This window comes from Thalassophryne amazonica, chromosome 3, assembly GCF_902500255.1.
Source record: "Thalassophryne amazonica chromosome 3, fThaAma1.1, whole genome shotgun sequence".
In the NCBI taxonomy this organism is placed as follows: Eukaryota; Metazoa; Chordata; class Actinopteri; order Batrachoidiformes; family Batrachoididae; genus Thalassophryne; species Thalassophryne amazonica.
Window position 1 is genome coordinate 24,709,725 of NC_047105.1, and position 72,089 is coordinate 24,781,813.

Here is a 72,089-nt window from a genome sequence, read left to right on the forward strand (position 1 = left end):
ATCATTTATATAAATTAAAAACAGTTTTGGACCCAATACTGACCCCTGTGGGACGCCACAAGCATTGTCCAAGCATGATGATGTATATTCCCCCAACTTCACAAACTGTTTTCTGTTACTTAAGTAGCTTCTCACCCAGTGCAACACCAACCCCCTAATCCCATACTGTTCAAGTTTATTGATTAATATGCCATGATTAATTGTATCAAAAGCCTTTTTAAGGTCTATAAATATTCCAACTGAATGTAATTTGTGGTCTATGGCGTTTGTAATCTCCTCAACTGATTCTATTAATGCAAGTGATGTTGAACTATGTGCTCTGAATCCATATTGACTATCAGTAAGTAATTTATGTTTATTTATGAATTTGTCTAATCTATTATTGAATAACTTTTCTAATAATTTGGAAAATTGTGGAAGCAAAGAAACAGGTCTATAATTTGTGAAGTGGTGTCTATCCCCAGTCTTATACAGCGGCACAACCTTAGCTATTTTCATTTGATTGGGAAATTTACCGGTTTGAAATGATAAGTTACAGATGTATGTTAATGGTTCTGCAATCCATTCAATGACCTGTTTTACCACCACCATATCAATTTCATTTAAATCGGTAGATGTTTTATATTTACAATTATTCACAATGTCTATAATTTCATTTCCATCCACTGCTGTGAGGAACATTGAACAGGGATTTCTTTCTATGAGATTATTATCCCAATCCTCAGGTTGGGAATCGGGAATTTTTTCTGCCAAGCTTGGTCCAATATTTACAAAAAAATTATTAAAACCGTTGACTACCTCATCCTTATTTTCCTTCTTGACATTATTATCAATGAAATACTGAGGGTAACTCTGTTTTTTATTACCATTTTTGATAATGCTATTTAATATATCCCATATTCCTTTAATATTGTTTTTGTTATTATATAATATGTTACTATAATATTCCTTCCTACATACCCGTATAATATTAGTTAATCTATTTTTGTATTTCTTATATCTATTTTCTGCCTCTTTAGTCTTTAGTTTTATGAATTCTCTATACAGTGTATTTTTCTTATTACATGCATTTCGTAACCCTTTCGTCATCCATGGTCGAGCTTGGATTTTTTGTTTTCTGTAGTCTTGTTTAATTGGACAATTTTTATCATATAATGATGTAAATATTTGTAAAAAAGTTTCATATGCACTATCAACATCACTTTCACTGTATACCTTTTCCCAGTTTTGCTCCTGTAAATCCTTCTTTAGTGTGTTCATGTTTTCCTCTGTCCGCACTCGCCTGTATTTTATTTTCTCCTCTGGCTGATTCCGCCGATGGTTTCTATTATAAACGATGAAAACTGGTAGATGATCACTAATGTCATTGATTAATAATCCACTCACAGTGTTATTCGCAATATCATTGCTGAATATATTATCAATTAAGGTGGCACTATGGGATGTAATTCTGCTTGGCCTGGTGATTGTTGGATATAAACTCATACTGTACATTATACTGATAAATTCATCTGTTATTTTATGCTTATTTGGATTGAGCAGATCAATATTTAAGTCACCACAAATGAACACAGTTTTTTGATTAGTTTTTGAGAACATTTTTCCCATACAGTCAGTGAATGTTTCAATACTAGATCCTGGTGCTCTATATATACAGCTGACTAATACATTTTTGCTTTTTTCTTCACATATTTCAATAGTTATACATTCTAATAAGTTATCAATCACAGTTGTCATATTGTCTACTATTTTATAATCCATGTTCTTATCCACATACACAGCCACTCCTCCTCCACTCTTATTTTTTCTGTTTACACAATTAAATTCATATCCATCCAGTTCAAAATCCATTCCTTTATCTTCATTGATCCATGTTTCTGATATAGCAATTATGTTAAATATTTTTTTAAACTGACTTAAATATTCTTTAATCAATCAATCAATCAACTTTTTTCTTATATAGCGCCAAATCACAACAAACAGTTGCCCCAAGGCACTCCATATTGCAAGGCAAGGCCATACAATAATTATGAAAAACCCCAACGGTCAAAACGACCCCCTATGAGCAAGCACTTGGCCACAGTGGGAAGGAAAAACTCCCTTTTAACAGGAAGAAACCTCCAGCAGAACCAGGCTCAGGGAGGGGCAGTCTTCTGCTGAGACTGGTTGGGGCTGAGGGAAAGAACCAGGAAAAAGACATGCCGAGAAGGGGGGCAGAGATCGATCACTAATGATTAAATGCAGAGTGATGCATACGGAGCAAAAAGAGAAAGAAACAGTGCATCATGGGAACCCCCCCACAGTCTACGTCTAAAGCAACATAACCAAGGGATGGTCCAGGGTCACGCGATCCAGCCCTAACTATAAGCCTTAGCGAAAAGGAAAGTTTTAAGCCTAATCTTAAAAGTAGAGAGGGTATCTGTCTCCCTGATCTGAATTGGGAGCTGGTTCCACAGGAGAGGAGCCTGAAAGCTGAAGGCTCTGCCTCCCATTCTACTCTTACAAACCCTAGGAACTACAAGTAAGCCCGCAGTCTGAGAGCGAAGCGCTCTAATGGGGTAATATGGTACTACGAGGTCCCTAAGATAAGATGGGACCTGATTATTCAAAACCTTATAAGTAAGAAGAAGAATTTTAAATTCTATTCTAGAATTAACAGGAAGCCAATGAAGAGAGGCCAACACAGGTGAGATATGCTCTCTCCTGCTAGTCCCCGTCAGTACTCTAGCTGCAGCATTCTGAACCAACTGAAGGCTTTTTAGGGAACTTTTAGGACAACCTGATAATAATGAATTACAATAGTCCAGCCTAGAGGAAATAAATGCATGAATTAGTTTTTCAGCATCACTCTGAGACAAGACCTTTCTGATTTTAGAGATATTGCGTAAATGCAAAAAGGCAGTCCTACATATTTGTTTAATATGCGCTTTGAATGACATATCCTGATCAAAAATAACTCCAAGATTTCTCACAGTATTACTAGAGATCAGGGAAATGCCATCCATAGTAACGATCTGGTTAGACACCATGCTTCTAAGATTTATGGGGCCAAGTACAATAACTTCAGTTTTATCTGAGTTTAAAAGCAGGAAATTAGAGGTCATCCATGTCTTTATGTCTGTAAGACAATTGTTAGAGATTTTGTATACATGTTATCACTGTTAAACGTTTGTACATTTGCCTTCTTTCTCATGAGAACGGTGTTGTGCTGTTTTGCACTTCACCCTGAGAACGTACGTGTTATTCAACCTTTTTTAGCTTTGTCTTCTTTCTCATGAGAACGGTGTTGTGCTGTTTTGCACTTCACCCTGAGAACGTACGTGTTATTCAACCTTGTTTAGCTTTGTCTTCTTTCTCATGAGAACGGAGATGTGCTGTTTTGCACCTGTCTTAATGCAATCCTGAGAATTCAATTTTGTTTTGACGTTTGTGATGTGGTGTTTAGTGTGAAGGAGTGTGGAAGACAGGACACTTCAGGCAGATGCAGAACAGCTGATACCTGCAACAGACGAACGAGATGTGCTGACCTGAAGTGTTCTTCCTTACAGCTGCACTTATTGACGTATGCGTTTATGTTATGGGAAGAAACTTGTCTTGCGTCATTACCCCGGCGGTGGAACCAGGAGATCCGCAGTCCAGGCAACTTTGGTACTAGAGTGGTGGGGGTCGGAGCCAGGTGGCCGCCACAAGCTGTCGACGAGGCTGGAAAGACACAGATGGGTGAGTGCTGAGCCAGTCACTTCCAGAAGCGGTTCACACAGTCAATCAGTAATAACATCACAGCTGGTCCAGATATGCAGGCAGTTAGACAGAATGATACAATTCGGTTTCTTCGAGTTGTTCTTTATTAGGAAAAGTTCACAGTTCAGTTTGTATGATCTTCCAAGCAGAGTTGAGTGTGCAGCAGCTCACATGAGCAAAAGGAGAGCAACACTTAACTTGGCAGGTGTGGAGCATGGGAGCTCCGTGACATGCGGCAGATGAGTCTTGGTAGCAACAGGTTGCGTCAGAGATAAGCTGCGGCTCTTTCACACTGGTGTGTGGAAACACCAAGAAAGGAAAAAATATATCAGCATGAACAAAGTGACCAGTCTTACCATGGAAGGTTTGCAGAGTTTCTGGTGAAGATGGAATGAGGAGCCGGAGTTCATATACTGATGCTGATGAGATGGGAATCAGGTGTGTGATCAGCCTGCAGTGCGCCACCTGTGCAGGAGCGGGAGAGAGGACAGGAGAGCAGCAGGAGGACAGAACAGGCAGCCTGTTAAAGATTTTGTATATATGTTATCACTGTTAAACATTTGTACATTTGTCTTCTTTCTCATGAGAACGGTGTTGTGCTGTTTTGCACCTGTCTTAACCAAGCCTGAGAATTCAATTTTGTTTTAGCACTCTGGGGTCAATCTGAGCTGGGAAGGGCTGGATGTACTTATTATTATAATATAACTTTGTTTTCGCAGCCTCTAACGACTGGGAGTAAGAGAACGTTTTGACTGTTGTGATGTGGTGCTTAGTGTGAAGGAGTGTGAAGGACAGGACACTTCAGGCAGATGCAGAACAGCAACTGCAACAGACGAACGAGATGTGCTGACCTGTGTAAAAGAAAGTGTTCTTCCTTACAGCTGCACTTATTGACGTATGCGTTTATGTTACGGGAAGAAACTTGTCTTGCGTCATCACCCCCACCCTTAGGACAAGTTTTTTGTTTATGTGATGAGGGCGTCTCTTAATAAAAAGAGCGGAAAAGCAGGCCAGACTTTAGTGTAGCCTTGGTGTACAGCCTGACTGCACTCCGCGCGTAAAATTTGACTTTCTGTCTCACTGGTGTTTCTTGACTCTGTTTGTCTTGTTAAAGGTTTTAAAAATGTTTGGAGGAGAAAATACCCAACATTGACTGGGGGCTCGTCCGGGATCTCAACAACACCGGAGGTGTCCAGCGGAGGTCGTCAAGTCCAGACGTAAATCCTTGGCCAAGGTCTGATCGATCGATTGATCGTGTCTGCAATTGTCGACCACCGTTGGCATCGTCTGGTTGACGAGATTTTCCCGAAGAAGACAGACAGGAAGTCGAGTCAGTGAGTAAAATTTCTTTGTAAACAGTACTGAGTGAGTGGTGATCAGATCACATAAAACAGTTAAATTCCGCAAGCGATGATACAGAATCGCCTGTTAATGCAAAGCAGTTAAACTCTGTAAGGAGGGTGCGGACTCCTCTGTTTATATACGCGTACCGGTAGGGGATAAAAGTGATCACATAAAACAGTTAAACTCCGTAAACGATGATACAGAATCGTCTGTTAATGAAACACAGTTAAACTCTGTAAGGAGGGCGGACTCCTCTACGGTTGCGAGGGACGCAAGTAGTTAAATTCCGGAAGGAGGATACGGACTCCTCTGTTTTAATACGTACAGGAAATCCCGGGTAGAAATATGTGCACTGTAAAAAGGCAGTTAAATTTGGCAGGGACGGCGGAGTCCCCTAAGGCAGGACATTAGTTAAATTTCACGGCAGGGTGAGCTCCCCTGACATAAGAATACGCGTACGATTATTAGGAGTGTTTCTATGTGTAAATAGTGTTTTGCGCAAGTGTAAATAACTGTGTGAAAGTGTAATACTTTGGACAACGTTAGTGACAACCGTGCGTGTGGAAGCAGCAGGCAAGTGATTCCGCTTCCTACGGGGAGGTGAAAGGAATCAACCACACGACGGCAAATTAATTGTCACGTCCAAAGAAAGTGTGAAAACTTCAGATTTAGAACACCCTAGGTGTGCCCCCGTCTGAAGTCCAAATTATAACAAGGGATAATAAAAATGGGGGGTAAGACGTCTAAAAATAAGGAAAATTTATCAACTGACGACTGGAAAGTTATGGAGGCAAAAAATCCAAAAGCAACAAAGAAATTGGAGACCTGGATAAATAAACATGACTTTGACGGACGACTGAACCTGATCAGCATACAAAAGCTGAAGAAGGAGTTAGAACGGGAACATAAAGGTGATGAGAAAAAGATGCAGAAAGTAGGGGCAGATTTAGTGGCATTTTGGGAGGAAGAAGCAGAGAACAGACAGAAAGGAGCAGAGAAGCGACGATTAGAGAAAGCAAGGAAAAAGAAAGCTGTAGGTAAGGCAGAAGAAGATGTGATAATTCAGCACAGAGAGCCAGAACAGCCTCAACAATCACCGCCGGCTGGATCGTCGGTGACAAAGAGACCTTTATCTCCTCTACCAGAGGATGACGATGTACCACCACCACAGTATGATTTGGCGGTAAAACCTAAGGTAAAAAGAGAAAAACCAGAAAAACCACAAACACGCAGTCAAGCGAAAGTGCCTACAGCCCCTCCCATGGTGGAACATAGTGATCAGGGAGGTGCCTATCCTATGATAGAAGTACCAAATCCTCGTGCAGGAACAGCAGGACAGCTACCAACCATGCTCGTTTATCGGACATGGAATGCTGATGATATCAAAGCAGCAGTCGACATGATACCATCGCCACATGTCGATATTGAGGGATTTATGCAGGATATAGAAAACATTAGAACATCTTACCACCTTAATGGACCTGAAGTCCAACAGGTGTGGATGAAAGCATGTGGCCCTAAATGGAGTCAGGTACGCGGAGACTGGAATCCTGCAGATCAACAAGGCGTACCACTGACACATGATGATCTAGTCTTGAAAACAAGAGTGGAAGCTATGATTACACGTGCAAAAGGAGTGTTAGGACCAAAGATAAATTATACTGAAATTACCAGGACAACTCAGAAAGAAGGAGAGCCATGGACAGAGTTTAGGTGCAGATTTGAGAATGTGTTTAGGGTCCATAGTGGCATATTGCCAGAAACACCTGTGTATGAACAACAATTGAAAAACGCTCTGATCCAACATTCCAATAAGGATATAAAAGCTTGGATACAGAAACATTGGATTGGATTGCCTACAGGCACATTGGAAGACACACATACACACTGCTGTCATGCAGAAGAAGTCTTAAAACAGAAAAAGACAAGAAACAGCGACAAAGGAGTGTATGTAGCACATGGAGATGATGAAATATATTACCAGCAGGGCAACTTAAGACAGCAGAAGCAGTGCAAACGCCCCAAAAAGCCATGGCAAAATAGACAAGGTGGACAGCCACAACGTCAAGGACCATGGCAACCACAACAGCAGGGAGGGCCACCACGTGGTCCCCTGATTTGTTGGAACTGTGGAAGAGAGGGACATATGTATAGAAATTGTCCAAATCCACCTACTGAGGGAGCAGCAGGGAGAATTCCACAACGGAATAATCCTCCGCAGCCACAGTATCCACAATGACTAGAATCCATAATCCATGATTCCATATCAGATAGGCAGTCTGAATCTGTATGTATGGATCTGTGTGCCTTGCTGGGAAATCCGGTACCAAAACCAGAAGTGACTTTGTTGGTAAATGGACGACCAGTGACATTCCTTTGTGATACAGGAGCATGTAGAACCACATGTAATGACAACATACCTGTCCATCAATTAAGCAACGAACTCTTTAGGGTTCGCTCTGCAAATGTACAAACGTTTAACAGTGATAACATGTATACAAAATCTCTAACATTCCCCTCCTGTTTATCGCCTGTTAAAACATACAGTAGGCATCACTCAGCTTAGCACTTCTTTTTGAGATTTTCACTAAGAGGTTCATCATGGTATGTTTTCTCTAGGCTTACACCCCAGAGGTGATGTCATCATTGTCACCATCATCGGTGTCTGGGTCATCATACTTCCATTGGTCTGGGTACAGGTCAGGAGAGCCATCGTCCTCCTTGTCGTCATCTGTCCCCAGAAGTGGATATGATGCTGGACCCCCTCCTGGTCCTGGACTTATTGCTGTGGTTATCATTCTATTTACAAGGCCTCGGAGACATGGAATACAACAACATCCACACAATGTTAGAATTGCAGCAAATACTGCTGCAGAGACCAAAAAGAAGTAACAAAGACCCCAGTCCGATAATTAATGCCACAGTACATAGCTGTGATGGGAATAATGCATACCGATTTGGTGTACAGGCCTGCATTCCTAGAAATACTTCTGTGATCATCTCTGTACCATATAGTGCTCTTACCCATGGAATGCCGGATGGTGACAGAGGGACTAATTACGGAAATAGTTTCTCATGGTATATGACCAACGATCAACAAGATAGGAGATGGGAAACGTTGGTAGCCGATGAATGGAGTAGATGGACACCAAGATGGGCACAAACCGAGTGGGCTAAGTACCAGAGTCAAAGTCTCAAAATGTATCAAACAGATGATAAGCTGTCTATAGTGGTGAATACCACAGAAAAAGGAACCATATTCCCACCTGATATAGAGGGAGACTGTTGGTTGTTCCTCCTTTGGGTATACAAACAAGGAAAAGATCCGTATTTCCATTTCTTCCTCTGTGAAACAGATAGAGTACAGCAACCAATATTGACCGAATTAAGTACGTCAAAGGGGGTGTCCATACAAGCAAAGGGGGTGTCCATACAAGCAAAGGGGGTGTCTGTACAAGGCACAAAAGACATGAAGGCAGATGACTGGTTCCTAGTAACTACTGGAATTAGTGGACAAAATAACAATTGGCTTTTAATGGCAGAACAAGCAGGACTAGCAGCAAAGAAGGACTGTGTTGTATGTATGGGACCCAGACCTATATTACAGGTAATACCGGCAGCATTACCCAAAGACTGTCTACTGACTGCTATGACACAGACATACATTGCGGCAACCAACAAATGTTCTAAGTGGGACAAGATCTATCCAGTGACCAAATTGACTAAGATTAAACCTTTATTCTCAAGCAAAGTTGGGCATGCTAACCATACATGTGTACACTTGACAGGGACAAGTAAGACTTTGGGTAGCTTAAACCACACCGCCTGGTGTAAGAATGTGGTCCATAGTACTCCCACATTCAAACCTGTCGGGAGGAGTGACGTATGGTGGTGGTGTGGGGATAACAGAATCTTTGACAGACTGCCACGAAATGTGTCAGGTTATTGTGCATTAATATCATTATTGTTACCAGTTGAAGCCATACCCATGACCCCTGAAGACGTTACGACATATGCAGCCTCTCTTATTCCTGAAGATTGGCAGAAAGGCGTAGCCAGACATAGAGTGAAAAGAGATTGGAAAGGAGTGGGAAATCCAACATATATTGACGCAATAGGAGTCCCCAGGGGAGTGCCTGACGAGTATAAACTGGTTAATCAAATAGCAGCTGGATTCGAATCTTCCATCTGTTGGTGGTGCTCAATTAATAAAAACGTGGACAGAATAAACTACATCCACTACAATGTACAGAAATTAGGAAATTGGACTGAGGAAGGATTTAAGGCTGTCCATTCACAGTTAGAAGCCACGTCCCTTATGGCCTTCCAGAATCGCATTGCTCTGGATATGTTGTTGGCAGAGAAAGGAGGTGTTTGTGCCATGTTCGGAGAACAATGCTGCACATTCATTCCCAACAACACAGCTGCAGACGGCAGTCTCACTCAAGCCATTGACGGGCTGAGGACGTTGAACAGGAAGATGAAAGAGCACAGTGGAGTAAACACCGAAGGCTGGGATTGGTGGCTGGAAGGGATGGGAAAATGGAGGTCTTTGATTTCTTCACTATTAGTGTCTATAGCAGTATTTGCTGCAATTCTAACATTGTGTGGATGTTGTTGTATTCCATGTCTCCGAGGCCTTGTAAATAGAATGATAACCACAGCAATAAGTCCAGGACCAGGAGGGGGTCCAGCATCATATCCACTTCTGGGGACAGATGACGACAAGGAGGACGATGGCTCTCCTGACCTGTACCCAGACCAATGGAAGTATGATGACCCAGACACCGATGATGGTGACAATGATGACATCACCTCTGGGGTGTAAGCCTAGAGAAAACATACCATGATGAACCTCTTAGTGAAAATCTCAAAAAGAAGTGCTAAGCTGAGTGATGCCTACTGTATGTTTTAACAGGCGATAAACAGGAGGGGAATGTTAGAGATTTTGTATACATGTTATCACTGTTAAACGTTTTATACATTTGCCTTCTTTCTCATGAGAACGGTGTTGTGCTGTTTTGCACTTCACCCTGAGAACGTACGTGTTATTCAACCTTTTTTAGCTTTGTCTTCTTTCTCATGAGAACGGTGTTGTGCTGTTTTGCACTTCACCCTGAGAACGTACGTGTTATTCAACCTTGTTTAGCTTTGTCTTCTTTCTCATGAGAACGGAGATGTGCTGTTTTGCACCTGTCTTAATGCAATCCTGAGAATTCAATTTTGTTTTGACGTTTGTGATGTGGTGTTTAGTGTGAAGGAGTGTGGAAGACAGGACACTTCAGGCAGATGCAGAACAGCTGATACCTGCAACAGACGAACGAGATGTGCTGACCTGAAGTGTTCTTCCTTACAGCTGCACTTATTGACGTATGCGTTTATGTTATGGGAAGAAACTTGTCTTGCGTCATTACCCCCACCCTTAGGACAAGTTTCTTGTTTATGTGATGAGGGCGTCTCTTAATAAAAAGAGCGGAAAAGCAGGCCAGACTTTAGTGTAGCCTTGGTGTACAGCATGGCCGCACTCCGCGCGTAATATTTGACTTTCTGTCTCACTGGTGTTTCTTGACTCTGTTTGTCTTGTTAAAGGTTTTAAAAATGTTTGGAGGAGAAAATACCCAACATTGACTCCGTTCTCATGAGAAAGAAGGCAAATGTACAAACGTTTAACAGTGATAACATGTATACAAAATCTCTAACAACAATCCTGCAGTTTAGCTAATTGGTGTGTATCCTCTGGCTTCATGGATAGATAAAGCTGGGTATCATCTGCGTAACAATGAAAATTTAAGCAATACCGTCTAATAATACTGCCCAAGGGAAGCATGTATAAAGTGAATAAAATTGGTCCTAGCACAGAACCTTGTGGAACTCCATAATTAACTTTAGTCTGTGAAGAAGATTCCCCATTTACATGAACAAACTGTAATCTATTAGACAAATATGATTCAAACCACCGCAGCGCAGTGCCTTTAATACCTATGACATGCTCTAATCTCTGTAATAAAATTTTATGGTCAACAGTATCAAAAGCAGCACTGAGGTCCAACAGAACAAGCACAGAGATAAGTCCACTGTCCGAAGCCATAAGAAGATCATTTGTAACCTTCACTAATGCTGTTTCTGTACTATGATGAATTCTAAAACCTGACTGAAACTCTTCAAATAGACCATTCCTCTGCAGGTGATCAGTTAGCTGTTTTACAACTACCCTCTCAAGAATCTCTGAGAGAAAATAAATAATAAATATATTAATAAATAAATAAATAAAATAAATAAAAAATAAAATAATCTTTGGCTTATCTATCCATGAAGCCAGACGACACACACCAATTAGCTAAACTGCAGGATTGTCTTACAGACATAAAGACATGGATGACCTCTAATTTCCTGCTTTTAAACTCAGATAAAACTGAAGTTATTGTACTTGGCCCCACAAATCTTAGAAACATGGTGTCTAACCAGATCCTTACTCTGGATGGCATTACCCTGACCTCTAGTAATACTGTGAGAAATCTTGGAGTCATTTTTGATCAGGATATGTCATTCAAAGCGCATATTAAACAAATATGTAGGACTGCTTTTTTGCATTTACGCAATATCTCTAAAATCAGAAAGGTCTTGTCTCAGAGTGATGCTGAAAAACTAATTCATGCATTTATTTCCTCTAGGCTGGACTATTGTAATTCATTATTATCAGGTTGTCCTAAAAGTTCCCTAAAAAGCCTTCAGTTAATTCAAAATGCTGCAGCTAGAGTGCTGACGGGGGACTAGAAGGAGAGAGCATATCTCACCCATATTGGCCTCTCTTCATTGGCTTCCTGTTAATTCTAGAATAGAATTTAAAATTCTTCTTCTTACTTATAAGGTTTTGAATAATCAGGTCCCATCTTATCTTAGGGACCTCGTAGTACCATATCACCCCAATAGAGCGCTTCGCTCTCAGACTGCAGGCTTACTTGTAGTTCCTAGGGTTTGTAAGAGTAGAATGGGAGGCAGAGCCTTCAGCTTTCAGGCTCCTCTCCTGTGGAACCAGCTCCCAATTCAGATCAGGGAGACAGACACCCTCTCTACTTTTAAGATTAGGCTTAAAACTTTCCTTTTTGCTAAAGCTTATAGTTAGGGCTGGATCAGGTGACCCTGAACCATCCCTTAGTTATGCTGCTATAGACGTAGACTGCTGGGGGGTTCCCATGATGCACTGTTTCTTTCTCTTTTTGCTCTGTATGCACCACTCTGCATTTAATCATTAGTGATCGATCTCTGCTCCCCTCCACAGCATGTCTTTTTCCTGGTTCTCTCCCTCAGCCCCAACCAGTCCCAGCAGAAGACTGCCCCTCCCTGAGCCTGGTTCTGCTGGAGGTTTCTTCCTGTTAAAAGGGAGTTTTTCCTTCCCACTGTAGCCAAGTGCTTGCTCACAGGGGGTCGTTTTGACCGTTGGGGTTTTACATCATTATTGTATGGCCTTGCCTTACAATATAAAGCGCCTTGGGGCAACTGTTTGTTGTGATTTGGCGCTATATAAAAAAAAAAATTGATTGAAATTGAATTGAAAAGGAAGGTTGGAGATTGGCCTATAATTAGCTAAGATAGCTGGGTCAAGTGATGGCTTTTTAAGTAATGGTTTAATTACTGCCACCTTAAAGGCCTGTGGTACATAACCAACTAACAAAGATAGATTGATCATATTTAAGATTGAAGCATTAAATAATGGTAGGACTTCCTTGAGCAGCCTGTCAGGAATGGGGTCTAATAAACATGTTGATGGTTTGGATGAAGTAACTAATGAAAATAACTCAGACAGAACAATCGGAGAGAAAGAGTCTAACCAAATACCGGCATCACTGAAAGCAGCCAAAGATAACGATACATGTTTGGGATGGTTATGAGTAATTTTTTCTCTAATAGTCAAAATTTTATTAGCAAAGAAAGTCATGAAGTCATTACTAGTTAAAGTTAATGGAATACTCAGCTCAATAGAGCTCTGACTCTTTGTCAGCCTGGCAACAGTGCTGAAAAGAAACCTGGGGTTGTTCTTATTTTCTTCAATTAGTGATGAGTAGAAAGATGTCCTAGCTTTACGGAGGGCTTTTTTATAGAGCAACAAACTCTTTTTCCAGGCTAAGTGAAGATCTTCTAAATTAGTGAGACGCCATTTCCTCTCCAACTTACGGGTTATCTGCTTTAAGCTACGAGTTTGTGAGTTATACCACGGAGTCAGACACTTCTGATTTAAAGCTCTCTTTTTCAGAGGAGCTACAGCATCCAAAGTTGTCTTCAATGAGGATGTAAAACTATTGACGAGATACTCTAACTCCCTTACAGAGTTTAGGTAGCTACTCTGCTCTGTGTTGGTATATGACATTAGAGAACATAAAGAAGGAATCATATCCTTAAACCTAGTTACAGCGCTTTCTGAAAGACTTCTAGTGTAATGAAACTTATTCCCCACTGCAGGGTAGTCCATCAGGGTAAATGTAAATGTTATTAAAAAATGATCAGACAGAAGGGAGTTTTCAGGGAATACTGTTAAGTCTTCTATTTCCATACCATAAGTCAGAACAAGATCTAAAATATGATTAAAGTGGTGGGTGGACTCATTTACTTTTTGAGCAAAGCCGATAGAGTCTAATAATAGATTAAATGCAGTGTTGAGGCTGTCATTCTCAGCATCTGTGTGGATGTTAAAATCGCCCACTATAATTATCTTATCTGAGCTAAGCACTAAGTCAGACAAAAGGTCTGAAAATTCACAGAGAAACTCACAGTAACGACCAGGTGGACGATAGATAATAACAAATAAAACTGGTTTTTGGGACTTTCAATTTGGATGGACAAGACTAAGAGACAAGCTTTCAAATGAATTAAAGCTCTGTCTAGGTTTTTGATTAATTAATAAGCTGGAATGGAAGATTGCTGCTAATCCTCCGCCCCGGCCCGTGCTACGAGCATTCTGACAGTTAGTGTGACTCGGGGGTGTTGACTCATTTAAACTAACATATTCATCCTGCTGTAACCAAGTTTCTGTTAGGCAGAATAAATCAATACGTTGATCAATTATTATATCATTTACCAACAGGGACTTAGAAGAGAGAGACCTAATGTTTAATAGACCACATTTAACTGTTTTAGTCTGTGGTGCAATTGAAGGTGCTATATTATTTTTTCTTTTTGAATTTTTATGCTTAAATAGATTTTTGCTGGTTATTGGTGGTCTGGGAGCAGGCACCGTCTCTACGGGGATGGGGTAATGAGGGGATGGCAGGGGGAGAGAAGCTGCAGAGAGGTGTGTAAGACCACAGCTCTGCCTCCTGGTCCCAACGCTAGACAGTCACAGTTTGGAGGATCCAAAAAAATTGGCCAGATTTCTAGAAATGAGAGCTGCTCCCTCTAAAGTGGGATGGATGCCGTCTCTCCTAACAAGACCAGGTTTTCCCCAGAAGCTTTGCCAATTATCAATGAAGCCCACCTCATTTTTTGGACACCACTCAGACAGCCAGCAATTCAAGGAGAACATGCGGCTAAACATGTCACTCCCGGTCTGATTGGGGAGGGGCCCAGAGAAAACAACAGAGTCTGACATTGTTTTTGCAAAGTTACACACCGATTTAATGTTAATTTTAGTGACCTCCGATTGGCGTAACCGAGTGTCATTACTGCCGACATGAATTACAATCTTACCAAATTTACGCTTAGCCTTAGCCGGCAATTTCAAATGTCCTTCGATGTCGCCTGCTCTGGCCCCCGGAAGACAATTGACAATGGTTGCTGGTGTCGCTAACTTCACATTTCTCAAAACAGAGTCGCCAATAACCAGAGTTTGATCCTCGGCGAGTGTATCGTCGAGTGGGGAAAAACGGTTAGAGATGTGAACGGGTTGACGGTGTACACGGGGCTTCTGTTTAGGGCTACGCTTCCTCCTCACAGTCACCCAGTCAGCCTGCTTTCCCGACTGCACGGGATCTGCCAGGGGGGAACTAACGGCGGCTAAGCTACCTTGGTCCGCACCGACTACAGGGGCCTGGCTAGCTGTAGAATTTTCCACGGTGCGGAGCCGAGCCTCCAATTCGCCCAGCCTGGCCTCCAAAGCTACGAATAAGCTGCACTTATTACAAGTACCGTTACTGCTAAAGGAGGCCGAGGAATAACTAAACATTTCACACCCAGAGCAGAAAAGTACGGGAGAGACAGGAGAAGCCGCCATGCTAAATCGGCTAAGAGCTAGTAGCTGCGCTAAGCCAGCGGATTCCCAAAAACACACAAAGTGAATAATGTGCAAATAATCCAGAGGTGATTCAGCAGAAGGAGTGCCCCAATCAAGGCACCAAACAGATGTTTAATGTTGTTAAAGTTTGCATATAGACTTCTGCTGTTGAAATGGATTATTGATAATTTGTTATCCGTTTTAATGATCCGATTAAACTGTTTATCTGTATAATAGCAACAACTGTCATTGATATTTGAGAAGAAATTATTGTCCGGGTCTATATCGTGCTCCAAGTCCAGTGGTCTGTGTATTTAAATGTTCTCAGTTCTACTTTTCCATGATCAGCAATCCTTTGAGTTATATCCTTCTTGTCTCCAGATGTAGATGAATAGGTAGTAGATGAATAGGTTCCTCTGGTCTGTGTCATGGTGTTGTGATGTGTTTGTGTCCTCACAACACCATGACTATGCATGACAGATGGTGCAGACTATTCCTTATTAACATATTTTTTCACTGAAATTGGAGCAACTTTAACTTTTGACCACTGTACAAACTGAAATTGATCTTTGTCACCATTTTTTTTTCTGTTTTCACCCCTAACTCCAGAACATTCAATCAATCAATCAATCAGTTTTATTTATATAGCGCCAAATCACAACAAACAGTTGCCCCAAGGCGCTTTATATTGTAAGGCAAGGCCATACAATAATTACATAAAAACCCCAACGGTCAAAATGACCCCCTGTGAGCAAGCACTTGGCGACAGTGGGAAGGAAAAACTCCCTTTTAACAGGAAGAAACCCCCAGCAGAACCAGGCTCAGGGAGGGGCAGTCTTCTGCTGGGACTGGTTGGGGCTGAGGGAGAGAACCAGGAAAAAGACATGCTGTGGAGGGGAGCAGAGATCAATCACTAATGATTAAATGCAGAGTGGTGCATACAGAGCAAAAAGAGAAAGAAACACTCAGTGCATCATTGGAACCCCCCAGCAGTCTAAGTCTATAGCAGCATAACTAAGGGATGGTTCAGGGTCACCTGATCCAGCCCTAACTATATGCTTTAGCAAAAAGGAAAGTTTTAAGACTAATCTTAAAAGTAGAGAGGGTGTCTGTCTCCCTGATCTGAATTGGGAGCTGGTTCCACAGGAGAGGAGCCTGAAAGCTGAAGGCTCTGCCTCCCATTCTACTCTTACAAACCCTAGGAACTACAAGTAAGCCTGCAGTCTGAGAGCGAAGCGCTCTATTGGGGTGATATGGTACTATGAGGTCCCTAAGATAAGATGGGACCTGATTATTCAAAACCTTATAAGTAAGAAGAAGAATTTTAAATTCTATTCTAGAATTAACAGGAAGCCAATGAAGAGAGGCCAATATGGGTGAGATCTCTCCTTCTAGTCCCCGTTAGTACTCTAGCTGCAGCATTTTGAATTAACTGAAGGCTTTTCAGGGAACTTTTAGGACAACCTGATAATAATGAATTACAATAGTCCACCCTAGAGGAAATAAATGCATGAATTAGTTTTTCAGCATCACTCTGAGACAAGACCTTTCTAATTTTAGAGATATTGCGTAAATGCAAAAAAGCAGTCCTACATATTTGTTTAATATGCGCTTTGAATGACATATCCTGATCAAAAATGACTCCAAGATTTCTCACAGTATTACTAGAGGTCAGAGTAATGCCATCCAGAGTAAGGATCTGGTTAGACACCATGTTTCTAAGATTTGTGGGGCCAAGTACAATAACTTCAGTTTTATCTGAGTTTAAAAGCAGGAAATTAGAGGTCATCCATGTCTTTATGTCTGTAAGACAATCCTGCAGTTTAGCTAATTGGTGTGTGTCCTCTGGCTTCATGGATAGATAAAGCTGGGTATCATCTGCGTAACAATGAAAATTTAAGCAATGCCGTCTAATAATACTGCCTAAGGGAAGCATGTATAAAGTGAATAAAATTGGTCCTAGCACAGAACCTTGTGGAACTCCATAATTAACCTTAGTCTGTGAAGAAGATTCCCCATTTACATGAACAAATTGTAATCTATTAGATAAATATGATTCAAACCACCGCAGCGCAGTGCCTTTAATACCTATGGCATGCTCTAATCTCTGTAATAAAATTGTATGGTCAACAGTATCAAAAGCAGCATTCCATCATAGATAGCCCAAACTATACTTTTTTTGGAATTGTTATGATCAGACAAATTATGTAATATAGTTTTCAATGTGACTGTAGCATTTTTAAATTTTGACCTCTATGTAATTCTTCATTGAGCCCTACCTGACTACAGCTGACTACCCTGGGATGGCTGTCATACATTTTTGTGTAGGCCATGGTACACTGAGGCTGGATGAAGTGTCGTTTAATCACCTCAAGTGGTACCGAAAACCTGATTGGCCCATGGACTACATCTGTAGTCCAATCACCTGTGTTTTGCACTGTCCCATTCCATTATGTTTTATTTATTTAACAGGGGATACAGTGTTGTCTCTTTACTTCTTATAGAAGTGTTTTTCTTTTCCTATTGTTTATGCACCAATAACACCAGATCAAAATCCTTGAATGTGCAAACTTACTTGGCAATAAATTTGATTCTTATTCTGAAACTACAACGTTTTTAGAATCATTATGATCAAACAAATAATGTGGTAAATTTTTCAACATTTTAAAATTTTGATTTCTGTGTAACCCTTCACTGGCCCCTACCTGGCTATAACTACCCCCTGGGATGGCTATCATACATTTTTGGACAGGCCATGTTATACTGAGGCTCTATTGTAAGTGTTGTTTCGTCCCCTTAAGTGGTACCTATTAGGTCAAAATTGATGACTGGCTCATGGACTAGGACTTGGTGTGCAAACATGAACAGACAATTAGAGAGGTCATGGGAACCCTCCAAACTCTGACCGAGCATGCAGCCCAACTTGGAACACAAGTTGATAAGATTTCTACCAACCTTGCTCACCCAGCTCCTGAAAATCACACACACACACACACACACACACACACACACACACACACACACACACACACACACACACACACACACACACACACATACACACACACACACACACACACACACACACACTTTCCTGAATCCCTGGACGTCTGCATATAAAGACAAATGTTTTCTGGAGCCGTCCAAATGGAGCTCGAGTCAAGATGAGTGGACTAAGGTAAATATCAGCTTCACTATTCTGTGTCTGACAAACACGTCACTGTGGGACTGAATGAAGTCCTGCAGCCTGTTCATCAAATAATCAGCTCTGTTCCTCTTGCGCAGCTTTGAATTGTCTCGTGGATTGTTGGATTGGTAGTTTGACATCATCAGTGTGCAAACAATGTAAAAACAAGCATGTGTGTTTTGATGTGTGTGATTCTCACTCTGTTCTTCTTTCTGTGATGTAATGTATTCTGTTGTATGATAAAAAAAAAAGAATTAAGTACTTCCTTTTATATTTACATTTATCCTTATATATTTCTACAACAACAACTTGGGACTCTGAAGAAACAATAGCTAATTGTTCCCCAAATAAAAATGTACACCCTTAACAGAATTCTGACAAGCTGAAATCAAAGGACTATAGATCGAACTTATCTAACAACTTAACTTTGCAACTTAAATTTGCAAAGTTCACAAACTGCAATGAAAGTGATTGCATGAGTAGGTTTCATGCTCTTGCTGATAATACCACAGTTAAAGTACAAAATTATGACAAAACTAATTTAATCTGCAGTGAATAATGTCTGCATTTTTATGTTTTTAAGATGATGTGTTGATCTTCTGTCTGAGGTGAGTACAGTTTGTCTTCATGCTCAACAGTCTTGTTGTTCAGAGTGAAATTTAGCACATTTCCTTAGAGTTCAACAGTGTCTTGTTGCCTCAAATGATTTGTGAGTGCATGTGTGTGTGTGTGTGTGTGAATGTTTTATTCCTTCAATGTATGTTTGATTAAAAGTGTTCATAAGACCAACAGTTTACAACAGACAGTGTAAACTTTTAACATCTTTCATGATTAAATTATGCATTTGCAACAAAGTAAGTTTATCTTCATTGACATCTCTGTCTTGTGAACAGTTTTATCTATGAAGCATTTTGCACGTATATTAAATCAAATCAACAAAGAGCAAAGTAACATTTTTGTATACACTGTAATGTATTTGTGTTGCAGTACTGTGTGGAGGCACTGCACTGTATTCTATTAAAAGGTGTTTCAAACATCATGTTTCCATGAAAAACTGACATGTTACAAGGGAATATACAACCCCAATTCCAATGAAGTTGGGAAATTGTGTAAAATGTAAATAAAAACAGAATACAATGATTTGCAAATCCTCTTCAACCTATATTCAATTGAATACACCACAAAGACAAGATATTTAATGTTCCAACTGATAAACGTTTTTGTTTTTGTGCAAATATTTGCTCATTTTGAAATGGATGCCTGCAACTTGTTTCAAAAAAGCTGGGACAGTGGTATGTTTACCACTGTGTTACATCACCTTTCCTTCTAACAACACTCAATAAGTGTTTGGGAACTGAGGACATTAATTGTTGAAGCTTTGTAGGTGGAATTCTTTCCCATTCTTGCTTGATGTATGACTTCAGTTGTTCAACAGTCCGGGGTCTCCGTTGTCATATTTTGAGATTCATAATGCTCCACACATTTTCAATGGGCAACAGGTCTGGACTGCAGACAGGCCAGTCTAGTACCCGCACTCTTTTACTACGAAGCCACGCTGTTGTAACACATGCAGAATGTGGCTTGGCATTGTCTTGCTGAAATAAGCAGGAATGTCCCTGAAAAAGACGTTGCTTGGATGGCAGCATGTGTTGCTCCAAAATCTGGATGTACCTTTCAGCACTGATGGTGCCATGTCATGGGCACTAACACACCCCCATACCATCACAGATGCTGGCTTTTCAGCTTTGTGCTGGTAACAATCTGGATGGTCTTTTCCCTCTTTTGTCTGGAGGACACGACATCCATGATTTCCAAAACCAATATAAAATGTAGACTCATCAGACCACAACACACTTTTCCACTTTACGTCTGTCTATTTCAAATGAGCTCAGGCCCAGAGAAGGAGGCGGTGTTTCTGGATGTTGTTGATGTATGGCTTTCGCTTTGCATGGTAGAGTTTTAACTTGCACTTGTAGATGTAGCGATGAACTATGTTAACTGACAATGGTTTTCTGATGTGTTCCTGAGCCCACGCAGTAAGATGCTTTACATAATGATGTCAGGTTTTAATGCAGTGCCGCAGGTCACGCGCATTCAGTGTTGGTTTTCGGTCTTGCCGCTTACATGTAGAAAGTTCTCCAGATTCTCTGAATCTTCTGATTATATTATGGACTGTAGATGATGGAATCCCTAAATTCCTTGCAATTGAACATTGAGAAACATTGTTCTTAAACTGTTGGACTATTTTTTCATGCAGTTGATCACAAAGTAGTGATCCTTGCCCCATCTTTTCTTGTGAATGGCTGAGACTTTTGGGGATGCTCCTTTTATACCCAATAATGAGTGTCCTCAGTTCCCAAACACTTATTGAGTGTTGTTAGAAGGAAAGGTGATGTAACACGGTGGTAAACATACCACTGTCCCAACTTTTTTTAAATGTGTTGCAGGTATCCACTTCAAAATAAGCAAATATTTGCACAAAAACAATAAAGTTTATCAGTTTGAACATTAAATATTTGTCTTTGTGGTGTATTCAATAGAGGTTGAAGAGGATTTGCAAACCTTTGTATTCTGTTTTTATTTACATTTTATACAACATCCCAGCTTCATTGGAATTGGGGGTGTAACTCATAAACACAACATCAGAAACGTTAGCCTCAAAAAGACTCGAGGTTGAGACTATTTGGTAAATGGACTTCATTTTATATAGCGCTTTTCCATCTGCATCAGACGCTCAAAGCGCTTTACAAATAATCATCACCCTGATGTCAGGGTGCTGCCATACAAGGTGGTCGCTACACACCGGGAGCAATATGGGATTAACCTTCTGGGATCCGAGGACATTTTTTGGACAGTTCACCCACCTGGCATAAATGTTTTATTTTTGCTGCCCTGCATCCCACAATCAGGTTTTATGTCTCTTTTTTTTTCAGGACAACCTGTGCTTTCATAATATATATATATATATATATATATATATATATATATATATATATATATATATATATATATATATATAGATAGATAGATAGATAGATAGATAGATAGATAGATAGATAGACAGACAGACAGACAGACAGACAGACAGACAGACAGACAGATACTTTTAATGTCCCCATGGGGAAATTTGTCTTGGACTTCTCAAAAATCATGACCCATACAAAGATACAGAACAAGACATAAACAGTTCATAACAATAAATAAATAAATACATAAATAAATAATAAAAATAAATAAAAAAACATACAAATACTAATATGCCTGATTGTTAGCGGTGTTTATTATGATATTTGTTAAGGGCTATGATTGATATAGGAACAAAAGAGTTCCTATATCTATTCAGTCTGCAATGGGGGACTCTGAAACGCCGGCCCGATGGTAGCAACTCGTATTGTGTGTGCAGAACATGGGAGGAGTCAGAAAGAATTCTGTCCGCATGCTTCATCACGCACTGATCAAAAATTGACTGAGGATTGTTATACTGTTTCAAACCAATGATTTTCATTGCTGTGAGAACAAGGTAGTTTAATTTTGATCTTAGGGACACAGGAAGGTTCCCAAACCAAGTGGTTATGCCATATCTTAGAATGCTTTCAAGAACTGCCTGATAAAACAGTAACATAATTATAATCAGAAATAAGAAAGGAAAAAGTAAAGCAGAAATAATTTTCCACACACATTTATTCAAAACACAGAGCAAATTATAATAAACAATCGTTTTGACACTTTATGAAGGTAATTTGAGGTCTTGTGGGAAAGACTGTACAACAAAAAGGTTCAAACAATAAACACAAATGCACATTTTGAACAATAAAAAATAAAAAATGGTCTATGCGTTTTTGTTTGTCTTCATCTCAAAGCAATTTCTGTCTGCTATTACACAAAGATTACATCACAAACTTCTACTTCTACTGTGTTTTGGAGTGTTCTGCGCTGCTCCAAAAGCAGCTTTCATTCACACTTTGGCCCACTTTGGCTCCTTACAGTCTGAGGAGCGGCCCTCCCCCCTCATTCCATTGATATGGTAAACAGTGCTTTATGCCAAGAAAGCAACAGAGCTATCCAATAACATTCACATGCAAACTAGTGGAGAAATCCTGATAGTTACACACACTTTGTTTGAGCACATGAGATTGTCATCAGAGGCTCTCCGTCTGCTTCGTCTGCTTTCACTGATCGCTGTGCGTAATGGCCCAGAGTGCATGGAGCCCAATAGTATGTACTCATTGGAGCACCCAGGGGGCTATTCAAATAGGCCAACTAGTAACATATCTCTCCTGAAGATGATCTTTGGCTTTTCACGTGAGGTAAATCTGCCCTACGATTGGATTTTGGAAAACTATGTGATGGTGAACCAATTCCGATTGGACACTCACATTGCACTCACATCACTTTTAAGGTGGCAGTAATTAAACCATTACTTAAAAAGCCATCACTTGACCCAGCTATCTTAGCTAATTATAGGCCAATCTCCAACCTTCCTTTTCTCTCAAAAATTCTTGAAAGGGTAGTTGTAAAACAGCTAACTGATCATCTGCAGAGGAATGGTCTATTTGAAGAGTTTCAGTCAGGTTTTAGAATTCATCATAGTACAGAAACAGCATTAGTGAAGGTTACAAATGATCTTCTTATGGCCTCGGACAGTGGACTCATCTCTGTGCTTGTTCTGTTAGACCTCAGTGCTGCTTTTGATACTGTTGACCATAAAATTTTATTACAGAGATTAGAGCATGCCATAGGTATTAAAGGCACTGCGCTGCGGTGGTTTGAATCATATTTGTCTAATAGATTACAATTTGTTCATGTAAATGGGGAATCTTCTTCACAGACTAAAGTTAATTATGGAGTTCCACAAGGTTCTGTGCTAGGACCAATTTTATTCACTTTATACATGCTTCCCTTAGGCAGTATTATTAGACGGTATTGCTTAAATTTTCATTGTTACGCAGATGATACCCAGCTTTATCTATCCATGAAGCCAGAGGACACACACCAATTAGCTAAACTGCAGGATTATCTTACAGACATAAAGACATGGATGACCTCTAATTTCCTGCTTTTAAACTCAGATAAAACTGAAGTTATTGTACTTGGCCCCACAAATCTTAGAAACATGGTGTCTAACCAGATCCTTACTCTGGATGGCATTACCCTGACCTCTAGTAATACTGTGAGAAATCTTGGAGTCATTTTTGATCAGGATATGTCATTCAAAGCGCATATTAAACAAATATGTAGGACTGCTTTTTTGCATTTACGCAATATCTCTAAAATCAGAAAGGTCTTGTCTCAGAGTGATGCTGAAAAACTAATTCATGCATTTATTTCCTCTAGGCTGGACTATTGTAATTCATTATTATCAGGTTGTCCTAAAAGTTCCCTAAAAAGCCTTCAGTTAATTCAAAATGCTGCAGCTAGAGTACTGACGGGGACTAGAAGGAGAGAGCATATCTCACCCATATTGGCCTCTCTTCATTGGCTTCCTGTTAATTCTAGAATAGAATTTAAAATTCTTCTTCTTACTTATAAGGTTTTGAATAATCAGGTCCCATCTTATCTTAGGGACCTCGTAGTACCATATCACCCCAATAGAGCGCTTCGCTCTCAGACTGCAGGCTTACTTGTAGTTCCTAGGGTTTGTAAGAGTAGAATGGGAGGCAGAGCCTTCAGCTTTCAGGCTCCTCTCCTGTGGAACCAGCTCCCAATTCAGATCAGGGAGACAGACACCCTCTCTACTTTTAAGATTAGGCTTAAAACTTTCCTTTTTGCTAAAGCTTATAGTTAGGGCTGGATCAGGTGACCCTGAACCATCCCTTAGTTATGCTGCTATAGACGTAGACTGCTGGGGGGTTCCCATGATGCACTGTTTCTTTCTCTTTTTGCTCTGTATGCACCACTCTGCATTTAATCATTAGTGATCGATCTCTGCTCCCCTCCATAGCATGTCTTTTTCCTGGTTCTCTCCCTCAGTCCCAACCAGTCCCAGCAGAAGACTGCCCCTCCCTGAGCCTGGTTCTGCTGGAGGTTTCTTCCTGTTAAAAGGGAGTTTTTCCTTCCCACTGTAGCCAAGTGCTTGCTCACAGGGGGTCGTTTTGACCGTTGGGGTTTTACATAATTATTGTATGGCCTTGCCTTACAATATAAAGCGCCTTGGGGCAACTGTTTGTTGTGATTTGGCGCTATATAAAAAAATTGATTGATTGATTGATTGACATTGCGCACGTCATGACACAGCTTCTATGAGGAGTACAAAGATGGCCGATGGCTGGCTCGAAAGTCCAGGGAGTTAACTTTTTCAGCAAAAAAAGTAAGTTTCTATCTCATATCATTAAAAAGTTATTTATAATTTAGTAAAGCTTGGTCTTAGCCGTCGTATATGACGGCGTCGTCCCCAGAGAGTTAAGGACCTTGCCCAAGGGCCCTTAGTGATTTTCCAATCAGACTGGGATTTGAACTAAGCCCATTGCCTTAATCACTAGGCCATCACCTCCCCGTGACCATCACAATGACAGTCGAAGAAAAAGAGCTCATTGCAAGGTTATGATGATTAACATCAACCCTCAGATGTTCAAAAAGAAAGAAAAACAACCTACTTTTGGAATCAGAGTCATTGCAGAAACAACATAATTTATGGAGCAGCTCTATATCTTAGTACAAAAACATAAGATAAATTAAAATTAATTCCAAGAGAGAAATATTAAAAGGCTATATAAGCAAAACAGATTTACACTATGATGCATTCTACAGTCAGTATATTGCAAAGAGGTCAAGATGACAGATGTTCAAGTGTTTTCGGTTTGTGCAGCATTTTGTGCATAAACAGCTGCTGATTTTTTATCTGTTTATTTCACCTGATAAATTTATCTTTTCTGTGTTATTAGACTTTGAAGAATGAACGTGTCATCTGCCAACGTCACCATGGTTACATCCTACCGGGATTCCATTGGAAAAGCTGTGACCAAAAATATGATTGTTGTGATTCTGGGGATCTCTATGATCTACATCAATGCAAACCTCATTCACACCTTCCGAAAACACCAGGTTTGGCATTTCTAATGTTAATGATGCTAATTTTGAGTATTCTGGAGGGAAGAAAATGATACAAATTACAGGGGTTGAATTAGTATGTGCATGTGCTAGTTTGTGCAACTCAGCCACATGGTGTGTGCAGCCAGTACATTCTGAATGCCGGTCCCAAGCCCAGATAAATGAGGAGGGTTGTGTCAGGAAGGACATCCAGCATAAAACAAGCCAACGGTCGAGGCCAGGGTTAACAATGTCTGCCACCGGTGCTGTTGTCCAACAGGGTCCAAGGTGGAAACTGGGCTACTGCTGGGGGAAGACAATGAAGAAGAGAAGGAGAACGTTTCCACAAACAGCGGGAGAAGAAGAAAACTAGAAGGGTGGAAATGAGAGTGGGGACTTTGAATGTTGGTAGTATGACTGGTAAAGGGAGAGAGCTGGCTGATCTGATAGAGAGGAGAAAGGTAGACATATTGTGTGTGCAAGAGACCAAGTGGAAGGGAAGCAAGAGCAGGAGCATCGGCGGTGGGTACAAGTTCTTGTACCATGGTGAGGACAGGAGAAATGGTGTTGGGGTCATTTTAAAGGAAGAGTATGTTAAAAGTGTGTTGGATGTTAAGCGAGTGTCTGGCAGGGTGATGAGTGTGAAGTTGGAAATTGAAGGGGTGATGATGAATATCATCAGTGCATATGCCCCACAGGTCGGTTGTGAGATGAAGGAGAAAGAAGATTTCTGGAGTGTGTTAGATGAGGTGGTGGAGAATGTGCCCAAGCATGAAAGAGTGGTGATAGGAGTGGACTTTGATGGGCATGTTGGTGAAGGGAACAGAGGTGATGAGGAAGTAATGGGTAGATATGGTATCAAGGATAGGAATGGGGAAGGACAGATGGTAGTTGATTTTGCAAAAAGGATGGAAATGGCTGTGGTGAACACCTACTTTAAGAAAAGGGAGGAGCACAGGGTAACATATAAGATTGGAGGAAGGTGCACACAGGTGGACTACATTCTTTATAGGAGATGCAAGCTAAAAGAAATCAGAGACTGTAAGGTGGTGGCAGGAGAGAGTGTCGTTTGACAGCATAGGATGGTTGTTTGTAGGATGACTTTAGAGGTAAAGAAGAAGAAGAGAGTGAGAGCTCAACAAAGGATCAGATGGTGGAAGCTGAAGGAGGAAGACTGCTGTGTGAAATTTAGCGAGCAGGTGAGAGAAGCACTGGTTGGAGGGAAAGCAATTTTGGACAACTGGAAAAGTACTGCAGATGTGGTGAGGGAGACAGCTAGGACAGTACTGGGTGTGACATCTGGACAGTGGAAGGAAGACAAGGAGACTTGGTGGTGGAATGAAGAGGTCCAGGAAAGCATAAGGAGAAAGAGGTTGGCGAAAACGTTTTGGGATAGTCGGAGAGATGAAGAAAATAGACAGGAGTACAAGGAGAAGAGGCGCAAAGCAAAAAGAGAAGTGGCAAAAGCGAAGGAAAGGGCATATTGCGAGCTGTACAAGAAGCTGAATAGTAAGGAAGGAGAAAAGGACTTGTACCGATTGGCCAGACAAAGGGACAGAGCTGGAAAGGATGTGCAGCAGGTTAGGGTTGTAAAAGATGTACATGGTAATGTGCTGGCAAGTGAGGAGTGTGTGCTGAGAAGGTGGGGGGAATATTTTGAAGAGCTGATGAATGAAGTAAATGAGTGAAAGAAAAGGCTGGATGATGTGGTGAGAGTAAATCAGGAAGTACAAGAGATGAAGAGGATGAAGAGTGGAAAGGCAGTTGGTCCAGATGACATTCCAGTGGAGGCATAGAAATGTCTAGGAGAGATGGCACTAGAGTTTCTAACCAGATTGTTTAATAAAATCTTGGAAAGTGAGAGGATGCCTGAGGAGTGGAGACAAAGTGTGCTGGTTCCTATTTTCAAGAACAAGGGTGATGTGCAGAGCTGCAGTAACTTCAGAGGCATAAAGTTGATCACCCACAGCATGAAGTTATGGGAAAGAGTAGCAGAAACTAGGCTTAGAAAACAGGTGAAGATATGTGAGCAGCAATATGGTTTCATGCCGAGAAAGAGCACTACAGATGCATTGTTTGCTCTGACAATACTGTTGGAGAAGTACAGAGAAGGCCAGAAAGAGTTACATTGTGTGTTTGTGGACTTAGAAAAAGCTTATGACAGGGTGCCAAGAAAAGAGCTGTGGTATTGTATGAGGAAGTCTGGAGTGGCAGAGAAGTATGTTAGGGTAGTACAGGACATGTACAAGAATAGTGTGACAGCGGTGAGATGTGCAGTCGGAATGACAGACTCATTCAAGGTGGAGGTGGGATTACACCAAGGATCAGCTCTGAGTCCTTTCTTGTTTGCAGTGGTGATAGACAGGTTGACGCATGAGATCACACAGGAGTCCCCGTGGATTATGATGATTGCAGATGACACTGTGATCTATAGTTAGAGTAGAGAGCAAGTTGAGTCTAGTCTGGAGAGGTGGAGATATGCTTTGGAGAGAAGGGGAATGAAAGTCAGTAGAAGCAAGACTGAGTTCATGTGTGTGAATGGGAAGGGCCCCAGTGGAACGGTGAAGTTACAAGGAGTAGAAGTGGTGAAAGTAGATGAGTTTAAATATTTGGGGTCAGCTGTTCAAAGTAATGGAGAGTGTGGTAGAGAGGAGAAGAAGAGAGTGCAGGCAGGGTGGAGTGGGTGGAGAAAAATGCCAGGAGTGATATGTGACCGAAGAATATCAACAATAGTGAAGGGGAAAGTTTACAAGACAGTAGTGAGACCAGCTATGTTGTATGGCTTAGAGACGGTGGCACTAACAAAAAGACAGGAGGCAGAGCTGGAGGTGGCAGAGCTGAAGATGTTGAGACGAGAATGGACAAGATTAGGAATGAACATATCAGAGGGACAGCTCAGGTGGGACGATTTGGAGACAAAGTCAGAGAGGCAAGATTGAGATGGTTTGGACATGTGCAGAGGAGGGACTCAGGGTACATAGGGAGAAGGATGCTGAGGATGGATCCACCAGGCAGGAGGAGAAGAGGGAGGCCAAAGAGGAGGTTTATGGATGTGCTGAGGGAGGACATGCAGGTTGGTGTGACAGAGGAAGATACAGAGGACAGGGTGAGATGGAAACTGATGTGGCGACCCCTAACGGGAACAGCCGAAAGACAAAGAAGATGTGCTAGTTTGTGCACGTATTATTCGAGCGGTGCACTTAATTTTATACTGCAGTAGCACTGGCGCAAGTAACTTTATCCAAGTTTTATTAACTATAAGCACCAGTAATATGAACCAATAAAGGAATAAATGAGGAAAAAAACAATTTCCAGTGTGTTGGCTTCGTCTTCCCTACGTTTTATGACTCTCACATACGGAGTGAGTTGCTGTGCTCTATTTGTTGTGGAAAGCTGACAAACGCCGCCAGCGGCACCGTCCCTGGGTTCATAACATCCTCTTGAGATGTTCCCAATTTGGGGAGTTTCATTATTTGCTGCAGGAGCTGCAGCAAATAACTGGAGCTACAGGACCTACAGTTTGAGGACCTCCTGTCCCGTTCGCGCGCACGTGTAAACAAAGAAAAGAAAAAAAACTGGCTGCCGCTGTGGTTCCTCGCTCTCTCTCCCCTCAAACTCTGTCATCATTGTGTTATAAACCAGTCACCATTTGTTTTATTATACATCTGTGTAGCTATTAAAATGATCTTCATGGATGATTAGTTCACGCACGCACGTAAAAAAAAAAAAAATTAAAAAAGTGGCTGCCGCTGCGGTTCCTTACAGAACCTGGGAGAGATCACTTAAAGTGATATTTTTTTTCGGGCCATGATAATTTGTGCACAGGTTTTCCTTTAATTAAGCCCACAAATTAATAAAATGTGTAATCAAATTAATAAAACTGTTGGGAAAGTGTAGTGACACGAACCCACAACAGGAGGCGTAAATTAATGGACAATGAATGAGCCCAAAATAGAACACTTTACTGTTGTGAATGTGCACAACGAAATACAGACGATTACAGAATTTGTATGTAGTCAATCTACAAAGGTGACGTGTGGGCAGGCTTGAGGATAGAAGACGTCCATCCAGAGAGGAGCCGGAACTCACACGATTTCCACCGCCACCGAACCCGGAGAATACTGGAGCCGCCAAGTCCCGAGTCCCCAGGTGGTCACCGTCTCCGGCTGTCGGATCTGGTCCTGCTGGCAGGAAACAGAAACAATCAAGGGTGGGTGTGTGCACACCCAGTAACACAGTCAGAACAGTTAGATTTCTCCTTTTAAGGTGGGAAAGAACACCTCCACCTTTTATTGACAGTTCAACTCCGGGTGTCTCTGTAGTTCGGTGTGACAAGTGAACGCCCTTCACTTCATCACCACTCCGTACTCTGACAGAACAACAACAGCGAGTAGACTCCTGAAACAATATCAAAGACTAGAGAAAATAATGTGCACACGGCACAATCACGGCTAAGGTATTACCTTCTTGGCTTGAAGATATCTCAGCAGCGAGGTGGAGATGTCATCCGGCTTTATGGAGTGGTTGATGAGTGACAGCTGTTGGAGATGATGATTGACAGCTGCCACGTTGGACTGTCCTGAAGAGGCGGCAGCACCCTCTCGTGCCTGAAGCCCGCATTTCAGGCAGGGTGCCCTCAGGTGGAGGCCAGCAGTACCTCCTCTTCAGCAGCCCACACAACAGGACCCCCCCCCCCAACGGGCACCTCCTGGCGCCCGACCAGGCTTGTTGGGGTGTCGAGAGTAGAAGTCGGCCATGAGGGCGGGGTCCAGGATGAAGCTCCTTTTCACCCAGGAGCGTTCCTCAGGTCCACACCCCTCCCAGTCCACCAAGTACTGGAACCCCTGGCCCTTCCGACGGACGTCCAGGAGCCGACGGACCATCCAAGTCGGCTCCCCGTCAATGATCCGGGCAGGAGGCGGCGCCGGTCCGGGAGCACAGAGGGGTGAGGTGTGGTGTGGCTTGATCCTGGAAACATGAAAAACCGGGTGGACCTGCAGTGAAGCTGTGAGCTGGAGCTTCACTGCGGCTGGACTGAGGACTTTGAGGATCTTGAATGGACCGATGTACCTGTCCTTTAGTTTGGGTAAGTCCACTTGGAGGGGGATGTCCTTCATAGAAAGCCACACCTCCTGCCCGGGCTGGTATGCAGGGGCCGGGAGCGCCGGCTTTCTGCATGGGCCTTAGCCCTCGTCCGGGCTTTCAGCAAGGCAGAACGGGCGGCGCGCCACACCCAACGGCATCTGCGCAGATGACCCTGGACCGAGGGCACACCAACCTCTCCCTCCACCATGGGAAACAATGAGGGCTAGTACCCCAGACACACCTCAAATGGGGAGAGGCCGGTGGCAGAGGAAACCTGGCTGTTATGCGCGTACTCAATCCAGGCCAGATGGGTAACCCAGGCCGTCGGGTGCGCGGCTGTTACACAACGTAGGGCTTGTTCCAGTTACTGGTTAGCCCGCTCTGCCTGACCATTTGTCTGTGGGTGATACCCGGACGAGAGGCTCACGGTGGCCCCCAGTTCTCTGCAGAAACTCCTCCAGACTTGAGAGGAGAACTGGGGACCACGATCTGAGACAATGTCTGTTGGTACCCCATGCAGACGGACGACGTGGTAGACCAGGAGGTCTGCGGTCTCCTGGGCCGTTGGGAGCTTCGGGAAGGCCACGAAGTGGGCCGCCTTGGAGAATCGGTCCACTATTGTGAGGATGGTCGTCATGCCCTGGGATGGCGGGAGGCCTGTGACAAAATCCAGGCCGATGTGGGACCAGGGGAGACGAGGCACCGGAAGCGGTTGAAGAAGTCCTTGACTCTTGGTATGGTCCACCTTGCCCCTGGCACAGGTGGTACAGGCCTGGATATAATCCCGGACGTCGGCTTCCATAGACGCCCACCAGAAGCGCTGCCGGACCACTGCCACGGTCCTTCTCACCCCTGGATGACAGGAGAGCTTGGAACCATGACAGAAGTCCAGGACAGCAGCCCTGTCTTCTGGTGGGACATACAAATGGTTCTTCGGACCGGTTCCTGAGTCCGGGCTCCATCCCAGGGCCTCCTGGACGGTCTTCTCCACGTCCCAGGTGAGGGTGGCCACGATAGTGGACTCAGGTATGATGGGCTCCGGTGGATCTGACAGCCCTGTTTTGACTTCGCCTTCGTGTACCTGGGACAAGGCATCCGATCTCTGGTTCTTGGTCCGGAAGTCAAAACGCCCGAAGAACAGTGACCAGCGGGCTTGCCTGGGGTTCAGCCACTTGGCGGTCCTGATATACTCCAGGTTCTGATGGTCTGTGAAAACCGTGAATGGCTCCGAAGCTCCCTCCAACAGGTGTCTCCACTCATCAAGAGACTCTTTCACCGCAAGGAGTTCCCGATTGCCCACGTCATAGTTCCGTTCAGCTGGGGTCAACCTGCGAGAAAAGTAGGCACAAGGGTGAAGAACCTTGTCGGACTCCCTGCTCTGGGATAACACGGCTCCTATCCCTGAGTCAGAGGCGTCCACTTCAACCACAAACTGGCGGCAAGGATCGGGCTGCACCAGAACTGGTGCAGTCGAAAACCGACGTTTCAACTCCCTAAACGCGGCTTCGCACCGATCTGACCAGGTGAAGGGGACTTTTGGGGAGGTCAGGGCTGTCAGGGGACTACTAACCTGACTGTAGCCCATAATGAACCTCCTGTAGAAATTTGCAAAGCCGAGGAACTGTTGCAGTTTCCTACGGCTTGTGGGTTGGGGCCAATCTTTCACCGCCGCAACCTTGGCCGGATCAGGGGCGACGGAGTTGGAGGAGATGATGAACCCCAGGAAGGACAAAGAAGTGCGGTGGAACTCGCATTTCTCGCCCTTCACAAACAGCCAGTTCTCCAACAACCGCGGCAGGTCCTAACGTACATGCTGGACATGAGTCTCAGGATCCGGGGAAAAGATGAGTATATCGTCCAGATATACGAAGACGAATTGGTGCAGGAAGTCCCGCAAGACGTCATTAAGCAAAGCTTGGAACGTCGCGGGAGCATTCGTGAGGCCGAACGGCATGACCAGGTACTCAAAGTGACCTAACGGGGTGTTAAATGCTGTCTTCCACTCGTCTGCTTTCCGGATCCGAACCAGGTGATATGCATTCCTAAGATCTAATTTGGTGAAAATTTGGGCTCCATGCAGGGGCATGAACACTGAATCCAACAGGGGCAAAGAGTATCGATTGTGAACCGTGATCTCGTTCAGCCCTCTGTATTCAATGCATGGACGGAGTCCGCTGTCTTTCTTGCCCACAAAAAAGAAACCTGCACCCATCAGGGAGGTGGAGTTCCGGATCAGCCTGGCAGCTAACGAGTCCCGGATGTAGGTCTCCATTGATTCGCGCTCAGGACGTGAGAAGTTGTACAGCCTGCTGGACGGGCACTCAACTCCCAGGATCAAATCAATGGCACATTCGTACGGACAGTGCGGGGGAAGGGTGAGTGCCAGATCTTTGCTGAAGACGTCAGCAAGATCCTGGTACTCAACCGGCACCGCCGTCAGATTGGGGGGGACTTTAACCTCCTCATTAGCAATTAAACTGGGGGGAACCAAGGATCCTAAACACTCCCGGTGGCAGGTTTCGCTCCACTGAGCCACAACCCCAGACGGCCAATCATTCCAGGGATTGTGTTTTACCATCCATGGGAAGCCCAAAATCACACGGGAGGTAGAAGGAGTAACAAAAAACTCAAACTCCTCCCGATGATTCCCAGACACCACCAGAATTACTGGTTGTGTCTTGTGTGTGATTAAAGGGAGAAGGGTGCCATCTAGTGCCCGCACCTTCAATGGTGAAGGAAGCGCCACCAGAGGGAGCCCTACCTCCCTTGCCCATCTGCTGTCCAGCAGATTCCCTTCTGACCCCGTGTCCACCAGTGCTGGGGCTTGAAGGGTTAGATCCCCGCTCAGGGTCGTAACTGGGAGACGTGTAGAAATATGTGTATGTCCCACGTGAATGTCTTGGCCCACCCTTAACCCAGTTTCTAAGGGCGGGCGTTCGTGTTTAACCACTTGGGGCAGTCTCTCTGCTGATGCTCACTTGAGCCGCAGATAAAGCACTCCCCGCGGGCCAGTCTCCTCTGTCTATTAGATGATCTTAATTTGGCCCTGCTTGTGTCCATGTCGTATTCCAGCCAGACCTCGCAGCCGCAATGCGGAAGTCGACTGCATATTCAGCTGCGCTCCGATGCCCCTGTCTCATAGACAGCAGCACGGTTGAAGCGGTCTTGCCTCTGTTAGGGTGATCAAAAACCATTCTGAACTCCCTCACAAACCCAGTATAAGTGGTAAGGAGCCGTGAATTCTGCTCCCAAAGTGCCGTAGGCCAAGCGCGTGCCTCAACTCGAAGCAAATTAATCACATAAGCCACCCTACTGGAGTCTGATGCGTACATCACGGGACGCTGTGCAAAGACGAGCGAACACTGCATTAAAAAGTCAGCGCACGTCTCCACACAACCTCGGTATGGCTCTGGGGGACTTATGTATGCTTCAGGGGATGGTGGGGGGGTCGTTGAATGACCATTGGAACGTCTATATTCAGCACCGGGTCAGCAGGAGGAGGAGCTGCAGCAGCGCCCTGAGCGTGCGCTTCCACCTGCGCGGTGAGAGCCTCCATCCTGCGGTTGAGGATGACATTCTGCTCGGTCATCAGATCCAACTGAGCAGTAAAGGCGGTGAGGATTTGCTGCAACTCACCAATCACGCCTCCTGCAGACGCCTGTGCACCCTGCTCTTCCATTGGTTGTCCAACAGATGGTTGACGCCCCTCGGGATCCATGACGTTGGTCGAGATATCCTGTTGGGAAAGTGTAGTGACACGGACCCACAACAGGGGGCGTAAATGAATGGACAATGAATGAGCCAAAAATAGAACACTTTACTGTTGTGAATGTGCACAATGAAATACAGACGATTACAGAATTTGTATGTAGTCAATCTACAAAGGTGACATGTGGGCAGGCTCGAGGATAGAAGACGTCCGTCCAGAGAGGAGCCGGAACCCACACGATTTCCACCGCCACCGATCCTGGAGAATACTGGAGCCGCCAAGTCCTGAGTCCCCAGGTGGTCACTGTCTCCAGCTGTCGGATCTGGTACTGCTGGCAGGAAGCAGAAACAATCAAGGGTGGGTGTGTGCACACCCAGTAACACAGTCAGAAATGTTAGATTTCTCCTTTTAAGGTGGGAAAGAACACCTCAACCTTTTATTGACAGTTCAACTCTGGTTGTCTCTGTAGTTCGGTGTGACAAGTGAACGCCCTTCACTTCGTCACCACTCCGTACTCCGACAGAACAACAGCGAGTAGACTCCTGAAACAATATCAAAGACTAGAGAAAATAATGTGCGCACGGCACAATCACGGCTGAGGTATTACCTTCTTGGCTTGAAGATATCTCGGCAGCGAGGTGGAGATGTCATCCGGCTTTATGGAGTGGTTGATGAATGACAGCTGTTGGAGATGATGATTGACAGCTGCCATGTCGGACTGTCCTGAAGAGGCGGCAGCATCCTCTCGTGCCTGAAGCCCGCACTTCAGGCAGGGTGCCCTCAGGTGGAGGCCAGCAGTACCTCCTCTTCAGCAGCCCACACAACAAAAACCTGTGCATGTTTTCCTTGCCGTGATAATTTGTGCGCATGTTTTCCTTTAATTGAGTCCTCAAATTAATAAAACGTGCGCACATTTTCCTTTTGTTCAAAATGAACTCCATAATATGAGCTAAACTGTCAAACTCATGAGGGGGAGATGCTTTGCCCACAGCATCCTTTTTAATGTGCTTAAAATCCAGATGATGCCATGCTGGGCAGCTGGAGTTCTCTGTATGTCCTTGTGCACCCAAACCATGATATACCCTGACTAGATCCATTTCTAATGGGGAAATGTATTACACTGTCTGCTGGTTTGTTGACTGATAGTCAACATTTATGTGTCAAGACAATACTGAATAACTGAGTGCACGTTTTACCAATTGTGGCCACATTTAAGTAAATCGTGCCCTTCTTTTACTCAAATGATGCTTAAAATGTGCGCACAATACAGTGGGGAAAATAAGTATTTGACCCCCTGTCAATTTTGCAGGTTTTCCCACCTACAAAAAATGGAGAGGTCTATAATTTTTATCGTAGGTACACTTCAACTGTGAGAGACAGAATCTAAAACAAAATCCAGAAAAACACATTGTATGATTTTTAAATAATTAATTTGCATTTTATTGCATAAAATAAGTATTTGACCCCCTACCAACCAGTAAGAATTCTGGCTCTCACAGACCTGTTAATTTGTCTTTAAGAAGCCCTCTTATCCTGCACTCTTTACCTGTATTAATTGCACCTGTTTGAACTTGTTACCTGTATAAAAGACACCTGTTCACACAATCAATCACACTCCAACCTGTCCACCATAGCCAAGACCAAAGAGCTGTCTAAGGACACCAGAGACAAAACCGTAGACCTGCACAAGGCTGGGATGGACTACAGGACAACAGGCAAGCAGCTTGGTAGAAGACAACAACTGTTATGATTATTTATTAGAAAATGGAAGAAACACAAGATGACTGTCAGTCTCCCTCAGTCTGGGATTCCATGCAAGATCTCACTTTGTGGGGTAAGGATGATTCTGAGAATGCTCAGGACTAAACAGGAGGATGTGGTCAATGACCTGAAGAGAGCTGGGACTACAGTCATGAAGATTACATTAGTAACACATGATGCTGTCATGATTTAAAATCCTGCAGGGCAGCAAGGTCCCCCTGCTCAAGCCAGCACATGTCCAGGCCCATTTGAAGTTCACCAGTGACCATCTGAATGATCCAGAGGAGGCATGGGAGAAGGTCATGTGGTCAGATGAGACCAAAATAGGGCTTTTTGTAATCAACTCCATTTTCCATGTTTAGAGGATGAGAACAACCTCAAGAAAACCATCCCAACCGTGAAGCATGGGGGTAGAAACATCATACTCTGGGCGTGCTCTTCTGCAAAGGGGACAGGACAACTGCACTGTATTGAAGGGAGGATGGATGGGGTCATGTATTGCGAGATTTTGGCAAACAACCTCCTTCCCTCAGTAAGAGCATTGAAGATGGGTCATGGCTGGGTCTTCCAGCATGAAAATGACCCCAAACACACAGCCAGGGGAACTAAGGAGGGGCTCCGTAAAAAGAATTTTAAGGTCCTGAAGTGGCCTGGCCAGTCTCCAGACCTGAACTCAATAGAAAATCTTTAGAGGGAGCTGAAACTCCAAACCTGAAAGATTTGGAGAAGATCTGTATGGAGGAGTGGACCGAAATCCCTGTTGGAGTCTGTGAAAACTTGGTCAAGAACTACAGGAAACGTCTGACCTCTGTAATGGCAGATAAATGTTTCTGTACCAATTGTTAAGCTCTGTTTTTCTAGGGGGTCAAATACTTATTTTATTCGATAAAATATAAATTAATTATTTAAAAATCATACAATGTGATTTGCTGGATTTTTTTTTAGATTCTGTCTCTCACAGTTGAAGTGTACGATAAAAATTACAGACCTCTCCATTCTTTGTAGGTGGGAAAACCTGCAAAACTGACAGGGGGTCAAGTACTTATTTTCCCCACTGGATAATAAAACGTGCGCACAATATAACAAAATGAGCACACAATATAATAAAATGTGCGCACATTCTCTCCACATGCAAAAACATTTTGCGATGACACATCCAGGGCTCCGTAGTTCCTCGCTCTCTCTCCCCTCAAACTCTGTCATAATTGGGTTATAAACCAGTCACAATTTGCTTTATTATACATCTGTGTAGTTAACAAATACAATAATCTTCACAGACGATTCGTTTGCGCGCGCACATGAAAAAAAACTGTCTGCCGCTGCTGCCGCTCTCCCCTCAAACTCTCCCCAGAGAGGAAGAGTCTGACACATCAGAGGAGGAGTTTTAAGACTGACTTTTGGTTGTGCAAGTAACTTTTTTTTTGGTGCAAGTAATTTTTTTGTTACTCGCACCAGTGCAAGTTGGTTAAAAAAATGTATTTCGTCCCCTGAATTAGAAAGGAGTGATGTAGGTTATAGTTTGATAATTATATCACAATATTTTACGGTCCCCATCCGAGATCAGTACCTTATTGTGATGGAAGGGTTTGTGTGATCCAGTGATTGTTGGAGCTGTGTTGTCTGGAGCATTAAGCCCCCCTCACACATAGCAAGAATGTGCAGGAACCAGCCCAACATGGCAAATATTGACATAATCCAATGCAGTGATTTTAATATCAGCAGTGTCTGAACGCATCCAGATTACCTCGTCCACACCTGCACGATGGCATCCAAAGCACATGTAGACAACAGGTAGATGACACAGACTGCCATCAGACGGCCATAAAAGGCGCTGCAGACTGCCCGATGTCCAAACGTCTGGATGGCAGACAAGGGACCAGAGTGGGAGGGTGCGCTGTGTTCCTCCCTTTGCACAGTCCCTGCCAGTACTGAACCCCACAGTACAACCAGCATATGGACCAGACTCACGCCATATGTGTTAAAGCCGACACAGTGCAGTCACTCACTCAGTCATGCACTCACATCTGTGCTTGTCCTCCACTTTCACAGCACTACTGACCTCACGTGCGTGTGCGCTTACAGCAGAGGTGCTGGACTGATGACGTGATCACTGGGTGTGTGTGTATGTGTGTTCACAATGGGTGAATGAGCAGCGCTCGGCGCACTTGCTAGGGTGCTTCAAATTTGAATGGGAAATTTTAATTTCAAAATATCAATTTGGCTGGCATTGCATTTTGTTCCAATTAACATAAAAATTACTTACGCAAAGTTTTGAGGAATTCCATTGAGATTTAGGGGTACCACCTAACACATGAACTTTTGTGAAATTTAGAAAAATGTGCAATTTTTAGTCTAATTGCCAAAAGGTTGACCTGGAAATGTTGAGTACAGTGAACGTTTATGCAGTAACATGTTCTATAGGGTTATCAAGGTAAAAGTTGTTTGTTTGCCCTTTGGGCAACTTGGACATTTCTCAGAATTCAACTTTCAAGATTCTCCATTCATCTGTCCTATAGACAAAATTAATGGAGGTCAATGGGACGTGGCTTTACCTTGAGTTTTGTGCAGCAGTGATGGATGTCAGGCACACATATAAAGTTTAATTGATTTTACTGTTAAACACAAAGAGCGATACTGGACACCACCTCCATTGTGCAGCCTACAGTGGGACAGCAAGTTAACACCAATGCTCAGCAATGTGTGTCAGTTGGAGGAGCATCTTACAGTGGTGGCTGGAGATGCTGAAACTGCTTCATGTCCCAGCGTATAAGAAGCAGACCAATGAGGCATGTGTAGTGATAATTGCCCTGTTGACATGGAAGTTGCTGCAGGACTGGTGCTGCACTGACCAGGTTGTCAACATGGCATTTGACACCACTGCATCAAACACAGGCCATCTCACAGCAGCCTGGATTGGCAAACAGCTCTCACTGGGCTGACCACTGCCTTGGTCAGGGTGCTGGCACCACATTGGTGAGGTCCTCCTGAACCAGGTTTTCACAGACCTGAAGGTGGAGTCATCACACTCACCAGAGATTACCTTGTTCACATTTCTAAGAGAGAAATGGAACCTTTTACCACAAGAATCCAGCAGCCAATGGTCCAACTACATTCCTGGCAACAGCAAGCAACCACTCCTGGGCAAGTGAGTTTGTGCAGCTGTGTCTTGTGTTTCTGGATGCAGATGGTAAAGAGCAGACTGCAGTGACCTTCCAAAGACCGGGAGCACGCCAAGCTGCTCTATACTCTCAAGCTGGCTTTGATGGAGCAGCACATCGCGTTGCTTCCACGGGGCACAATCACCACATGGCAGCAGGTGCTGAAGATTCAGGCATTTGCCATTTTCATTACACATATCTATGCCAAGTGGTGGTTGACCTGTGAGAAAGCTGTAGATTCTGCCTGGAATGACCTGACACTCTACCACCACCTGCAGGCATACAAGGCTGTAGATGAGGGCATTGCAGCGTCAGCAGTCAAGGCACTGGAGACGCATCGCTGGTACCTGACAAGTGAGATGCTGCCGAAGGATGACAAGTGTGCACTTGCCAGTGCGATCTTGGAGCACAAGCCCACTGATCTCCCCATGCACATCCCTGAACAATGCTTTGGCAAGCTAAAGTTCCCTACTGTCATGCCAACCACCTGATTGGCTGACCTCGCCAATAAGGATTGCTGATTTATGATGCACCAGTTGCACACTGATCCAGACTTTATATCTCTTGATGTGAATGAATGGGCAACCAATGCTGCATTCAAAAAAAGTGAGTTCAATGTATGTGCAATTCACGTGGTCCATGACTGTGCCATGCGCAGACTGCAGGCTTTTGAACATTCAGAGCCTCCGGATGATTCTGACCAATGGTGTGGACTCTCACAGATGGCTGTCAGAACATTTTGGAACTGAAACCCGACACTCTTCGGATGTGCGCCGATTCGTCATTCTGATGCCATTCATGTGTGACGGGGGTATTAGCTCTCAGTAGGGCCACCCTTGGCACATTGGTCCCAGGTGAGGAGACAGACAAAGGGCGATCCACCTGGCTCTTAATGATAGACACAATCAGAGTTGGAGTCACCTCGCCCAGATTAGGGATACAAAGGGCTCCTCCTGGTGCCAGGCCTGGGAAGGGGGGGGCTCCTGGTGGCCAGGTCTACAGCCGTGGGACTCAGTCGGACTTAATCATCTCTGGAGAGGGGCTGGTGCACTGCTTTCCGGGTAGTGGACAGGGGCAAATGCCCACATAGACTAACACTAGATTCACCTCTCTGGTGAGGAAGGAGCCAGAGCCGGTTGAGTGATACCAACTACAAATAGTTGGGCTCGCATCCACACACAGCACAGGCTCTGGAACCAAACTCATGGAGAGAGGCTGGACTCTCTCTTTTTGTCCAGGGTGAGAGGCACCAGGTGGGTGTGGAGATGCTCACAAGTCCCTGGCTATGCATCAAACAGAAATACAGAGTATCCAGCCTTCTTGAAGACTCATTAGTTCTATGGGGGGACCTCAATGCTCAGTGGGCAAATCCAAGTGCCTCATGGCCTTATATTGTATAACTATTCAGCCTGTGACAGTGTTAGCATTCTAACTCAGTACTGGACTGATTCTAATTTGTCCTGAGTGAAAGACTGACTAAAAAATAAGAGTTCATTTTGACAAAACCTGGAGTTCCCCTTTACCTCCACAATAAGTGTAGGGGTTTCACCAGATAATGTATTTTACTGTCACTTGTGATTCATGCTGTGGGAATACAAACACCAACTAGGTATAAATTATTCATTACCAAGAGTGTTACTTTGGACATTTACAAATACAAGAATTTTATCACTGTTTTATGAACGTGATTATGAGGAGTCTTCCATTTGTAAGGGCCCCTTCACACATAACGAACACATACGAATAAGTACAAATCAGGGTGAATCACAGCGAAACAGCACATATGAGCGAACCACGAAAACATAGAGCTGGCGTCAGGAGGAATACATGGTCGGGCAGGTGTGAACAATCCCACTGCGAGGGTTTCGTGCACAAGCATGCATGAAACCGGTGCAGCGGGAACACAGTGCGAGCAGCTGGAGCAAGTGTAACCACATTGTGAAGCTGCTGTGAAAAAAAAATACATACCACCCATGGGATTCGAACCTGCAATTTACAAAAGCTCTGATTACCAACCAGAAACTTTGCCACTGTGCTATCATTGCTGTCCTATGAAAGGTGCAGAAAAATGCCTGAAATCAACAAGGAGATAGACGTATTTAAAAAAATGAAACCACACACCATATAAACAACACCACATTTTATTGAATCCCTCTTATCGAGCGAACAATACAAGTATGAACTGTCTGTTCCTCTGCAGATGACCCATGGTCACAGACGTACAGTCAGGTAATCAATCAATCAATCAATTTTATTTATATAGTGCCAAATCACAACAAACAGTTGCCCCAAGGCGCTTTATATTGTAAGGCAAGGCCATAGAATAATTACGTAAAAACCCCAACGGTCAAAACGACCCCCTGTGAGCAAGCACTTGGCGACAGTGGGATGTCATGTAATGACATGAATGATGCAGTGCACTCTTATCATGTCCACATCTACTGGCCTCGTGTGTCCGGCCCAACACACGTGTCCTGTGGACCACACGCCGCAGGACAGACACAGCGTCATGTGGAACAGAGCTCACGTGGGTGACTTGACATTCAGTTTGCCCACTGCGTGTTATGATCTGACTGTCTGTTTCACCTGAGGCAGCCTGTCAACGTGCGCGCCATGCCTTCCCTCGCTGCAGCCTGTCGCAACAGCCATATATGTTTTATGTATGTCCACGTGAGGACAGTAAGTAGACACACGCACGTCACAGTGGACAGTTGTAAGTTTGTGTCCGTCCAAACATGGTACGTCCAAACATGGTACGTATTCCCCAGCCGTGATGTCCAGAACCAGAGATCTCAACAGCTGCGGCTGTCGGCAGCAATGCCCCGTCAGTTCAGCACACACACACCAATGTGTCACTCTTTTTCTGTGTTATGTGTTCATTTGTTTTTAGTTATTTTGACTGCTATTTAGTTATAACCTGACTATCCAGGGTTGGGACAAGGAAGCAGAGTTGTAGTCTTACACACCTCTCTGCAGCTTCTCTCCCCCTGCCATCCCCTCATTACCCCATCCCCGTAGAGACGGTGCCTGCTCCCAGACCACCAATAACCAGCAAAAATCTATTTAAGCATAAAAATTCAAAAAGAAAAAATAATATAGCACCTTCAACTGCACCACAGACTAAAACAGTTAAATGTGGTCTATTAAACATTAGGTCTCTCTCTTCTAAGTCCCTGTTAGTAAATGATATAATAATTGATCAACATATTGATTTATTCTGCCTTACAGAAACCTGGTTACAGCAGGATGAATATGTTAGTTTAAATGAGTCAACACCCCCGAGTCACACTAACTGCCAGAACGCTCGTAGCACGGGCCGAGGCGGTGGATTAGCAGCAATCTTCCATTCCAGCTTATTAATTAATCAAAAACCCAGACAGAGCTTTAATTCATTTGAAAGCTTGACTCTTAGTCTTGTCCATCCAAATTGGAAGTCCCAAAAACCAGTTTTATTTGTTGTTATCTATCGTCCTCCTGGTCGTTACTGTGAGTTTCTCTGTGAATTTTCAGACCTTTTGTCTGACTTAGTGCTTAGCTCAGATAAGATAATTATAGTGGGCGATTTTAACATCCACACAGATGCTGAGAATGACAGCCTCAAACACTGCATTTAATCTATTATTAGACTCAATTGGCTTTGCTCAAAATGTAAATGAGTCCACCCACCACTTTAATCATATCTTAGATCTTGTTCTGACTTATGGTATGGAAATTGAAGACTTAACAGTATTCCCTGAAAACTCCCTTCTGTCTGATCATTTCTTAATAACATTTACATTTACTCTGATGGACTACCCAGCAGTGGGGAATAAGTTTCATTACACTAGAAGTCTTTCAGAAAGTGCTGTAACTAGGTTTAAGGATATGATTCCTTCTTTATGTTCTCTAATGCCATATACCAACACAGTGCAGAGTAGCTACCTAAACTCTGTAAGTGAGATAGAGTATCTCGTCAATAGTTTTACATCCTCATTGAAGACAACTTTGGATGCTGTAGCTCCTCTGAAAAAGAGAGCTTAAATCAGAAGTGCCTGACTCCGTGGTATAACTCACAAACTCGCAGCTTAAAGCAGATAACCCGTAAGTTGGAGAGGAAATGGCGTCTCACTAATTTAGAAGATCTTCACTTAGCCTGGAAAAAGAGTCTGTTGCTCTATAAAAAAAAGCCCTCCGTAAAGCTAGGACATCTTACTACTCATCACTAATTGAAGAAAATAAGAACAACCCCAGGTTTCTTTTCAGCACTGTAGCCAGGCTGACAAAGAGTCAGAGCTCTATTGAGCTGAGTATTCCTTTAACTTTAACTAGTAATGACTTCATGACTTCCTTTGCTAATAAAATTTTAACTATTAGAGAAAAAATTACTCATAACCATCCCAAAGACGTATCGTTATCTTTGGCTGCTTTCAGTGATGCCGGTATTTGGTTAGACTCTTTCTCTCAGATTGTTCTGTCTGAGTTATTTTCATTAGTTACTTCATCCAAACCATCAACATGTCTATTAGACCCCATTCCTACCAGGCTGCTCAAGGAAGCCCTACCATTATTTAATGCTTCGATCTTAAATATGATCAATCTATCTTTATTAGTTGGCTATGTACCACAGGCTTTTAAGGTGGCAGTAATTAAACCATTACTTAAAAAGCCATCACTTGACCCAGCTATCTTAGCTCATTATAGGCCAATCTCCAACCTTCCTTTTCTCTCAAAAATTCTTGAAAGGGTAGTTGTAAAACAGCTAACTGATCATCTGCAGAGGAATGGTCTATTTGAAGAGTTTCAGTCAGGTTTTAGAATTCATCATAGTACAGAAACAGCATTAGTGAAGGTTACAAATGATCTTCTTATGGCCTCAGACAGTGGACTCATCTCTGTGCTTGTTCTGTTAGACCTCAGTGCTGCTTTTGATACTGTTGACCATAAAATTTTATTACAGAGATTAGAGCATGCCATAGGTATTAAAGGCACTGCGCTGCGGTGGTTTGAATCATATTTATCTAATAGATTACAATTTGTTCATGTAAATGGGGAATCTTCTTCACAGACTAAGGTTAATTATGGAGTTCCACAAGGTTCTGTGCTAGGACCAATTTTATTCACTTTATACATGCTTCCCTTAGGCAGTATTATTAGACGGCATTGCTTAAATTTTCATTGTTACGCAGATGATACCCAGCTTTATCTATCCATGAAGCCAGAGGACACACACCAATTAGCTAAACTGCAGGATTGTCTTACAGACATAAAGACATGGATGACCTCTAATTTCCTGCTTTTAAACTCAGATAAAACTGAAGTTATTGTACTTGGCCCCACAAATCTTAGAAACATGGTGTCTAACCAGATCCTTACTCTGGATGGCATTACCCTGACCTCTAGTAATACTGTGAAAAATCTTGGAGTCATTTTTTATCAGGATATGTCATTCAAAGCGCATATTAAACAAATATGTAAGACTGCTTTTTTGCATTTACGCAATATCTCTAAAATTAGAAAGGTCTTGTCTCAGAGTGATGCTGAAAAACTAATTCATGCATTTATTTCCTCTAGGCTGGACTATTGTAATTCATTATTATCAGGTTGTCCTAAAAGTTCCCTGAAAAGCCTTCAGTTAATTCAAAATGCTGCAGCTAGAGTACTGACGGGGACTAGAAGGAGAGAGCATATCTCAATCATATTGGCCTCTTTTCATTGGCTTCCTGTTAATTCTAGAATAGAATTTAAAATTCTTCTTCTTACTTATAAGGTTTTGAATAATCAGGTCCCTTCTTATCTTAGGGACCTCATAGTACCATATCACCCCAATAGAGCGCTTCGCTCTCAGACTGCAGGCTTACTTGTAGTTCCTAGGGTTTGTAAGAGTAGAATGGGAGGCAGAGCCTTCAGCTTTCAGGCTCCTCTCCTGTGGAACCAGCTCCCAATTCGGATCAGGGAGACAGACACCCTCTCTACTTTTAAGATTAGGCTTAAAACCTTCCTTTTTGCTAAAGCTTATAGTTAGGGCTGGATCAGGTGACCCTGAACCATCCCTTAGTTATGCTGCTATAGACTTAGACTGCTGGGGGGTTCCCATAATGCACTGAGTGTTTCTTCTCTTTTTGCTCTGTATGCACCACTCTGCATTTAATCATTAGTGATTGATCTCTGCTCCCCTCCACAGCATGTCTTTTTCCTGGTTCTCTCCCTCAGCCCCAACCAGTCCCAGCAGAAGACTGCCCCTCCCTGAGCCTGGTTCTGCTGGAGGTTTCTTCCTGTTAAAAGGGAGTTTTTCCTTCCCACTGTCGCCAAGTGCTTGCTCACAGGGGGTCGTTTTGACCATTGGGGTTTTTACGTAATTATTGTATGGCCTTGCCTTACAATATAAAGCGCCTTGGGGCAACTGTTCCCTATTCCCTCCCCCATCCGCAACACAACCGCCATGTGTTGCAAATGCGGGGGGGCACACACGCGATTCACACGCACAGCACGTGTTGCAGGGGGAGCTGACACTCTGGGACACCACATGTGCATTGCTGTTTTGCAACACCACACTTAGACAAGTTTCACATCCAGCTCAAAGGTGATAGTCTGCTCACTATTTTTGTGCTAACAGCGCAAATGGCCACACATTGAGCAGTGTTGAATGTTCGTGTTTGTCACCTGGAATTTGGCCGATACCTGCCGCGAGAGGGATCAAATGGGCTCTCGCAGGGCACACTCTATCTTTCAGCTGCTGGTGTGCGCACATAGTTGTAGCAACAGGTGTACAAGGCATTGGAGGCATTGCATACGATTCCTGCTTCGTGCGCAATTCAGCCACATTTGTACTATGTGTGAAGGGACCCTAAAAATATGTTCTTATATTTTGATTCCACCTTGCAGGTATTTTACGTGAATCCTCGGTACATCCTTTTCATCCACCTGGTGGTCAACGACATGATCCAACTGACGCTGACAGTCCTTCTCTTCCTCCTCAGCTACATCATCTACAAAATAAATGTCTCCATCTGTTGTGTGTTAATGTTGAGTGCACTTTTCACTACTGAAAACACTCCTCTGAACCTGGCTTGCATGGCGGTGGAGTGCTACATCGCCGTCTGCTTCCCCCTTCGCCACACTCGGATCTGTACAGTCAGGAGAACACAGTTGCTGATTGGTCTAATCTGGTTTGTAAGCATGTGTTCTGTTCTTCCTGATTTCTTTGTCACCTTGGCAACTGAGCCCGTAACATTTTTTCACATGAAAGTGTTCTGTCTCAGGGAGACTGCCTTCCCAAATCCACACTTGATCAGGAAGAGAGACATTACGTATCCGGTGTATCTAATGATTATTTGTTTGGTTATTGTTTACACTTACTTCAAGATTGTGTTCACTGCAAAGTCAACCAACAAAGATGCCAGAAAAGCCAGGAACACGATCCTCCTCCATGGCGTTCAGCTCGTGTTGTGTATGGGTTCATACATTATGCCCACGTTGGGTCATGCTATACGACAGTGGTTTCCCAAACATTATTCTGACTCCATCTTTGCTGGTTACATTGTTGTGCAGATTCTGCCACGAACCATTAGTCCATTCATATATGGCATAAGAGACAATACTTTCAGGAGGTACCTTAGAAAGTATTTATTGTGTCAAAAGAGCATGTAATTAACTTTGATTGGCTCAACACAGTACACCATGGTATCCTGGCTAATCATTAGCTTTTGTCAAAGGCATGTTCTTCAACAATATGATTGTTATACACAATGTTTAGAATGTTGGCAATTTTTCCTTGTCTAACCTTTACATTTGACATTCCTTTTAAATGTGTACTGCAGCTCTAAAAAACTTTGTATGTACATCTTTTCTCACATGGTCAATGCAATTTAGTTTCCTTGGAACCCTTTTTTGAATGAACATTGCCATCTAGTGAGTTCAGAAAAAAAAACACCAAATGTATCCTAAGGTCTTGCTCTGCCAACACCATGTCACTAAAGAACATTTTGCAATGTCTGTCTGAGGGCATTTTCTGATGTGCAACTTAAATGCTGTAAAAATAGTATCCAAGACTGAACTGTTAGTGTGTTGTTATTTTCCAAACTTTCCAAGTTTAAGCAAAATACATTACTTTTAACATGGTTTTAAAGTGGTGATTCTGAGGATTCTCCATTTTCTTCCTTTTACACGGTCCCGCAAATTTTCTACATGAATCTAGTGGTCAATGATGTGATCCAAATGACTCATCAGCTACAAAATAAATGTCTCATCTATTAACGCTGTATTAACACTGGTTGCAATTTTAACCACTGAAAACATTCCTCTGAACCTGGCTTGCATAGCAGTGGAGTGCTACATGATTGTCTGCATCCCCCTTTGTCACACTCTAATTGGTCTCATTTGGATCTTTTCTTGACCCTGGCCTCTGAGCCCATCATGTTTTTTTTAAATCCAAAGTGTTCTGTGTCAGGGAGATAGTCTTCCCGAATCTTCACTTGATCAGGAATAGGACAATTATCAATACAGTGTATCTGATCTGGTGGAGTTGAAGGAGGGTAAAAGACCTTATAGCTGCAAGTTGGAGCAACAGCTGCAGCAGGATGGAGCTAGGCAGGTGTGGGCTGGTATGAGGAAGATTATGGGTATGAAATAGAAAGGGAGAGTTTTGTCTGATGGTGACCAAATACATTTTTCAACAGATGTGACTGCCCCAGTCAAGCACAGCCCCTACAGTCCTCCCAGTCTAAACTACAGCCTGCTGCCAGTCAACTTCAATGTTTTCCTCCATTCAATCCACCCTCATTAGCTGTTCAGGGTCCAGGATCCTCTCCTTCTCTGGCAGGGACACCACCATTTCTCTCTCCAGCTCAGGTCAAGAGGGAGTTGGACCGACTGAAGGTGGGGAAAGCAGTGGCACCGGATAAAATCAGCCCTAAGCTATTGAAGACTTGCTCTGCTGAATTGTGTGGGATTTTAGCAGATCTGTATAATATCAGCCTGTGCTTACAGAGGGTCCCCAAGCTATGGAAGACATCTTGCTTGGTCCCTCTGCCAAAGAAAAGTCGATCTACTGAAAATAAGGACTATAGGCCTGTAGCCTTCACTTCACATGTAATGTGTTATGTGTGGGCCGCTGAAGAGGAGGTACTGCTGGCCCACCACCACCAGAGGGCGTCGCCACCTGGTGAGAGCAGCCAAGGTGACAGCTGTCACCCATTATGGGACACAGCTGTTTCAACTCAGCACCAGGGTATATCAGGAGGACGGCGTCTCCACCTCAGTGCCGAGATATCGTCTACGACTGAGGTAGTAATCCCCGCATGCACATTTAGTGTAAACTGACTAATCATTTGTAAAGCCTTTTCAGGAGTGTTGACTACTAGGAGCTTATTGCTTGGATAAGTACTCACCTTCCTGTTGTACATTGACAAGAGGTGGAGGCGGCTTCTCCCCTCTCCATTATCGGGTGCTCGCATCCCACCTGTGTGTGTGCTCTCTCCTGCCAGCAGTACCGGATCCGACGAGCGGAGGCAGTGGCCACCTGGGAATTCGGGACTTGGCGGTTCCAGCATCTCCAGGGTTCGGTGGCAGAGGAGATCTGGGTGGTTCCGGTTCTACTGAGACGGGCGTCTCCTACCTTCGAGCCTGCCCACACGACACCAGCGGATTCGGCCCCAAATTGTGATTGTTGTAATTATTGTGCTTGTTTCACAATAGTAAAACTTGTTATTTATCTTCCTCCATTGTCCGTTCATTGCGCCCCTGTTGTGGGTCCGTGTTCCTACACTTCCACAACATAATGAAGGTGTTAGAGAGGCTGCTCCTCCTCTTCATCAGGACCACTGTAGCACCTCAGATGGATGTCCTACAGTTTGCCTACCAACCGAATATTAGTGTTGATGATGCACTTATCTATATGCTGCACAGGATCTACGCACATCTGGGTACAGCTGATGCTTCTGTGAGGTTAATGTTTTTTGAATTAACAAGTGCATTCAATACTATCTGTCCTGTGCTGCTGGGTAAGAAGATGGGGAGAATGGAAGTGGATGCATCAATGGTTCAGTGGTGTGTGGACTATCTCTCCCACAGACCGCAGTTTGTGCATTTGCAAGGTTGTTTCTCAGGTACCATCCTGAGTAGCACAGGGGCACCACAGGGAAGAGTATTGGCACCATTCCTCTACACCATCTACACAGATTTCAAGCATAACACCAGCAAAGTCTGCTTTCTCCAAAAATTCTCTGATGATACCAACAGTTGTTGGCCTGATTCGGGGACAAGACAAGGAGGAGTAGAGAGAAACCACTGAGGATTTTGTGACCTGGAGTGAGCACAATCAACTTATCCTCAACACTGGAAAAACTAAGGAGATGACTGTGGATTTTAGGCGGGGGAGAGTGGTCCATGCAACACCTATTACTAGGGATGGTCAGATTTGAAATTTTCCTGCTGATACCAATATCCGATATTTGTATTGCTGTTGTGGCCAATATCCGATATTTGCCGATATGAAAATTAATAGAAAATTTCAGATTTTAATAGTTACACTAGTAAAAAAAAATCGTTTTAATTTGTACAATAACATTGCAGTGCCCATTAAACATGTAGGCAAGAATGTAATATTAACATTTACAAAGCCTCTTTACCTATAATGATAAGCATTGGTCAAAGCTGGACAAGCCCAGCTCTGTTTGGATGCCACGCAGTCGTGATGTAGCAAGCTGCGGATGCTTGAAATGTCCCACTAATCGTCTTCCAATTGCTACACAGAGACGCTACGCTGGTTAATAAGCCCATCATGTACTGCTAGCTGTATTTTGTGAGCCATGCAACCGAGGCTTTTAACGCCACATTCGTCAAGTCCCTTCTGCATATTGGCAGTGTTGTCATGAAGGACTACATGCACTTTCTCCCTTGAAATGTTCCAACGAGTCAACATGTTATTAAACGTGGCGGCAATGGCAGCACCTGTGTGTGAGCCTGTGAATTTGTGAGCATGCAACATGGCTCGTTGTCGCTTAAAATCATCATCGATCCACTGAGCAGTGAGACTTAACATACTGGTTGACGGTGGAGCTCCAGATGTCTGTCGTAAAGCTGATATCAGTCGCGTTTCCACCCAACAGCTCGTGAATGCGTGCAGCAACAACTTTGTACAGCTCCGGCGGTTCAGTGTCCGAAAAATAATGGTGATTTGGAATGCTGTAGCGGGGCTCAACCTGTTCCATAAGCCGACGAAATCCCATGTTCTCTACTATAGAGAATGGTTGGTCGTCCAGCGCAATCATTTCAGTTATCCTCCTTGTTATGGATATGGCTTTAGCTGAATCTTTGCTGATTTTTTTTTGTGTTCTCCAGTGTGAACGGAATGGTCCTCTGTTTAGCTGTAGTGGTGGGATTGCTACTATTAGCTTGTTGCTTGTATTCATTGTACACTGTTGAATGATTGTTTTTCAAATGCGTCATCAAATTTGTGGTATTAAAAGACCTGGCGCTTGCTCCACCTCACAAGACTTCACATTTGCACAAATTGAATATTGCTTTGCGATTGTCGTCTTCAGACACAGTAATATAAGTTCAGATCACAGACATGTTGGCTCTACCAATGACCTGCCTGAGCATTGACTGCGCATGTGCAAAAGGGGACGTCTTTTCAGTTGCATTCAAGGACTGTATCACAGAACATTGGAATCACAAACAAGACAAAACATCGGTGGGCATTTTTACTCATCGGACCAATACCGATATTTTTAAAAATGACATATATCAGCCGATAATATTGGTGGCACCAATATATCGTCCATCCCTACCTATTACCATCGAGGACACCAAGGTGGAGATGGTTTTTAACCACAAATACCTGGCTGTGCAGCTGGATCAAAAGCTGGACTGGAAAAGCCAGTTGAAGTCTGTGTATTGCAAGTGGCAAAGCTGATTGTATTTTTTAAGGAGGCTACGGACTTTTAATATCTGCCCACCCTTGCTTTGGACTGTTTACCACACAGTAGTGGCCAGCACTGTGTTTTTTGCAGTCATCTGCTGGGGAGAGGGCATTCATATAGCATACCAGTAAACACCGCTGATAAGCTTATTAAAAAAAACAGGCTCGGTAGTTGGCTCAGAACTTCCACCAGCACAACAGATGAATGAGGAGAGGACACTCTCAAAGCTCCAAGCCATTAAGGCCAATATCTCTCACCCCCTACATGCCTTGGAGTTGATCACCTGAAGCACCTTCAGTCACAGGCTGATAGCACCAACCTGCAAGTCAGAGCGTTTTAGAAAGACTTTCCTCCCGGCTACTATTAGGCCTCTGGGGCTGACGCCGTCATATATGACGGCTAAGACCAAGCTTTACTAAATTATAAATAACTTTTGAATGATATGAAAGAAACTCTTTTTTTTTTTTTTTTTTTTGCTGAAAAGGTAACTCCGCGGACTTTTGAGCCAGCCATCGGCCATCTTTTACTCCTCATAGAAGCTGTGTGATGACGTGCGCAATGTGAGTGTCCAATCGGAATTGGTTCACCGTCACATGGTTTTCCAAAATCCAATCGTAGGGCAGATTTACCTCACGTGAAAAGCCAAAGATCGTTTTCAGGAGTGATATGTTACTAGTTGGCCCATTTGAATAGCCCCCTGGGTGCTCCAATGAGTACATACTATTAGTACATACTCAGTGTGCCCTGCGCCATTACGCACAGTGATCAGTGAAAGCAGGAGCACACGGAGAGCCTCTGATGACAATCTCACGTGTTTAAACAAAGAGTGTATAACTATTAGGATTGCTCCAGTAGTTTACATGTAAATGTTACTGGATAACTCTGTTGCTTTCTCTGTGTAAAGCACTGTTTACCATATCAATGGACAACAAAACGCATAGACCATTTTGTATATATTGTTCAAAATGTGCATTTTTGTTTATTGTTTGAATTTTTTTGTTGTATAGTCTTTCAGACAAGAACTCAAATTACCTTTATAAAGTGTCAAAAAGTATTGATGATACACTGATTATTATATGTTTGACTATTGCTTACACTTACTCCCTGAGCCTGGTTCTGCTGGAGGTTTCTTCCTGTTAAAAGGGAGTTTTTCCTTCCCACTGTCGCCAAGTGCTTGCTCACAGGGGGTCGTTTTGACCGTTGGGGTTTTTCCGTAAGTATTGTATGGCCTTGCCTTACAATATAAAGCGCCTTGGGGCAGCTGTTTGTTGTGATTTGGTGCTATATAAATAAAGTTGATTTGATTTGATTTGATTTGACTTACTTCAGGATTCTGTTCAATGCACATTCAGCGAACAAAGGTGCAAAGAAAACCAGGAACACAATTGAGGGTGCAATTTAGAACTAGAAACTGGGAGGGACAAAGTGCGAGGCCTGCAGGGCCGAAGCCCATAGGCCGGGGGTCTGGGGGCCGCTTTATGCCCCCAGAAGCCAACAGTTTCTAGATAAGCTCAGATGCATTCTGAGCATCCAGAACAGTAATTTTAATGTTTTGAAAAGACCATAAAGTGGACACCATTTGACTTATACAATTTGAAACTGTGGATATAAGTATTTTATTCTGAGAATAGCCAGCATTGATTTTATTAACATCCTGGTGTAAATAAGGTATCACCACATGTGTAGAACTCAAAAACAATGATACGCGTAGGTTGAGTTTTCATTAAAAAACAACTGCAATGTGGTAAAATGTATTCATAAATATGAAAGAACAGGCTCTTCATAATTATTAACTATTGCATACTGTATTTTTTTTCTCAAAATTTGTTTTTGCATAAGTTTGAAATAACAACAGATCATAAGTTTAGGATAAATTACTTATCATGAATTTAATTTTCAAAGTGGCGCTGACACCATTCATACTGAACATAATTTCGCTTGCATAGACTGATTTTGGAGATCAAGCAATAATTGCAGATGGGCTTTCTGAGGTCCCAGATAGCTTTTCTGATTTCCTTTTCTAACTTTTCAGTATTTAGTAAATTAGCATATGGTCCATTGATACTTATGTGTAGAAACTAGTCCGTAGAGGCAACTATTTTTGGTTTCAAATCTGGGCAAATGCAGTCCCAGAAAATTCCGAATGTGTCAAACAAGAAACAGGTGTAAACAAGTCAATGCTGCTAAAAATACAAACTTGCAGAAACAAAGATACTATACATGGTTTTGCACATAAGACTGACATGGTTTGCACATAATACTGGCATAGCATGTTTCAAGTACACACATATATGTCAGAAGGTGGGGGTGACCATATTCTATCCCCCCTGGTTGAAAAGGTGGGGAGGACATGTCCCCCCTATCCCCCACCAAATTGCGCCCATGAACACAATCCTCCTTCATGGCTTCCAGCTGCTGCTGTGTATGGGTGCATATGGAACTCCACTATTAAAACCTGCTCTGAGAAAATGGTACCCTGACAAGTACACAGACTCCCACTTTGCTTGTCACATTATTGTGCAGATTTTGTTGCGATCCATCAGTCCAATGATCTACGGCATTAGAGACAATACCTTCAGTAGGTAGCTCAGAAAGCAATTATTGTGTGAAGGGAACATACAGTAAACAACAATTTAACAGACTGAAGTAGTCTGAAACTGAGTCTAACACTTGGGCTCAAAAGCAGCTTAGAAGAGTGGGCAGGGTGGCCTGTGCACCTTATGAAGGTTAATTCCCCACTTAGTGGTGTAATGGTTCATATTTAATCTGTGATCCATACGTACCGCCCCCACGGTTCCGCACGCATGTGAGCTGAGGATTAGCTATAGAGTTTGCATAAGTGTGACTTTAAAGTGATAACTTTGTTTTGATGCAGTTGCTGGTAAAAATCACATTGTGAGTGGAGGTGTGCACGTAATGCGCTTGTGAACACAGCCTGTTTACAACAGCCTAAATAGCTCCCTTGAAGAGAAAAATTTCAAAAGAACAGATGGCCTTGACCTGCTGACAGCATCTGCCCATGCAGTCTGTTATAGTGACATCATTGATCACGTGGGGGCTTCTTCCAACTTGTGTGAGGGATGCTGACAAGCACATGGCGACAGCCAATCAGAGTACAGAAAGGCCAGTGAAGTTAACTGGCTGCTCTCTCAAACAAGATGATTCAAAATGGTAGAAAACACTCTGAAGTAGCTACGTTTCTGTATTAATTTAGTATATTTCTCATATGTTTTGGAAAAGTTAGTGAAAAATAAATACTTGTACACCTAAAACGCACTGTTTTTGAAATCAGATAACACCTCTGAAATACTTTATGAGACATCTTACAGACATTAGCATTCACAGCATGCACACACCTCACACAAGGTCAAAGGTAGCTTCTGGTCATTTCAAAACCTCATGCATGCACACACACATCCTTCCTGCAGACAGAGTTGAAAGAAAAATAAAATATTCTTTACAGAATTAACTCCAGGTAAATATGTTCTCTTTTAACGATCAACCTACGAGATTGGACACGTAAGAAATTATTAATAGTGACTCACCAGTATTTCACAGTTCCTCTTCGTAATGGCACTGCCAAGGATGTTCTGGTCTCAAGTCTAATGCTCACCATGAGACCATCACCTCCCCAACATTAAACCAACCCAAACCAACATTATAATGCTTGCATTTCAGTAGTAACATTTTGGCGGTTTTGTGAAATTTGAAAGGGCGTACAGCTTTAAAGTTCATATGAAAGTGAATCTAAGAGTGCACACCAGTGTACAGCAATTGTTTACATACACTCAACAAAAATATAAACGCAACACTTTTGGTTTTGCTCCCATTTTGTATGAGATGAACTCAAAGATCTAAAACTTTTTCCACATACACAATATCACCATTTCCCTCAAATATTGTTCACAAACCAGTCTAAATCTGTGATAGTGAGCACTTCTCCTTTGCTGAGATAATCCATCCCACCTCACAGGTGTGCCATATCAAGATGCTGATTAGACACCATGATTAGTGCACAGGTGTGCCTTAGACTGCCCACAATAAAAGGCCACTCTGAAAGGTGCAGTTTTGTTTTATTGGGGGGGGGGATACCAGTCAGTATCTGGTGTGACCACCATTTGCCTCATGCAGTGCAACACATCTCCTTCGCATAGAGTTGATCAGGTTGTCAATTGTGGCCTGTGGAATGTTGGTCCACTCCTCTTCAATGGCTGTGCAAAGTTGCTGGATATTGGCATTAACTGGTACACGCTGTCGTATACGCCGGTCCAGAGCATCCCAAACATGCTCAATGGGTGACATGTCCGGTGAGTATGCCGGCCATGCAAGAACTGGGACATTTTCAGCTTCCAAGAATTGTGTACAGATCCTTGCAACATGGGGCCGTGCATTATCCTGCTGCAACATGAGGTGATGTTCTTGGATGTATGGCACAACAATGGGCCTCAGGATCTCGTCACGGTATCTCTGTGCATTCAAAATGCCATCAATAAAAAGGACCTGTGTTCTTTGTCCATAACAGACGCCTGCCCATACCATAACCCCACCGCCACCATGGGCCACTAGATCCACAACATTGACATCAGAAAACCGCTCACCCACACAATGCCACACATGCTGTCTGCCATCTGCCCTGGACAGTGTGAACCAGGATTCATCCGTGAAGAGAACACCTCTCCAACGTGCCAAACACCAGCGAATGTGAGCATTTGTCCACTCAAGTCGGTTACGACGACGAACTGGAGTCAGGTCGAGACCCCGATGAGGATGACGAGCATGCAGCTGAGCTTCCCTGAGACGGTTTCTGACAGTTTGTGCAGAAATTCTTTGGTTATGCAAACCGACTGTTTCAGCAGCTGTCCGAGTGGCTGGTCTCAGACGATCTTGGAGGTGAACATGCTGGATGTGGAGGTCCTGGGCTGGTGTGGTTACACGTGGTCTGCGGTTGTGAGGCTGGTTGGATGTACTGCCAAATTCTCTGAAACGCCTTTGGAGACGGCTTATGGTAGAGAAATGAACATTCAATACACAAGCAACAGCTCTGGTTGACATTCCTGCTGTCAGCATGCCAACTGCACGCTCCCTCAAATCTTACGACATCTGTGGCATTGTGCTGTGTGATAAAACTGCACCTTTCAGAGTGGCCTTTTATTGTGGGCAGTCTAAGGCACACCTGTGCACTAATCATGGTGTCTAATCAGCATCTTGATATGGCACACCTGTGAGGTGGGATGGATTATCTCAGCAAAGGAGAAGTGCTCACTATCACAGATTTAGACTGGTTTGTGAACAATATTTGAGGGAAATAGTGATATTGTGTATGTGGAAAAAGTTTTAGATGTTTGAGGTCATCTCATACAAAATGGGAGCAAAACCAAAAGTGTTGCGTTTATATTTTTGTTGAGTGTATTTATAACACTCATACGGGTATATTTTTCAAATGTTCACAGAATATACATCTGTATAATTTTTTTTTTTTTTTGGATGTGCCCAGTCGTAGAGATACAAAATGAAGTTAACCACTATCTACTGCAGCACTGACACTAACAGATTCAAGGAAAGTGGGTACCATATTTCCGCGATTTAAACTTCAAAACTCACTTCTATTCACTGGCTTTTAACCTAGCTTGAGATTTTGCTCTGTTTTAGTTCTTATTTGTTCTCTGCTGTTTTTACTGTTGTTGGGTTGTTTTTATGACCCCCAAGTACAGCACTTTGTTTCAGTTGTGGCTGTTTCAAAGCACTTTATAAAGCTGAGTTAAAACCCAGAGCGTTTATTTTTTCAAACACCTAAACAAGGCAGGCCTTTATTTAAGGCCAGTGATTATTAACAAAACTGCCTGCACTGTAATATGAGCGAAGCGGCGCAAAACTCACTCATGGTACCGGGCGTCTTAAACAGGAAGTGCCAAAATTTAAATCCACAGTAAAACAGGAAATGTTCAAATGTCAAACACTTCCTGGATTAACAGACAAGATCTCATGGAATCTCGTGGGAACTCAGTGGCAAGCTCACAGTCAAACAGGAACTGCCGAATTCTCAGTCACAGTGAAACAGGAAATATCCATTGTTGAACACTTACTGGCATGGGTGGAGCTAGAGCGGAGGCCGGGGTTTCACTGGACTCTCCTGAAATCTGACTGGACACAGATGATTGACATGTCATGGCACCACACGTCTGGTTGAAAGAGCTGCATTTTGAAATCAGTGAGTCACACTGACTGCTAGGTTCCTCCTGTCCAGTAGTTAGTGCTGTGTATGACAAAAAGTTCTAATTCATTTTAGTAAAAGAAAAAAAAATGTTTGCTTCAGATTTGAACTGAACACGTCGTTTGAACTATGGACTTCTATTCACACCAAACTTATATTGGTGAGTAAACGACCGTATTGTTACCTTGTTCCAGACTCTGGTTCTGAACCGTGGTAGAGAGACCTCTGGTTTAAATGCTTAATCCGTGGCTCGTTGCAGCTGGTAACTGGCTTTTCGGTCCGGTTAACTCTGATGTGGGCAGGCCGACAGACTTGCATGCACGATGCAGCTTCTCACTTGAACTTGGACTTTATTTCCAAATTTCAGCAACACAGACACTCCACAGCTTCAGTCTGATAACTAGCTGTAACTTTTCGAGGCAAGTAAACACTCGTAAAACTGACCGCTGCAGGCTGGATATGCACATGCATCGCCGACCCGGTCCCGCTCATAACACACACACGCGCACACGCACGCGCGCGCACACACACACACACACACACACACACACACACTGCTTAACGGAGGAGGTGCTTAAGAGCACTTCATTTCCCATAATGCAACACGGCTTTATGCATACATTACCCACAAGGCCAAGTAACAGGCTAAGCCTGTAACACTACCCCCACTCTGGATGATGAGTAGGCCCTTAACATCACTCCTGCACACTTATGATACTGAAAAAGAAATACAGAACATATACCAAAACAATCCCCATTACCACCCTTGCCCCCCTGCTGACAGCCCTCGAATGGATGAGTCTTTGGGGAAGGCACCTTGTGGTAAATGGAGAATGTCCATAAAATGTTCATAACAGCAAGCTGCACATCCTTCAGTCTTACAACTGTGTGACAATGTCCATAGTTCAACAAGTGCACACATTCCAAGAGGATAATATGTCAAGCAACAGTTAATTTTACGTCATGGTGGGGTTATTCTATGGATTTAGGGTGCCTCCCCAAAAATGAAATAGTTAGCCAGCATCCCAGTCTTAAATAGGAAAAGCCCAAATCAAATTCTTTCTCCTTTCCATCAAGCAGTTACTTATGCACAAGAGGTGAAAACAGCAACATACAGCTCCTCAGTGTCTACATGACTCAAAATTTAGCTTCAACACAAAAAAAAACAAAAGTAATAACCAAGATAAGCCTTTAGCTTCTAAATACTTCAAGTTAAACCTTCATAAACATTTGAACTCCCCAAAGATTCACAACATTATTTTAGGACATTTTAGGGACCCCCCCCCCCGCTTTTTTTTTTTCACTTGAACTTAGTGACTCACCCAGTCGCCCAACCAGTCTGGTGCTCTACATACCCTCCAAGGTCTCAAAGAAGGAACAGAGTTCAGAAGGGAACCACCGATAGGGCCCCCGGCAGCAGGTGGGTCGTGAGGCTGGTCCACGTGAGGCTGAACAGAGTGGTCGTGAGGTCAGCTGTTGCTTGGTGAAGCTGGCGGTGAAGAACTGGAACCACTGAGAGCATCCACCGCAGAATCCTTCGGCTCAGTTGGATCATCCCAAAGGTTGAAGGGACCGATGTCTGTATCTGACGTGTCTGCATCAAATGAAGGGGGCGGCACCTCGACTGGGGCCGGTGTGTCCAGGACGTGGAAGATCCAGCTGTTGTCCAGCGGAGTCCTGGAATAGTAAGGCTTTAGCTTGTCATGATGAACAACTTTGGCGTTGGACCTTGGACTCTTCTGAATACAGTAGACTAAGTCGTCCAGCAGGGCCACAATAAGGTAGGGGCCTTCGTAGGCAGGCAGGAACTTCCACACTTTGTTTTTCACTCTCTTGGTGCCTTTGATCAGGTGCCATACTGCAGCGCCAACTTCATACTGCCGTTGACAGAAATTTTTGTCGTACTGCCGCTTTGCACGCTCAACGGCTTTCCCCAGGCCTTCCCTTGCCAACTGGTGGGTGAGCTCCAATCGTTCTCTGAGCTGCAGGGCATATTGGGGGGCAGTACTGATGCTGCTGTCATCTGGCGGAGGGCCTGCAACTAGATCAACAGGCTCCATGATCTCCCACCCAAAAAGCATCATGTTAGGGGTCAGGCCTGTGGAGCTGTGCTTGGTCGCACGATAGGCCATGACTGCATATGGGATCATTACATCCCAGTCCCAGTGACATCTCTCTGACATGGTGGCAAGTATTTTCTGTAGAGTGTCATTAAAACGCTCCAGCTGCCCATCAGACTGGGAATTAAACGGAGTGGTACGAGTCTTTTCAATTCCAAGGAGTTCACACATCCCCTGGAAACAGCTGACTCAAAGTCAGTGCCCTGATCGCTGTGCAGAGACTGTGGAGCTCCCTACCCAGGCCCGGCACCAGAAAAAAAATATTAAGGGGGCGATGAGTTTATCACAGGGGGCGGGGTCGCTCCCCCCCCCCCCCAAAAAAAAGTGTGCACCGGAGGAGACGTGCCTCTGAGCGTGCGTAATGAATTGGGTGTGCTCCTGGAAAGCTCATGTATTTAGGCTACACCGCTGTAAGAGACTGACTGAGTAAGAGTAAAGAGTGTTGACAGTATTTTTTTTATTATTATTTGAACGTATAGACCCTCGGTCAAGTGATCTCCTGCATACCACACAAAGCCGGTGTTCTGTCGAGATGAGGTGCGCCAACTTTCGACACTCTGAGCTGTGACGTACCTTCATGTTGTCCAATAGGAATGACGCATTGGGCCAAAACACGGAAGACTCGTGGCAGAAACCACTGATCTGTACAAAATGGATTGGACCAATCCGATTGGTGCAGAAACCACTGATCTGTACAAAATGGATTGGACCAATCCAATTGGTGCAGAAACCACTGATCTGTACAAAATGGATTGGACCAATCCGATTGGTGCAGAAACCACTGATCTGTACAAAACATTAACGTGTGACAGGACTGCTCATTTAGAGAGCAGTTTTCTGAAGAAAAATCATTGGAAATGTTTTTTTGTTGTTGTTACCTCAAAATTTCTGATTACTGTTAAAAAAAGTTTAGAACACTTGTAATTAAAATAGCTAAATAAATCAATAAATGGTTCTTTAGGACATTAGAACTTTAGTTCTTTAGAGCTTTAGAAACCTTTCATCTGTAAATGAAAGGTTCTGAGTTATTTTCATTAGTTACTTCCTCCAAACCATCAACATGTCTATTAGACCCCATTCCTACCAGGCTGCTCAAGGAAGCCCTACCATTAATTAATGCTTCGATCTTAAATATGATCATTCTATCTTTATTAGTTGGCTATGTACCACAGGCTTTTAAGGTGGCAGTAATTAAACCATTACTTAAAAAGCCATCACTTGACCCAGCTATCTTAGCTAATTATAGGCCAATCTCCAACCTTCCTTTTCTCTCAAAAATTCTTGAAAGGGTAGTTGTAAAACAGCTAACTGATCATCTGCAGAGGAATGGTCTATTTGAAGAGTTTCAGTCAGGTTTTAGAATTCATCATAGTACAGAAACAGCATTAGTGAAGGTTACAAATGATCTTCTTATGGCCTCAGACAGTGGACGTATCTCTGTGCTTGTTCTGTTAGACCTCAGTGCTGCTTTTGATACTGTTGACCATAAAATTTATTACAGAGATTAGAGCATGCCATAGGTATTAAAGGCACTGCGCTGCGGTGGATTGAATCATATTTATCTAATAGATTACAATTTGTCATGTAAATGGGGAATCTTCTTCACAGACTAAGGTTAATTATGGAGTTCCACAAGGTTCTGTGCTAGGACCAATTTTATTCACTTTATACATGTTTCCCTTAGGCCAGACCTGGGCAAACTGCAGCCCGGGGGCCACATGCGGCCCTTTGCATGTCTCTGTCCGGCCCTCATGAGGTCTGTGATTATTATTACATATATTACAAATGTCAAGTTTGTGTGTTGCAAATCATTCGAGAGGTTTATTTAGGTATATTTAAATATTTACATATTATTACAGTAATAAAAATTACCTATAAAAGCTATTAAATAGGTCATTTTTGCAAAATTTGTAATGGGAGACAGCTGAGTTATTGATGGTGTGGCCCTTGGACATAATTCAGGTTCCCTATGTGCCCACCCTTGCCTTAGGCAGTATTATTAGACGGCATTGCTTAAATTTTCATTGTTACGCAGATGATACCCAGCTTTATCTATCCATGAAGCCAGAGGACACACACCAATTAGCTAAACTGCAGGATTGTCTTACAGACATAAAGACATGGATGACCTCTAATTTCCTGCTTTTAAACTCAGATAAAACTGAAGTTATTGTACTTGGCCCCACAAATCTTAGAAACATGGTGTCTAACCAGATCCTTACTCTGGATGGCATTACCCTGACCTCTAGTAATACTGTGAGAAATCTTGGAGTCATTTTTGATCAGGATATGTCATTCAATGCCCATATTAAACAAATATGTAGGACTGCTTTTTTGCATTTGCGCAATATCTCTAAAATTAGAAAGGTCTTGTCTCAGAGTGATGCTGAAAAAAAAAAAAAAAAAAATGATTAGGCTTAAAACTTTCCTTTGCTTACAGTGCTTGCTTATAGGGGGTCGTTTTGACCGTTGTGTTTGTTGTGATTTGGCGCTATATAAATAAAATTGATTTGATTTGATTTAAATTAAAACCACCTGTAATTTTATGAGGTCTCTTAGATAATAAACCGACCCTTTTATTTTTTTTTTAACTATATGGATTTGAATGACATGCGATTACACCAATCATGCTTGAACCCTCGTGCACTTGCGTGAGTTTTTTTCACGCGTGTCGGTGACGTCATTTCCCTGTGGGCAGGCCATGAGTGAGATGTGGTCCCGCCCTCTCGGCTGAATTCCTTTGTTTCACACGCTGCTCGAGACGGCGCGCGTTGCTTTATCAAATTTTTTTTGGACCTGTGAGGAATATACGATGTGGGACACTATCGAGAAATTAAGCTGGTTTTCTGTGAAAAGTTTAACGGCTGATGAGAGATTATGGGGTGTTTCTGTCGGTGTAAGGACTTCCCACGGAGCGGGACGTCCTGCAGCGCTTCCAGGCGCTGTCGTCGGCCTGTTTCGAGCTGAAAACATCCTAATTTAAGGCTTAATTCACCCAGGACATCGTGACGAGAACAGAGAAGATTCAGAAGAGGCCGGCATGAGGAATTTATGCGGACATTCCACTGTTTAAGGACATTTTTTTAATGAAAGACGTACGCGCAAATTCGCCGAGTCGTTTCCGTGACGACTCGGCAAATCTGTGTGCGCCGCGACAGGAAAAACACCTCCGTGTTGAAAACCATTTGTAGAATTCAGGCGGCTTTTAATGGCTTTCAACAAGTGAGTAACTGAGAAATTGTTTAACAGCTTGGGCATGTTCCAACTGGCCCGTTAAGATTTCCAACGGAGGTGTTTTTCCTGCCGCGACCCCCCGCGGTCGGGTCCAGCCCGACATGCGACTCTGCCCGCACGTTCTTTCATTACAAAATGACCGTTAACAATGGAATGTCCGAATAAACTCCTCATGCCGACTTCTTCTGAAAGTTCTCTGTTCTCTGACGACTTACTGGGTCACAGAGCCTGAAATGTGGAAGTTTTCAACTTGAAACGGCGAGACGCTGCCGCCTCGAAGCGCAGATCGCCGTCAGGCGCCGTGGACCGTCCTAAAGCGACACTACCAGACCAAAATCTCTCATCAGCCGTTTAAAATTTTTACCGAAAACCCAACTGAATTTATTGAATGGTGTCCACTCAGTTGTGCCTTACAGTTTGAAAAAATTTTTATCAAACAAAGCAACAGTCTCTGAGCCATTCCTAAACAATGAAAAAATCGTACGAGCGGTGTGGACGACTCCTCACTCAAAGACTGCCCACAGGCGAATGACGTAACCGACATGCGTGAAAAAACTCTCGCATGCCCACGAGGGTTCAAGCATGTCTGATGTAATCACACGATTCAATCCATATGGTTTTTGAAAAAAATAATAAGGTCGGATACTTTTTCTAATAGACCTCATATATTAGATAATTTCTTGTTTAACATAAGGAACCTCAGACATTTATTTTTAGACAAATAAAATAACATGGAAACTTGTACATTTTTTAAGTCTGGTAGATTATTTATATCTCATTTCACCAGAAAAACAAACACTAAATAAATACAAACGTTTATTATAAATGCAAAAGGAAATAATTTAACAATGACTGCAGTGTGATTGTAAAGTAGGATTTCTGTGACATAAACCTCATGATGAATTTTTTTATAGTCATTTAAACTTGTAATTTCGTCAAAATATGTAATTGCCTTTAATGTTATCAGGACAGAGGTATTTCTAAAATATGAATTTGAGCACAATAAGTGGAGAGCTTCTACTTGTGCAAATGTCTTTTGACTTTGATTCATGGACATTTTTAATGATCTGTTCATTTATTGTTAAAATATAAAATGAAACAGCTTTTTAAAAAATAATTAAATAGTTGTTGTTCATAGAGCCTTTTATTTAGATGGTGATGTTCTGCTGGATTCTCGGGACCAGATGAAGGTCTCTTCTGCAGTTTTTAACTGGTGGTTTTGCTGAAAAGTAGAGATGTTTTCTTTCGACTGGACTTCACGGTGTTCAGCTCATCAATGGAAGTTTGGTTGTCTGCACAGCAAATGTTCCTGATTGGGACAAATAAAAATATTTCTTTAAATATAAAGAAACACTAAACAGTTTATAAATTAAAAAAAGGGGGGAAAATGGCAAAAAAAAATAAAAAAGTTGGAAAAAACGCCCGAAAAAATAAGTTATTTAAAGCTGAGCTTTTGTGGTGTCTGAAAAAGCTGTAGCTTTATTTGGTAAAAATAAAAAAGACTGAACCATTTACAAATTAAAGTGTTCACTCAGATCAACTGTGCTAAAGGCTAAGCTAACGTTAGCCGATCATTAAACCTTCACAGTTCAGTAAACGTCACGTTTTTTATTTTTACATTATTCTCACCTCAGTAAAGCTGCAGAACTAAACTCTGTTTTCGCATATATCCATATATCCGCTGTCGCGGTTCGATCGATATCCCACCAAGACGTCAGTCCTCCCTCAGTCGGCGTCACTCCGAAAAGTAGCTGAAAAAAGTCTCTCACAGCAGGGTCAGGGTGATGAGAGAATCGTTCTACTGCTGTTTTTTAAAGGTTTTTTTGTGGTTCAGGCGACGCAAATTCAAGACGGTGATCGCTGAACTTTATTCAGGTTGTGGAAACAGCCAGAGTGTGACGTAACAATCTCCGCCCCTTTGCCGCTTCCGAAGTCAATCAATCAATCAACTTTTTTCTTATATAGCGCCAGATCACAACAAACAGTTGCCCCAAGGCGCTCCTTATTGCAAGGCAAGGCCATACAATAACCATGAAAAACCCCAACGGTCAAAACGACCCCCTATGAGCAAGCACTTGGCCACAGTGGGAAGGAAAAACTCCCTTTTAACAGGAAGAAACCTCCAGCAGAACCAGGCTCAGGGAGGGGCAGTCTTCTGCTGAGACTGGTTGGGGCTGAGGGAAAGAACCAGGAAAAAGACATGCCGAGAAGGGGGGCAGAGATCGATCACTAATGATTAAATGCAGAGTGATGCATACGGAGCAAAAAAGAAAGAAACAGTGCATCATGGGAACCCCCCCACAGTCTACGTCTAAAGCAACATAACCAAGGGATGGTCCAGGGTCACCCGATCCAGCCCTAACTATAAGCCTTAGCGAAAAGGAAAGTTTTAAGCCTAATCTTAAAAGTAGAGAGGGTATCTGTCTCCCTGATCTGAATTGGGAGCTGGTTCCCACAGGAGAGGAGCCTGAAAGCTAAAGGCTCTGCCTCCCATTCTACTCTTACAAACCCTAGGAACTACAAGTAAGCCCGCAGTCTGAGAGCGAAGCGCTCTAATGGGGTAATATGGTACCTACGAGGTCCCTAAGATAGGATGGGACCTGATTATTCAAAACCTTATAAGTAAGAAGAAGAATTTTAAATTCTATTCTAGAATTAACAGGAAGCCAATGAAGAGAGGCCAACACGGGTGAGATATGCTCTCTCCTGCTAGTCCCCGTCAGTACTCTAGCTGCAGCATTCTGAACCAACTGAAGGCTTTTTAGGGAACTTTTAGGACAACCTGATAATAATGAATTACAATAGTCCAGCCTAGAGGAAATAAATGCATGAATTAGTTTTTCAGCATCACTCTGAGACAAGACCTTTCTGATTTTAGAGATATTGCGGTAAATGCAAAAAGGCAGTCCTACATATTGTTTAATATGCGCTTTGAATGACATATCCTGATCAAAAATAACTCCAAGATTTCTCACAGTATTACTAGAGATCAGGGAAATGCCATCCAGAGTAACGATCTGGTTAGACACCATGCTTCTAAGATTTGTGGGGCCAAGTACAATAACTTCAGTTTTATCTGAGTTTAAAAGCAGGAAATTAGAGGTCATCCATGTCTTTATGTCTGTAAGACAATCCTGCAGTTTAGCTAATTGGTGTGTATCCTCTGGCTTCATGGATAGATAAAGCTGGGTATCATCTGCGTAACAATGAAAATTTAAGCAATACCGTCTAATAATACTGCCCAAGGGAAGCATGTATAAAGTGAATAAAATTTGGTCCTAGCACAGAACCTTGTGGAACTCCATAATTAACTTTAGTCTGTGAAGAAGATTCCCCATTTACATGAACAAACTGTAATCTATTAGACAAATATGATTCAAACCACCACAGCGCAGTGCCTTTAATACCTATGACATGCTCTAATCTCTGTAATAAAATTTTATGGTCAACAGTATCAAAAGCAGCACTGAGGTCCAACAGAACAAGCACAGAGATAAGTCCACTGTCCGAAGCCATAAGAAGATCATTTGTAACCTTCACTAATGCTGTTTCTGTACTATGATGAATTCTAAAACCTGACTGAAACTCTTCAAATAGACCATTCCTCTGCAGGTGATCAGTTAGCTGTTTTACAACTACCCTCGCAAGATTCTTGAGAGAAAAGGAAGGTTGGAGATTGGCCTATAATTAGCTAAGATAGCTGGGTCAAGTGATGGCTTTTTAAGTAATGGTTTAATTACTGCCACCTTAAAGGCCTGTGGTACATAACCAACTAACAAAGATAGATTGATCATATTTAAGATTGAAGCATTAAATAATGGTAGGACTTCCTTGAGCAGCCTGGCAGGAATGGGGTCTAATAAGCATGTTGATGGTTTGGATGAAGTAACTAATGAAAATAACTCAGACAGAACAATCGGAGAGAAAGAGTCTAACCAAATACCGGCATCACTGAAAGCAGCCAAAGATAACGATACATCTTTGGGATGGTTATGAGTAATTTTTTCTCTAATAGTCAAAATTTTGTTAGCAAAGAAAGTCATGAAGTCATCACTAGTTAAAGTTAATGGAATACTCAGCTCAATAGAGCTCTGACTCTTTGTCAGCCTGGCTACAGTGCTGAAAAGAAACCTAGGGTTGTTCTTATTTTCTTCAATTAGTGATGAGTAGAAAGATGTCCTAGCTTCACGGAGGGCTTTCTTATAGAGCAACAAACTCTTTTTCCAGGCTAAGTGAAGATCTTCTAAATTAGTGAGACGCCATTTCCTCTCCACTTACGGGTTATCTGCTTTAAGCTACGAGTTGTGAGTTATACCACGGAGTCAGACACTTCTGATTTAAAGCTCTCTTTTTCAGAGGAGCTACAGCATCCAAAGTTGTCTTCAATGAGGATGTAAAACTATTGACAAGATACTCTAGCTCCCTTACAGAGTTTAGGTAGCTACTCTGCTCTGTGTTGGTATATGACATTAGAGAACATAAAGAAGGAATCATATCCTTAAACCTAGTTACAGCGCTTTCTGAAAGACTTCTAGTGTAATGAAACTTATTCCCCACTGCAGGGTAGTCCATCAGGGTAAATGTAAATGTTATTAAAAAATGATCAGACAGAAGGGAGTTTTCAGGGAATACTGTTAAGTCCTCTATTTCCATACCATAAGTCAGAACAAGATCTAAGATATGATTAAAGTGGTGGGTGGACTCATTTACTTTTTGAGCAAAGCCAATAGAGTCTAATAATAGATTAAATGCAGTGTTGAGGCTGTCATTCTCAGCATCTGTGTGGATGTTAAAATCGCCCACTACAATTATCTTATCTGAGCTAAGCACTAAGTCAGACAAAAGGTCTGAAAATTCACAGAGAAACTCACAGTAACAACCAGGTGGACGATAGATAATAACAAATAAAACTGGTTTTTGGGACTTCCAATTTGGATGGACAAGACTAAGAGACAAGCTTTCAAATGAATTAAAGCTCTGTCTAGGTTTTTGATTAATTAATAAGCTGGAATGGAAGATTGCTGCTAATCCTCCGCCCCGGCCCGTGCTACGAGCATTCTGGCAGTTAGTGTGACTCGGGGGTGTTGACTCATTTAAACTAACATATTCATCCTGCTGTAACCAAGTTTCTGTTAGGCAGAATAAATCAATACGTTGATCAATTATTATATCATTTACCAACAGGGACTTAGAAGAAAGAGACCTAATGTTTAATAGACCACATTTAACTGTTTTAGTCTGTGGTGCAATTGAAGGTGCTATATTATTTTTTCTTTTTGAATTTTTATGCTTAAATAGATTTTGCTAGTTATTGGTGGTCTGGGAGCAGGCACCGTCTCTACGGGGATGGGGTAATAAGGGGATGGCAGGGGGAGAGAAGCTGCAGAGAGGTGTATAAGACCACAGCTCTGCCTCCTGGTCCCAACGCTAGACAGTCACAGTTTGGAGGATCCAAAAAAATTGGCCAGATTTCTAGAAATGAGAGCTGCTCCCTCTAAAGTGGGATGGATGCCGTCTCTCCTAACAAGACCAGGTTTCCCCAGAAGCTTTGCCCAATTATCAATGAAGCCCACCTCATTTTTTGGACACCACTCAGACAGCCAGCAATTCAAGGAGAACATGCGGCTAAACATGTCACTCCGGTCCGATTGGGGAGGGGCCCAGAGAAAACAACAGAGTCCGACATTGTTTTTGCAAAGTTACACACCGATTTAATGTTAATTTTAGTGACCTCCGATTGGCGTAACCGAGTGTCATTACTGCCGACGTGAATTACAATCTTACCAAATTTACGCTTAGCCTTAGCCAGCAATTTCAAATGTCCTTCGATGTCGCCTGCTCTGGCCCCCGGAAGACAATTGACAATGGTTGCTGGTGTCGCTAACTTCACATTTCTCAAAACAGAGTCGCCAATAACCAGAGTTTGATCCTCGGCGAGTGTATCGTCGAGTGGGGAAAAACGGTTAGAGATGTGAACGGGTTGACGGTGTACACGAGGCTTCTGTTTAGGGCTACGCTTCCTCCTCACAGTCACCCAGTCGGCCTGCCTTCCCGACTGCACGGGATCTGCCAGAGGGGAACTAACAGCGGCTAAGCTACCTTGGTCCGCACCGACTACAGGGGCCTGGCTAGCTGTAGAATTTTCCACGGTGCGGAGCCGAGCCTCCACTTCGCCCAGCCTGGCCTCCAAAGCTACGAATAAGCTGCACTTATTACAAGTACCGTTACTGCTAAAGGAGGCCGAGGAATAACTAAACATTTCACACCCAGAGCAGAAAAGTGCGGGAGAGACAGGAGAAGCCGCCATGCTAAATCGGCTAAGAGCTAGTAGCTACGCTAAGCTAGCGGATTCCCAAAACACACAAAGTGAATAATGTGCAAATAATCCAGAGGTGATTTAGCAGAAGGAGTGCCCCAATCAAGGCACCAAACAGGCCATGAAGCAGCACAGGCAACGCACGACAACGGTGCTAAAATAAAATAAAAAAAAAAAAATAAAAAAAAACGAAAGCGTTAGCAAGCTAGTTAGCCTGCCAACGCTAATGAAAGTTAGCTGATAAAGTGCTCCGTCGCGATGTTTCGGCCGTTAGAGGTCTTCCTTAGGCGTTGGAGCACAGTAAAAAGTTAAAAAAAATTAAAAAGTAAAAAAAAAGTAAAAAAGTCTTGAAAAAGACTGTTAGTTCAAGTCCAAAGCAGCAGGTAGCAGTCTCTGTGTAAACAGTCCCAACAGAGAGCCCTCCAATCAAATCAAGTGATGCGTCTGACATCACGACGCGTTGGAAATGCACCGCCCTCTGCCGCACTGACAAGCGCAACCCTCAGTCTATCAAATCCCTTGAACACAGACACACGCCATATCTGTTTGTTTTAAAATTAATTACTTTAGTTAATTAATTTGGTTTATTTGTTAAATACGTGATATTATTGAATAACTAATATTTTGCTATATTTTCTAGTATTTCTTTTTCTTTATTTTTTATTTTTTGATAACTCTAACATCCGAGGGGGCGAGGTTGATGACGTGAGGGGGCGTCGCCCCCAAACGCCCCCTCGTGGCGCCGGCTATGTCCCTACCTGCACAGTGGGAATTCTCTCTTTCTGTCCACAATGTTCATCATCACTACTGTCCATATTGTCATTCGGCACTGTATGTGAAAAACAGCAGTGTGGTTCAAAGCCAGCGAGCCTCAAGCTCTGTTTAACATTTTCACACAGGTCATATCCTCTGTTTTGTAGGACCGCTGCACTGGGGGCTGCATGGTGCTGGTCACTGTGAGTTGACCCCTCATGACTGACCTGAGCATGCTGGAGAATACATGGCGTAACGTGTGCCATAGACTGTTCAGTGCACTTGATTTGTGTGGGAGTGGATCGTGTGCTTGTGCAACAGTTACAGTTCATTGGAGTGGAAGGGATAATAAACTGGCCACCAGCAGTACAGGCAGGCACTTGAATCAGATTTTCCTCCATCCCACAAAATACAGCTGAAGCTGGGGTGGAGGTTACATGTCGGGCACCACCACACGGGAGCTGAGGAAGGACCATGAACTCATCACACACTCCCTTTTTCTCCTCCGTTAGTGCTATAAAGGGGTTGGTGTGTGTCGATGGCGGAGGGGTGAGTTGCCATGGCTTCCCATTTCACATACGGCTAACACAAGCTCCATGCTAGCCACAAAGGGGTTACTGCTGTATCTGTCACCAGTGGCTTCATTAATAAAGTCTCTTTTAACATTAAAAGTCTCCATCGTGAGGAATGGGTTAGTGCCAGCGTTTCAATACAGTCCTTTCATATGTCCCTTAAGCATGGTTTACACATAGACGGTTTTGTCGGCGGGTAGTACGTAGACCGAAGTTCACGGTAGTTCCGGCTGTTTTTGCGGTGGAAAGGGGCGGACCATTTCGCCGCCGTTTTGATCGCTGTACTAGCCGCAAATACGCGGATAAAATGCCGCTAAATCCGCCGAATAAAGCGACGTTTTGATGCCGTAGCATCCGACACACGTCAGGCAACGGGGGTAAATACCCAGTTCTATCCTTTACAATCGCAGGTTAAGACGCGCGTGAGAAGGGCGGTGTTCTGCTGCCGCCGATAATGCCCTGTGTACCGCTGGATTTATCCAGGCAAATCCTGCGTTACTCCAGGAACTTTTGCATATAGGCACCGCCCCCAGAGTATAATAGGCTGAAGCAGCAGGAATACATGCCTCTGTCACTGCAGGGGGAGGGAGATCATACTCAGCCTTCTTCTCCTTCCTTTTCCCCTCCTCAACGTGTTGCTCCGTCTCCACCACAGGGCTGCCCTCTGCTTCTGAAATGATTTTCTACAACTACACTTTGCTGTCTACATCATCATCCATATTCTACCCAGGCTTATCAGTCCCATTTTGTACGGACTTCGAGACAGAACATTTCGGCAGTATTTGAAGCAGTACACTTTGAGAGTAAAGCATCAGCATTAAGAAATGTATTTAGAATGTAGAAATACAACAAGAATGACTGCAGAGTCTCCACGATTGAGATAGATTTTGATGGATAAGGCTCTCCTGAGAGCAGAGCTGGTGTTTTATCGAGATGAGCTACCTATGGTAGACGGATTGGCCTTAAGTGTTCAGTGTGAAAGGCCCATAAGGCTCTCCTGAGAGCAGAGTTCTGTCGAGATGAGCTACCTATGGCGTTTCACTTTCATTCACTGAATATATGACTCTTGACAAATAAATGTACAAATTGTGTCCAGCCGAATATAGCAATGTGTAAGATGTACTCTCTATAAAAAGACAAGTATTCTTAACCTGGAGGCTATTTTTTATTATTGTGATAATAAAAAGCCTTCAGTTAATTCAAAATGCTGCAGCTAGAGTACCGACAGGGACTAGAAGGAGAGAGCATATCTCACCCATATTGGCCTCTCTTCATTGGCTTCCTGTTAATTCTAGAATAGAATTTAAAATTCTTCTTCTTACTTATAAGGTTTTGAATAATCAGGTCCCATCTTATCTTAGGGACCTCGTAGTACCATATCACCCCAATAGAGCGCTTCGCTCTCAGACTGCAGGCTTACTTGTAGTTGCTAGGGTTTGTAAGAGTAGAATGGGAGGCAGAGCCTTCAGCTTTCAGGCTCCTCTCCTGTGGAACCAGCTCCCAATTCAGATCAGGGAGACAGACACCCTCTCTACTTTTAAGATTAGGCTTAAAACTTTCCTTTTTGCTAAAGCTTATAGTTAGGGCTGGATCAGGTGACCCTGAACCATCCCTTAGTTATGCTGCTATAGACGTAGACTGCTGGGGGGTTCCCATGATGCACTGTTTCTTTCTCTTTTTGCTCTGTATGCACCACTCTGCATTTAATCATTAGTGATCGATCTCTGCTCCCCTCCACAGCATGTCTTTTTCCTGGTTCTCTCCCTCA

At 43.1% G+C, this 72,089-nt stretch overlaps 1 protein-coding gene and 1 pseudogene across 1 annotated transcript; both read left to right on the plus strand.

Moving 5' to 3' along the window:
- Positions 1-25,367: 25,367 nt before the first annotated feature.
- LOC117507885 (odorant receptor 131-2-like) lies at positions 25,368-46,841 on the plus strand. The gene is made up of 2 exons (XM_034167655.1): positions 25,368-25,517; positions 46,077-46,841. Exons 1-2 carry the CDS (start codon positions 25,368-25,370, stop codon positions 46,839-46,841), a joined length of 915 nt encoding a protein of 304 aa, XP_034023546.1.
- A 377-nt stretch (positions 46,842-47,218) lies between these two features.
- LOC117507727 lies at positions 47,219-53,740 on the plus strand (annotated as a pseudogene).
- Positions 53,741-72,089: the final 18,349 nt, after the last annotated feature.

Coding starts and splice junctions, on each gene's coding strand:
- LOC117507885 (XM_034167655.1), top strand. CDS start 25,368: ATGAACGTGTCATCTGCCAACGTCACCATGGTTACATCCTACCGGGAT. Junction 25,518..46,076: donor ACACCTTCCGAAAACACCAG/GTTTGGCATTTC, acceptor TCCACCTTGCAG/GTATTTTACGTGAATCCTCG.